At 35.6% G+C, this 72,089-nt stretch overlaps 2 protein-coding genes across 5 annotated transcripts; one reads left to right on the forward strand and one right to left on the reverse strand.

The window, feature by feature from the left end:
- Nucleotides 1–22,580: 22,580 nt before the first annotated feature.
- Nucleotides 22,581–48,403, reverse strand: CCDC122 (coiled-coil domain containing 122). The gene is made up of 5 exons (XM_041730984.1): nt 48,051–48,403; nt 47,415–47,530; nt 41,221–41,619; nt 40,210–40,326; nt 22,581–23,054 (listed from the first exon to the last, which is right to left on the reverse strand). The coding sequence occupies exons 1-5, from the start codon at nt 48,094–48,096 to the stop codon at nt 22,905–22,907; spliced, it is 828 nt and encodes a 275-aa protein (XP_041586918.1). The 5' UTR covers nt 48,097–48,403; the 3' UTR covers nt 22,581–22,904.
- Nucleotides 48,404–57,226: 8,823 nt separating this feature from the next.
- LACC1 (laccase domain containing 1) lies at nt 57,227–67,682 on the forward strand. Of its 4 annotated transcripts, none has more exons than XM_041730980.1 (7): nt 57,227–57,449; nt 58,337–58,955; nt 60,175–60,356; nt 61,103–61,268; nt 63,436–63,661; nt 64,752–64,912; nt 66,110–67,682. In XM_041730980.1, exons 2-6 carry the CDS (start codon nt 58,394–58,396, stop codon nt 64,909–64,911), a joined length of 1,296 nt encoding a protein of 431 aa, XP_041586914.1. In that variant the 5' UTR covers nt 57,227–57,449; nt 58,337–58,393; the 3' UTR covers nt 64,912; nt 66,110–67,682. The 4 variants fall into 4 exon arrangements, with proteins under 4 accessions (XP_041586914.1, XP_041586916.1, XP_041586917.1 ...); XM_041730982.1 differs by having other exon boundaries at nt 60,178–60,356; XM_041730983.1 differs by having other exon boundaries at nt 58,433–58,955.
- The last annotated feature ends 4,407 nt before the right edge of the window (nt 67,683–72,089 follow it).

Below are 72,089 nucleotides of genomic sequence, written 5' to 3' on the forward strand. Positions count from 1 at the left end.
TGGATTTACCCTAATCCATATCACTTAGATCATTAATTCCAATTCCCTTTTTCATAGATTTATACACCATTTCTTTCTCCTCAAATGTGCTAACTCTGCACCATCACCCTTGGCTGTTATGTCTCCTCTTCATCTAAACAAGAACTCTTTCCACATCCTTCCTTCCCTAGATTTCCTTTTCCTTCTCTGACTGGCTCATTTCCTTTAGCATAATATTATCTAGCTCCTAAGTCATTGCAAATGGCATTCACTCATATGTGGGATTTAAGAAATAGAACAAATAAAACAAAGTGGAAAAGAGTAAAAAAAAAAACAAAAACAAAAAACCAAGACTCTTAATTATAGAGAAGCTGATGGTTGCTTGAGGGGAGATGAGTGGGGGGATGAGTGAACTAGGTGATGAGGATGAAGGAAGGCACTTGGGATGAGCACAGACAGGGTGATGTATGGAAGTGTTGAATCAATATATTGTACACCTGAAACTAATAACTAATATTATACTGTATGTTAACTAACTGAAATTTAAATAAAAACTTAAAGAAAAAAATTCTTTTTCTTAAAGTCACTCTCTTTTTTTCCCCATTCTTTCTCAGATGTGATCTTTCTCCTCAAGGTTACTCCTTTCCTCTCTACCCTGGAGCCTCTTCCCACCTGGCCTTCCAGGATCCACTCCATGGATTACTGTCTTGCATATTCAATGTTGCCCTTTTCAAGAGCTCTGCAAGCATAGTCAGATTTCCCAGACCCTAGAAAACCCTCTTCTTAACCATTCTTGCTACTTATAAATTATTGTTGTATTTCTGGCTTTTCATTTACTATCTTATTTCTCAAAAACACAATCAACATATGTTACATGTTACCTCCATCTATCTGCTTTCTTATTTTGATGCATGGCATTCCTCCAGTCCTCACACCTGAGGCTACAGATTCTAGTCCTAAGTGGTGAGCTTGTGCTTAGATTCTACGTTAAATCTAGTCATAAGGAAGCAATGATCACCCTTTAGATTTCCAGTTCTGAGTCTCTGTCAAGTGCTCCAACCTAGAAACAGATTCTGCTTATATCACTACTACTAGAACTTGCTGAAGCCAATCACCTGTTATCTTCTGTTTCAGCCTACTGCTGACCCCTGTTACACTCCTTTCTCCTCCTTTCATGTTTGGACAAATAGGCATCAAAATGTTAACTTCATTATTGGTAAAGCTGATTGAGAGATGTGTCTGTAGATGTTTGGGCCAAAAGCTTTATTAAATGGAATTTTGTCCTATTACGGCAGCCTAGAATGTAGTTGCTCAACTGGGTTTGCAAGCTAGTTTATAGGAAAGAGTCAGGGGCTAAGCCTTCTTCCAAATTAATTTTTTTAAAAAATCACTTATCTGTTGGGATGGAAGATAAGCTAGAAATGTTCCTCCCATAATTTTCCATTCCTGGAAAGTAGATTGGACATTCTCTTCCCTTTATGGAAATATGAGTCATAGGCAGTAAATGTTTCACACCATCCATCTTCTGCCTCCCTGCTGGGGTTTCTCCTAACTCCCTACTATGCCCCAGAAAGCTTGTCTAATCTTAGCCACTGGACCAGCCTACCAAATAAACTCACTCCACTACACTGTGATTTCTGCCTCAGAAATCAACCTAAGATCTTAATTACTCAATCTAGTCACACCTTTTCAGTCCTTATCTTTCTCTGACTTCTCAGCTTTAAAATTTTGATTACTTCCATTTGTGGAAAAAGAGGCGAAGATCATGGAGTCATGCATAATGCTTCTGTACACTAAGTTTCTTGGGTAATTGCCGTTGTGTCTAATCAGAAGAGAATTCCCTTAATAACCAAGTCCATCTATTATAGGCTTTTTCTAAAAGTCGACATTCATGTAAAAATGACTTTCAACTGATATAATGGAGGGATAAGAACTTTGGATTAAAAACAGATCTGAGGTTGGGTTTAAATACCAATTCTGACACTTATTAGTTATATGACTTTACCTAATTTCTCATTGCTTCAGTTATTTTATTCACAAATTGAGAAATTTATAAAATAATTAGTACTAATTTTATTAATAGTAGTTAATATATAGCAAATACTTAATTTTAATGTCTAAAGACTTTATATACATTATCTTATTTAACTCTATAAGTCCATGATGTAAATCCTATTATTATTCCCACTCTACAGATTTAAAACTGAGACCTAATGATGTAAGAGATTTGCCCAGTCACACCACCAGTAAGTGATAGTATGGAACTAAACTAGTAAAACATGTATTAGAACTCAGGTTTATATAACTTCGAAGTTAAAGCTCTTCACAATTGAGTTTTCCTTCCTTCTTTCTACTTACTGTGTACAAAGACTGTTTATACTTACCTGTACAGTTCCTTGTACAGATTATAAAGTCACTTGACAGCTAGCTATTATCATTATTATCCTCAGCAGCAGTAGGGTTATCGCCATTCCTATTAAACAAAAGATCACATTCTAACTTGACCAGCAGTCCTCGTGTAGTCTTTTATCAATTTATTATCATGTTTCTGCTGAAAGGGCTCAACTCTTTTTCTCTGAACTTTATAGTGTTGTTCATATACTAGGAAAAAACATGGCACATTCCTTTATAAGTTAAGCACAGGGAAAAGTTTCCTATGACATGAAATACAGAAGCAATAAAGAAAAATATTGATAACTTTACATACAAAATTAAACAACTTTTGCGTGGCAAAAAATAAGTACCCTAAACAAAGTAAAAAGATTAATGACAAACTGAAATAAATATTTGCTACTTGCATCACAAACAAAAGATTATTCTGACATCAAGACAGACATACTGACAAATGAAATGGAATACAGAACCCAGAAACAAACCTTCATATATATGGCCAAATGATTTCTGACAAGTGTGTGAAGATCATTCTATGGAGAGAGGAGAATTTTTTCAACAAAGAGGGCTGGAAACTGGATATTCCCATGCAAAAGAATGAAGTTGGACCTTTACCTTCCATCAAATACAATAATTGAGAGAAATGGATCAAAGACCTAACTGTAAGAACCAAAACAATAAAACTTTTAGAAAAAACATAGAGGAAAATCTTCATGACATCAGATTTGGCAAGGATTTCATGGATAAGAAACCAAAAGCCGAGGCAAAAAAAAAAAATAGATAAATTGGATTTTATCAAAATTAATTCTGCACATCAAAGGACAGAGTGAAAATCAATTCATGGAGTGGGAGAAAACATTTTTGAACTATATATCTGATAAAGGATTAATAATCTAGAATATATAAAGAACGACAACTCACCACCACCAACAAAAACAACTAAATTGAAAAATGGACAAAGGACTTTAACATTTCTCCAAAGAAGATATACAAATGGCCAATAAGCACATGAAAAATGCTCTACATCACTAAACATTAGGGGAATGCAGATAAAACCCAAATGAGATACCATTTTATATTCATAAGGATGGCTATTATAAAATAAGTGCTGGAAGATGTTGAAAAGTTGAAAAACCTTGTATACCACTCTGGTGGGAATATAAAATGGTATGTAGAAAAGTAGGGTGGTTTTTCAAAAAAACTAAACAGAATTACCATATGATCCAGCAGTTCCACTTTTAGGTATATACTCAAAAAGAATTAAGAGGAGGGACTCAAACAGACATTTGTACATGAATGTTCATAGCAGCATTACTCATAAATAGCAAAATGGTAGAAAAAACTCAAATGTCTATGAAGGGATGACTGAGTAAACAAAATATAGTATATATGTATATATATATATATACACACACACATATACACACACATATATGTACATATATACACACACACAATGGAATATTATTCAGCTTAAAAGGAAGGAATCCTGACACATGCTACAACATGCTACAACATGGATAAACATGACCCTATTCTAAGTGAATTAAGCCTGACGCAAAAGGACAAATGGCATACAATTCCACTTACATGAGGTCCCTAGGGTAGTCAAATTCATGGAGACAGAATAGTAGTTGCCAGGGACTAGGAGGAGGAGGAATGGAGAGTTACCATTTAATTACTACAGAATTTCAGTTTGAGAAGATGAAAAAGTTCTGGATGTGGCTGGGACTGAGAGTGGGTGATAACAATACAGCAATGTGAATGTACTTAATGCTACTGAACTGTACTCATAAAAATTGTTAAAATGATAAGTTTTATGTTATATATATTTTCTACCACAATAAACAACAACCACAAAGATTTATTATTGCTTATATGAGGTCCAAAAAAATTGAGAAGGAAAAACATCAACTCAATTTTTTTAAAACGGTAAACAGAGGGCAGCCCGGGTGGCTCAGCGGTTTAGCGCCACCTTCAGCCCAGGGCGTGATCCTGGAGACCCCGGATCGAGTCCTACGTCAAGCTCCCCGCGTGGAACCTACTTCTCCCTCTGCCTGTGTCTCTGCCTCTGTGTGTGTGTGTGTGTGTGTGTGTGTGTGTGTGTGTGTGTCTCATGAATAAAAAAAATAAAATCTGTAAAAGAAAGGGGAGGGGGACATAAAAGGAATTCATAGAAAAAGAAATGCTTATGGCCTTTAAATGTATGAAAGATGAACAAATTCAATTATTAGGGAAATGTCAATTAAAATGCATTTATACAAAAGTTCACTCTCCTATCATGTGGGCAAAAGTCCAAAAGCTTGATAATGTACTCTGATGGCAAGATTTTGGAGAAGCAAGCATTCTCGTATGTTGTTGTTGGTGAGAATACAAAATGATTCAATACCACAGAGAAAAATCTGGTAATATCAAGCAAAATTATGTATATACTTTAAACATATACACATATATAAATTATATATAAAATTAAGCTTAGCAATTCTATTTCTAGGAATAGGAGTCTATTCCAAAGATATACTGGCTAAAATAGAAAATGACATTTTCAGGGAGCCTGGATAGCTCAGTCAGTTAAGTGTCTGACACTTGATTTCAGTTCAGATCATGATCTCAGGGTTGTGAGATCCAACTCCACATCGCCTTTTATGCTGGGTGTGGAGCCTGGCTAAGGTTCTCTCTTTCCTTCTCCCTCTGCAACCACCCCCCTCCATATCTCTCTCTTAAAAAAAAATGACAGGGGTACCTGGATGGCTCTGTTGGTTGAGCATGGAGCATCCAATTTCACTTCAAGTCATGGGATCTTGGGGTCCTGGGATTGGGTCCTGGGATTGAGCACAGTGTTGGGCTCCACACTCAGTGGGGAGTCTGCTTGAGATTCTCTCTATTCCTCTCTGCCCTTCCCTCCACTCATATTCTCTCTCTCTAAAATAAATAACTAAAATCATTTTAAAAAATGACATTTTCACAAGGAGGCATTCATTACAGTACTGTTTTTAGAAGCAAAAGATTAGAAACAATTCAAATGTTCATTAAGAGTTGAATAAGCTATATGGAGATGGGAGGGTAAAAAAAAGAATTGAGTAAATTATGGATATCCTTTAGAATGGAAAGCTATGAAGCTATAAAAAAGAAATTAGACTCTACATAAAAGAATTGATCTGAAATAATTTTGTTAAAAATAACATAATCATTGTTATTTTGAAACAATAAATACTCATTGTGATTTAGCTACTAAGATTTTCAGCATCAGGGAAAAAATATACCTATGAAATTCAAAGTGTTTTAAGTAAAACTACATGTAATCTTTGAGTTAAGAATACAGTATAGGGATGACTAGATGGCTCAGCAGTTAAGTGTCTGCCTTTGGCTCAGGGCATGATCCTGGAGACCCAGGATTGAGTCCCACATTGGGCTCCCTGCATGGGGCCTGCTTCTCCCTCTGCCTGTGTCTCTGCCTCTCTCTCTCTCTCTGTCTCTCATGAATAAATAAATAAAATCTTTAAAAGAAATACAGTATGAACTCATGATTTTTTTTTGTCCAAAAATACTGATGTCTCCTACCCCTGCCCACTGGAAAACCTAGGAACAATGAAAACTCAAGTTGCCCTTGTAATCTTAGGTTGCATTATTAGAAAATGGTGTCTCAAATATAGCATGAAATAGGCTTCTACAATAGCTGATTAGACTATGCCTTAAGTATCAAATTCTGGTCTGCCCCTTTCACAGGACAATATAGAGGGAGAGTGTAACCAGAGAAGTATGACTAAGATGGTGAAGGGACTTGAACTTATGTCATTTGAGTTATTAAAAAGAACTGGGGATATTTAGCCCAGAGAAACAGTACTTGGGCTGGACATGGGCAAACTATTCCTAGCTTCTTGAAACACAACTAATAGTCACTTTTTAAAAAATGTAATTAGAATATATTGTTCATGATGTTTTGTAATTTATATTTTCTCTTAACTCAGTCAATGAATTCATACTCTTGGTAATATGCATATTAATAAATACTTTTTTCCAGTATTTATTAAGGTATATTTGGCCTTTCATTTTTTTTTTGGCCTTTCATTTTTTTGTTCACTCTTCCCTACTGCCCACCATTTTTAAATAGTGCTACATTTTAATTCAGATTCAAAGAATGTTTATGATTTCAAGTACTTGGGACAATATCAAACTTATTTGTTGAAATCATGATGTATTAGCAATTACAATAGTTAATATCACAGAATACACATTTTCCCTTTGGTACATGGGATGTTAAATCATGTTACTATGGTTGCTTATCAGCTACTTGGTGCTTTTCCATTTCTCTATGTATATTATTTTTCAAATAACCCTGGCTAAAGCAGCCATAATTGTACGAAACTGTATCTGAAAATTAAAGCATCTGGGAAACATCCTAATGAAAGCTCAAAACTCCCTTAGTATGAAAAAATTAGCACTCTGTAAGACCTTAATAAGCATGGTTAAGGATACCTCTGATGCCAAAACTCTGAAAAGTGCTCAAAACCCCTGTGCCATAAGCTAATGGAATATTGTAATTCTAAGAGAAAAAAGTAAAGAATTTTTGAAAGTGTTTAAAAGAGAGGCAATATTCAGTGGTATAAAGAGTAATATAATAGACATAGGAAGTTGGTTTCCTGAAAATGATTTTGCTACAAATGTAATTAGGAAAGATATAAAGTGTGTCATTGGGAAAATTATATTAAAATTATAGTTAAACCTTGTAATTATGCATAACCCATATGGAAACAATAAAAACAAAGTGAATTTCCCCAAATTATCCTAAATATGCATTAAATTTATGATTAATATACAACATTCTATTAAGAGAAATGTTCTGATTTCCAGTTTTAATACCTTTTTCTTTCTATTCCCATACTATAGTCTCATTTATTGAGTTGTATTTTCATAAAGCTTATTATAGCTTTCTTTTTTAAAGGGTAAAACATTCTACCTAATTTTTCAGTATATAAAACACTTTAAAAAGCACTGTACAAAGTATTTATAATTGAGGAAGACAAAAACATATTTCTTGTGGCTTGTTAAGTATGTTTACTTTCATTAGAACTAACCTTAAAATATTTCATTTTCTAGAAAAGCATTTTAAAAAAAGTTTTGGTCTTTATAAATATTCACACTTTGATTTAAAATCATGAAAGTAGGTTTTGGAATAGTCATGGAACAACTAATTATTATGTTCTTTTATAAATGATAAATGAATGATCTGTTATTTGGTATCATCCAAATAATTCCATGAGAGACTGTTCATAATAAATATTTTAAATATTTTAAACTATTTAGAAGTCTAAAATTATTTTAAACTATTTTAAACAAGGAACTCTGCCTAAGTTCTCTAAGTTGTAAGCCAATATTTTATTTTGATTCAGAAATCATGATGTAGATTTTTTAGTACTTCTAAGCTATAGCATTACAGAGAAAGTGAGGCTGAAGGCTGAGTTGGAGCTGAATCCTGAATATAGGAGTGAGAACTTTAAGGCAGAGAGAAAAGTATATGAAAATACATGCTTACAGAAGAGTTAGAATTTTGTTTTGGCTATAGTATAGGATTGTTAGGTTGAACAGGAAAAAATGAGAATGAACAAGCAGGTCAGGACAGATATTTACATGTTTACTATTCAGTGATGAAATGGATTTTGTGTCCATGGAAAGCTTTTCTTTTTTCAAGAAGCAATATTACATGCTCAGTGTTTACTCAAAGATAAGTGAAGCAATAGCAGTAACAGTAAGACTAGAGCAAGGAGGGCAGCCCCGGTGGCTTAGCGGTTTAGTGCCGCCTTCAGCCTAGGGCCTGATCCTGGAGACCTGGAATTGAGTCCCACATTGGGGTCCCTGCATGGAGCCTGCTTCTCCCTCTGCCTGTGTCTCTGCCTCTCTCTCTCTCTCTCTCTCTCTCTCTCTCTCTCTATCTCATGAATAAATAAATAAAATCTAAAAAAAAAAAAGACTAGAGCAAAGAGAGACTTAAAATAGGAATGTTGGGAGATATTGATAACAAGAATAATAGTTGATCATCTTATTCACTAATACATTCAATGTACATCAAAATACCTCTTATGTGTGCCAGGCATCTGCTAGCTTGTAGAAATGCAAATAGGAATAAAGTAGAAACGTTCAGGGTCTGATGCATGGAAACAATCACAAGAACTTAAAATGTTTGCAGCTCATCTCAAGTATAACCTCTTCTTTTAAGCCCTCTGCCTCCATTTAGAATTAAATGCTCCTTATTTTGTGTTTCCACAAGGTTTGGCTTATTGTTCTGTTACACTATGTTTTATATTGTATTTGATCCTATTATATATGTGTCTCTCTTGCCAACTGAATTGATGCCCTGGATGGAAATAATCATGTCATATTTATTTTTGCAGGTACATAACACAGAAAAGATAGAACTTGAACATTTTTTCTTTGCCATCAGTTCAGTGTTTTGAGCTATAACCCATACTAGTTAGCTTCTTTTTTCAGACTACATCACAAAAATGAAAGTCTATAATCAACTTTTGCTTACTATTACTGGACTCCGCTTCCCTAAGTGTATGACATTTAGCAGTTTTATTTTTTTTTTTTCATTTAGCAGTTTTAAATTATTCATATATTAGTTACAAGTTTTGAGGACCAGGAACATTAACTTCAAGGTATTTTGAGATTCAGATTTTAAAAAAGGGTTATATTTAGCTTAGGATAAAATAATTTTCACAATAGCAATAATTGTTTTGAGAATTATTAATTTTGTATTTTAAATGTTGCTATGGTAAAAAATACCACAAAGATATTATATTATCAATGAATACTCTCAAAGTTATTATAAAATTTAAAAACCACGATAACAGTTGCTCTTTCATATTTGTAAGTTCTGTCTTGTAGATCCATATTTCCATGTGGTTTTCTGAGTTACTCTTTTTTTTTTTTAAGAGGGAAAGAGGGAGATGGGAGCAGAGGGAGAGAGAGAGAATTTTAAGCAGGCCCACCCCCAGTGCAAAGCTTAACCCAGGTCTCCATCACATAACCCTGAGATCATGACCTGAGTAGAAATCATGAGTTGGATGCTTAACCAACTGAGCCACCCAGGCACCCCAATGAGTTAAATACTCTTGATCAGAATAGACTGTTATTCTAGTGTTCTTAAGCTATAGATAGAATAATGAATGATTAGAAGCTAGAACTGCTCATTTTAAAAAATTGAAAAGATGGTAAAGAAAGACTTGGAAGAATCAGAATGATTATATAAAGACATAGGGTCATGTGAATGAGCACACATGATTTATTCCTATCCGTATCTTGTCATCTGCTTGGGATGAGAGCAACAAAGATGTTTTCCCTAAATATCATCTGTTTTGTCTGGTTGAATGAGTCTTCTAATAAATCCGTATAAAGTGATGTGATCTTAACACAGTTGAAGAAATATCTTAAACATTTAAATTGGCACTTTAGAATCAAGATTTATTTAATAAATATTTTTTAAGATTTTATTTATTCATGAGAGATACACAGAGAGAGGCAGAGACATAGGCAGAGGGAGAAGCAGGCTCCTCACAGGAAGCCCAATGCAGGACTCAATCCCAGAATCCTGGGATCACACCCTGAGCCAAAGACAGACGCTTAACCACTGAGCCACCCAGGGGTCCCAAGATTTATTTAATAAATTATTATATGCAGCAACATGGTAGTTCCTAAGAATACTAACATCATAAAAGATAAATGCAAAATAGTGATTGATTTCCTATATTTGAAGGCTAATAGTGTATTTTTATATTTGCATTAAATATGTGGGATAAAGTTTGTGCCTTTTGGCTTGCTTTTTAAATTTAAGCAAATAAATAATGTTAAAATTATCCTGAGACAGTGATTAAATTTCAAAGGCCTAAGTTTCTCCCCTCCCCCACCCCCCATCTTTTTTTCTCTGCTGCTGCTGTTACTGGGACTAAAATTGATCTGGAATGGGCAGCAAGAGTAAAGTAATTGTCATCTCTTGAAAATAGATTTCAGTGTGTGATTATTTTTACAAGGGGACTTACTTTGGGATTCCCAGAAGCAGACTCTGAGCAAGTGATTTATTACTGAAGCCCTCCCAGGTGAAATTGGTATGGGAAGCAAGACTGGTAAGGAGAAAGAAGTCAAGCAAGGCTGCAATATCAGGTAAAGTCTTTTTGAGGGAAGCAAACCTCCCACAGGAAGTCTTAGGTGAGAGCTATTGGAGGCAAAAGCATGCCTCAGTTAGGCAAGGGGTGCTCAAAAAGGATAAAAAAAAATATCTGAGAGGATCTGACCTATGTCCACTACACTATGTTTTGAGAAAGCTGATCTCTGTGAGGCATCTCAAAGTAAAGATAGATTCTCTTGCATAAGCAGTTATAAATGAAGAAATTGTTTTCAATGTTCAGGATCTAACTTTAGATCATAGATTAAACTTTGAAGTTACAACAAAAAATGAGAACTGGAGCCTGAAGATGATACAGCTAGCTATAGCCCTGCAGAGACTGAAACAGGTGAGCTCTGAATGAGGACATGGCATTTTTAATGGGAAGAAATTTAAGAGAAATGAGAGAATTACACTAGTTTTAGAAAACTGTACAGGGGTAAATTACATTGACAGGTTGAAACTGAAAGGCTTAGAAGATGAATAATCCAAATTACTGAAAGATTAGAAAAAGATTGGATCTTTCTGGAAAAGTGAGTGCTTTATAGAAATCTGTATAAACCACAAATTAAAATATTATCAACATTATCTAACAGCCCAGCAAAGTTAGTGTTACATTGAAGGGGGGGAAGTGTCCCTAAAGAGATCTTACTCTAAAGAATGACAGACACTTGAGGATGTCTCTACACAGACTCTCTGGAAAAGCCGGATGAAGAGAAAACTATGTGATATTTTCAGCCAAGTAGACGTGATGACATCTGGCTGAATCACTGCACATAACTAATTCTATTTAACATTAGTCACTGAAGACAAAACAACTCATGCAGATTGCAGGTGTGCTATTTTTTTGGCCATGTCATATATACAAAGAAGCGCTGTAGACTCAAGGGGGCATAGTCTAAAGAACACCTTGTTGAAGCTTCTTCAATACAAGCACAGGGGTTACATTTGTCTTACTGTGTCAAATAATGTCAGAGAGAGTAATAAATAATAGATGAGGTGGATGATATGTCTTGACCTAAACATTTTTGACAAAATTATTTGAATGTGTTCTTAGATTGTCAGTGTATTATTACTGTCTCTAAATTACCTTGTGCTGTGTGGACTGAGCAATACTGGAAAACATGTGTAATTTATGTGTTTTATTCCAATTTTGACATGATTGTTATGCCAGAAAGCTTTTTGGGTAGACTTTTAAAACTATTTACTGCATGAACTCTTGATTTTGCTCTTGGAATATATCATTTCATTAATTAAGAGATTCAAGTTACATTAGTTCATGTCTATCTTTACTAGATTATGTAAATAGCTCTGTTATTACCAAATCATGTACTATTTTTATTTTTCTAAAGATTTAGTTCCCAAAGCCATAATTTAAATGGAAAATTATAGAAGAGAAAAAGCTATTTGGAGCATCCCATTCTTCGCTATGTATTAAATAAAGCTGTCCTGCTCTTAGTATCTTTTTCAATTTATTTTTCTTAGCTTTGGTCATAGTTCAGTAACATTCAGGAGAAAGTTATATGATAACTAATGTGACATAGAAAACCCATTACTCACACTGCCAAATTTATCAGAAAAGAAAAAAAAAACATTTCCTTAGAAATACATTATAAATTCAAATAAACAAATATAGCTTAGGTTATTTTTGACAGGCATATAATTTTTAGCTCCTGATCATTAGCTTTAGTAATCATTAGCTTAATGAAAAATAAAATATTTATAATATTGGAAATATAAGCCACAAATCAAATAGTTGCAAAACTGTAAGTTCTTCTGAATCTACTGACTCCTCCTGCCAAAAAATAGTTCCAAATATCCATAGCATTAATATAGACCTTAATGATTTTTTAAAAAACATTTTATTTATTTACTTGACAGAGAGAAAAAGAGAGCATAAGCAGGGGGAGCAGCAGCGGGAGAATGAGAAGCAGGCTCTCAGCTGAGCAAGGAGCATGACATGGGGCTAGATCCTAGTGCCCTGGGATCATGACCTGAGCTGAAGGCAGACCCTTAACTGACAGAGCTACCCACGTGCCCTCTTAATGATTTTTATATGAACAATGGATTCCATATTCAATATTAAGTGATGTAGGAATTTAGGATTTTCATTGAAATCACCTGTGTGAACTTTAAAAGTTTCCAAAGTAATATTTATAAGCAGGATTCCATTTTCCTTAGCCAAAATGTTTACTGATACTGACCGTCCTGGTAATGTTAACTATGCATTCGAATGTTTAAAAAAAAAAAAACAACTTTTTTTTTTAGAGAAGTTTTAGGTTTACTTCAAAATTGAGAGGAAAGTACAGAGATTTCTCATAATCTCCTTGTCCATACACATGCATAGTCTCCCTCATTATCAATTTCACTCACCAGAATGATACCTTCATGTCATAATTACCCAAAGTCCATCGTTTACCATAGGGTTCACTCTTGGTGTTTTACTACCTATGGACTTGGATAAATGTACAATGACATATATCCATCATTATAATATCATACAGAGTATTTTTGTTGCCCTAAAACTCCTCTGTTCTCTGCCAGTGCATCTCTCCCCAACCTTCCTCCCAACCCTAGCAATCTCTGATCTTTTTACTGTCTCCATAGCTTTACCTTTTACAGAGTATCATATAGCTGGAATCCTGCAGTATTGCCGCCTTGTCAGATTGCCGTCTTTCACTTAGTAACATTCATTTAAGGTTCCTCCATGTCTTTCCATATCTTGATAACTAATTTCTTTTTAGCACTGAATATTCCATTGTCTGGAAGTACCACAGCTTATATAGCCACTCACCTATTGAAGGATATTTTGGTTGCTTCTGAACTTCGACAATTATCGATAAAGCTGCTATAAACATCTGTGTTTTTGTGTGGATATTAGTTTTTTGACTCCTTTGGATTAATATCAATGAGCACATTTGCTGGATTGTATGGTAAAAGTATGTTTAGTTTTATAAGAAATCATCAAACTATCTTCCAAAATAGCTGCACAATTTTTGCATATCTACCAGCAGTGAATGAGGGTTCCTATTGCTCCACAACCTCATTAGCATTTGGTGTTATCAGTGTTTCTGACTTTGGCCATCCTAGTAAGTGTGTAGTAGTATCTCATTATTGTTTAATTTAAATTTCCCTGGTGACATGTAATGGTGGAAAACCTTTCCATATGCTATTTGCCATCAGCCTATCTTCTTTGGTGAGGTGTCTGTTAGGGTCTTTGACCGATTTTTAAAATCTAGTTGTTTGTGGAAGGAGCCTCGGTGTCCATCGAAAGATGAATGGATAAAGAAGATGTGGTTTATGTATACAATGGAATATTACTCAGCAATTAGAAATGACAAATACCCACCATTTGCTTCAACGTGGATGGAACTGGAGGGTATTATGCTGAGTGAAATAAGTCAATCGGAGAAGGACAAACAGTGTATGTTCTCATTCATTTGGGGAATATGAATAATAGTGAAAGGGAATATAAAGGAAGGGAAAAGAAATGTTGGGAAATATCAGGAAGGGAGACAGAACATAAAGACTCCTAACTCGGGGAAACGAACTAGGGGTGGTGGAAGGGGAGGAGGGCGGGTGTTGGAGGGGAATGGGTGACGGGCACTGAGGTGGACACTTGACGGGATGAGCACTGGGTGTTTTTCTGTATGTTGGTAAATTGAACACCAATAAAAAATAAATAAATAAATAAATAAAATCTAGTTGTTTATTTTCTCGTTGGTGAGTTTTAAGAGTTCTTTATTTTGAATAACAGTCCTTTATCAGATGGATTTTTTTAGATTTTATTTATTTACTCATGAAAGAAGGCAGAGAGAGGCAGAGACACAGGCAGAGGGAGAAGCAGGCTCCATGCAGAGAGCCTGATATGGGACTCAATCCCGGGACTCTAGGATCACGCCCTGAGTCAAAGGCAGGAGCTAAACCGCTGAGCCACCCAAGGATCTCCTATCAGATGGATCTTTTGCAAGTATTTCTCCCAGTCTGCAGCTTATCTTATCATTCTCTTGTGATAGTGTCTTTTATAGGACAGATGTTTTTAATTTTAATGAAGTCCAGTTTGTCAATTATTTATGCCATGGACTGTGCCTTTGGTGTTGTATCTAAAAAGATACACCATACGCAAGGTTATCTGGATTTTCTCCTGTTAGCTTCTAGGAGTTTATAGTTTTGCATTTTAAGTTTAGGTCTATGATCTACTTTGAATCAGTTTTTGTGAAAGGTGTAAGGTCTGTTTTGTCATTGTTTTGCATGTGGATGTCCAGTTGTTTCAGCACCATTTGTTGATGGAACTATCTTTACTCAATTCTATTACCTTTGCTCCTTTGTCAAAGGTCAGTTGATATATTTATGTGGGTCTATTTCTGGGCTCTTTATTCTGTTACATTGACCTATCATTTCACCAGTACCACACTATCTTGATTACTACAACTTCATAGTACATCTTTTTTTTTTTTTAAGATTTTGTATTTATTTATTCATAGAGACACAGAGAGAGAATGAGAGGCAGAGACACAGGCAGAGGTAGAAGCAGGCTCCATGCAGAGAGCCTGACGTGGGACTCGATCCAGGGTCTCCAGGATCATGCCCTGGGCTGCAGGTGGCACTAAACCGCTGCGCCACCGGGGCTGCCCCATAGTACATCTTGACATCAGATAGTGTCAGTCCTCCAGCTTTGTTCTCTTCCACATTGGGTTGGCTAGTCTTTGGTCTTTGGCTTCTCTCTATAAACTTTATAATCAGTTTGTCAATAGCCACAAGGTAACTTGCTGGGAATTGGATTGGGATTGCATTGAAATATAGATCAGCTTGGGAAGAATTGACACGTTGGCTATATTGAATCTTCCTACCAATGAACATGGAATATATCTCTATTTATGTAGCTCTTTTTTGATTACCTTCATCAGAGTTTTGTAGTTTTTCTTATATAGATTTTGCATATATTTTGCTAGATTTGTACCTAAGTATTTCATTTTCAGGGTGGGGGTCTAATGTAAATGGTACTGTGTTTTAAATTTCATATTCCACCTGTTCATTGGTATGTAAGAAAGCATTGACTTTTTTATATTGTCCTGCAACTTAGCTATAATTGATTATTGGTTCCAGAGAGACTTTTTCCCCAATTATTTTGGATTTTATACCTAGATGATCATGTCATCTGTGAACAGTTTTATATCTTCCCTCCCAATCTGTATACATTTTATCTCTTTTTCTTGCCTTATTGCATTAGCAAAGACTTATGATGTTGAAAAGGAATGGTGAGAGAGAGCATCCCTGCTTTGTATCTGACCTTAGTGGGAAAGCTTTGAGTTTCTTCTTACCATTAAGTATGATGTTAGCTTTAGTTTTTTTTTTTTTTTTTTTTTTTTGTGGTTAGTCTTTATCAAGTTAAGAAAGTTCTCCCATATTCTTAGTTTATTAGTGTTTTTATCATAAGTAGGACTTGAATTTTGTCAAATGATTTTTATGCATCTATTGATATGATCACATGATTTTACTTTTTAAAATCTGTTGATGTGGTTTGTGTTAATTTATTTTTTGGATGTTTTGAGCCAACACTGTATTCCTATGACAAATCCTAATTAGTTATGACATATAATTTCTTTCATACATTTTTGGATTTGGTTTGCTCATATTTTGTTGAGGATTTTTGCATTTATGTTCATGAGATGTATTGATCTGTCATTTTCTTTTTTTTTGTAATGTATTTTCTGGTTTTAGTATTAGGGTAATTCTGGCTTCATAGAATGAGTTAGAAAGAATTCCCTTTGCTTCTATCCTCTGAAAAATATTATAGAGAATAGGTGTAGCTTTTAAATGTTTGGTAGAATTTACCAGTGAACCCACTGGGCTTAGTACTTTCTGTTTTGGAACGTGATGAATTATTGATTCAATTCCTTAAATAAACATAGGCCTATATATTATAGGCCTATATCGGATAATCTGTTTCATCTTGTGTGTTTTGGCAGCTGTATCATTCAAGGAATTAGTCCATTTCATCTAGGGTATCAGATTTGTGGGCATAGAGTTGTTCATAGTATTCCTTTATTATCCTTTTAATTTCCATGAGATCTATAATGATTACCCTTTCATTTTTGATATCAGAAATTTGTGTCTTGTCCTTTTTGTCTTAGTTAATCTAGCTAGATGTTCAGTGAATTTACTGATTTCTTCAAAGAAATCAGTAAATTTCTTTTGGTTTCATCTATTTCCTCTACTGATTTCCTGCTTTCAATTTCATTGATTACTGCTCTAATTCTTATTATTTATTTTCTTCTACTTACTTTAGAAATATTTTACTCTTTTTTTCTAGTTTCCTAATGTGGAAATTTAGATGGTTAGTTTTAGGTCTTTCTTCTTTTCTAATATATGCATTCAGTGTCACAAATTTTCATCTAAGCACTGCTTTTACTGCATTCCACAAATTTAGATAAATTGTGCTTTCCTTTTCACTCAGTTCAAAATATTTTAAAATTTCTTTAGATCTTTGACCTATTTATTTTTTTATTTTTTTTTTAAATTTTTATTTATTTATGATAGTCACAGAGAGAGAGAGAGAGAGAGAGAGAGAGAGAGGCAGAGACACAGGCAGAGGGAGAAGCAGGCTCCATGCACCGGGAGCCCGATGTGGGATTCGATCCCGTGTCTCCAGGATCGCGCCCTGGGCCAAAGGCAGGCGCCAAACCGCTGCGCCACCCAGGGATCCCTCTTTGACCTATTTATTTAGAAGTATGTAGTTTAATCTCTACCTATTTGGAGATTTTTTCCAGTTATTTTTTGTTGTTGATTTCTAGTTTGATTCCACTGCGGTCTGAGAGCAGATATTTTATTATTTCTATTCTTTTTAAAAAGATTTTATTATTTGAGAGAGAGAGTACACACATGTACATGACAGAGAGAGTGCACAGAGGGAAGGGGAGAAGCAGACTCCCTGCTGAGCAGAGAGCTTGACTCAGGCTTGATTGCAGGACCCTGAGATCTTAACCTGAGCTGAAGGCAGACGCTAAACAGACTGAGCCACTCAGATGTCCCAATTTCTATTCTTTTAAATTTGTTAAAGTATGTTTTATGGCTCAGAATATTTTAGTGAATGTTGTGAGAAATATGTGTATTCTGCTGTTGTTGGATGAAGTAATGCATAGGTGTGAGTTGTATCTAGTTGATTGATGATGTTGTTGAATTCATCTGGGTCCTTACTGAATTTGTCTGATGAATCTGTCCATTTCTGATAAAGTGATGTTGAAGTCTGTGACTATGATAGTGGAGTTATCTATTTTTCCTTGGCAGTTCTATCAGTTTTTGCCTTACATAGTTTGATGCTCTGTTGTTAGATGCATCCACATTAAGGATTGTTGCATCATTTTCGAGGCCCCTTTATTACTACACAATGTCCTTCTTTCTCTGATAACTTTCCTAATACTGAAGTCTGCTGAGTTATGAAATTAATATAGCTACTGCTGTTTTTTTACTGTCAGCATGGTATATTTCTCTATCCATTTACTTTACATCTGTATGTGTCTTTATACTTAAAGTGGTTTCATATAGATATATAATTTGCTTTTTGATCCACTCTGATAATCTCTTTGATTTCTGCATTTACATCGACATTCATAGTGATAATTGATATAGTTGGATTCATACCTCCCCTATTTGTTAATATTTTCTGTTTGTTGCTCTTGTTTTTGGTTCCTAATTTTTGTCTCTCATTCTTTTTCTGCCTTTTGTGGTTTTAATCAAGCATTTTATATGATTTCATTTTCTCTTCTTGGAGAATGTCATACTTCTTTTTAATTTTTTTTTAGTGGTTGCTCTTGAGTTTGTAATATACATTACAACAAATCCAAGTCCACTTTCAAATAACACTATACTATTTCACTTGTAGTATAAATACCTTATAACAAAATAATCTTCTTTCCTCCTATACCTTGTGTCATTGCTATCATTCATTTTAAATATAAAAGTATTAATAAATATTTGCATATACATAAATTACATGTATATTTGAATACTTGGTTGCTAATATACTTAATCTAACAGGAAACAGTTTGTTCAAAATACTAAGTATAAGAAAAACAAAAGTTTTTCTTATACCTTCACTTATTCCTTGATGCTTTTCCTTACTTCATGTAGGTTTAAGTTTCTGACATAATATTTTTTTCTCTAGAGAACTTCTTTAACATTTCCTGTAAGGCAGGTCTACTGGCAACAAATACCCTCAATTTGTTTGAGAAAGTCTTTTCTTCTCCTTCACTTCTAGGATAATTTCATAGGGTACAGAATTCTAGGTTGGTGAGTTTTGTTTTGTTTTTTCTCTCAACACTTTAAATATTTCACATCACTTTCTTCTTGCTTGCATGGTTTCTGAGGATAAGTAAGATGTAATTCTTATCTGGAGGTAAATCTCACAATATTGTGGGGACCTCTCTTCCTGGGTTTCCCTAAAGTTTGTCACACAGAGTTGTCCATACCAAGACTTCAGAACTGTATCAATTGCAGTTAGGTTTTCCTGTCCTGACCTGTTTCCTATAGTGTTTGTGAGTCTCTGCTCCGGTCTTGTGACTCCCTATATTTGCTCACCTGTCTCCCTGATTTCATAAACAGTGGTTTTCCCTGTGTCTTTATCTCTCTTAGGGATCCAAATGGAGTTATTGATTTTTCAGCTTGTCAGCTTTTCACTTGTTAGGACTCTGTTCACCAGTGTAGAACCCCCCTTTTTAAAGAAAGATTATTTTTGAGAGAGAGAGAGAGAGAGAGAGGAAGAAAGGGAAGGGGTAGAGGGAGAGGGAGAGACAGAGAATCCCAAGCAGACTCTGCACTGACTGTGGAGCCCCACCCAGGGCTCAATCCTACAACCTCAAGATCATGACCTGAGCTGAGACCAAGAGTCAGATACTTAACCAACTGAGCTACCCAGGCACCCCTGGAACTCTTTTTAACTATAAGATTTCTCTCTTTAGTTTAATTCATCTTATGCTTTGTAATCTCTTAAAAGGATTGATTAAATATACAAATAAGTATTTATTCATAGTAAAATTGAGGCTTACCTTGGAATTATTTCTTGCAGGGTATTTTATGTAACTAAAAAAACAGGGCAATGAATTTCAACTCTGTCCCTGATGACCTGTGTGATAAGATCTTAAGCGAGTTACTAAGCCTCAGTTTCCCCATCTGTAAATCAAGGATAATAATATATACTTTAAGCCATTTATTATTCTGTAAATGAATTAATGTATACAAATTGCCAAATAGGACACAGCATAGTGGCTTAGTATGTTATTAGTATTGCTATTTCCCATCTGCAGTGCTTTGGAAAATAGCATGATTAATCAATTGACTGGAAGAACATGGCCTAACAGATAACATATAGATCATTTATATTAGCCATGACAGTGTCCATGATGGCTGCTTTGACAATGGAAATCACCACTGTTAATATATGGCTTAAAAGTAGATATCAATTTCTTCACATTGGGCAACTAAAATTTGCCCATAGATTGCACATGAAGTAATATTTTGATATATTAATGTAGGCTTTTTTCCTCCCACTTCTTCCTGCACTAGTTACCTTTTCCTGATCATTTAGGAAATAGAACCTAGAAGGCTGGAGTCAAGACAGACACTACTCAGAATTAAGAAGTCATTTATCAGCTTTGAGCTTCACATTATGATTTTTAAAGTCTGTAATAGAAACAATTGTTGAAATCATAGCTTTCCTTTGCAGAAAAGGGGCATTTTGAGAGAAGAATTTGTTGAGCCCCAACTCACTGAGAGACTTGAAAGATGTATCTTATACTGGGAATCAGGGTAAAAAAGAATGCATGGGTAGAATTGCAAGTGCCAAAGAGGTAAAATTTGGCCTGCATATAGAAAAAAAAGAATTAAATATGGCCAGAAGAGGCCTTGTGATTCAGTAAGGAGATTGACCACATTTCCTAGAGAAAAAAACTGCAGGTATAGCATAAACAAAAGGTAATGCTAAAGATCAAGAAGATGGATTACACTTCTGCAGAGGCCAATGAGAATGGCCCTTGCACCAGGGCACTTCCCCCATGACAAAACAATATTAAGTGTGCTCCCCTAATCCTTGCCCCAGGAGTTCAGTTTACTGCCAGGAAGAAAATAAGGAGGAGAATTCTGAATTGAATGATAACACCCCCCCAAAAAAAAACCTGAGTTCTAAGGCCAAATAGGATGTGACAAAGGCCACTAAGAAGAAGAACTCATATTCTTTTTTTTTTTTTTTTTTTTAAATTTTTTTTTTTTTTTTAATTTTTATTTATTTATGATAGTCACACAGAAAGAGAGAGAGAGGCAGAGACACAGGCAGAGGGAGAAGCAGGCTCCATGCACCGGGAGCCCGACGCGGGATTCGATCCCGGATCTCCAGGATCGCGCCCTGGGCCAAAGGCAGGCGCTAAACCGCTGCGCCACCCAGGGATCCCGAAGAACTCATATTCTAAGCTAGGTTCAGTTATATGGAGATTTTTAGAATTAATTCATTTTCTAACTTTAGAGTTTGTGACCATGTTGAGATACTATAACCACTTAACTACATGATCAGGCTGGAGGATACCTCAAGTTTTAGTTCTTCTTGGTTAATCTGAAAGCCTCCATCATCTGAAATGATTTTCAAGATTAGAAGGAGCAAGGAAAATAAAAATGTTCTTGTTCAAATCTTTCATTTGTCACAAAATTTAAAATAGGTACATGTATTATTGTCATGGGTATTTCAGAAAACTGCATTGAAATTTACTTTCTCAAATAGAGCATATTATCTTAAGCAGATTAAACCTATTTTCATTATATCTTAAATAACTTTTACAAATATAACTCAGGGTGTTAGCTATCACATACAAATGTTTTGAAAACTGTTATAAACTTATCGAGAGTTTAGAAAAGTAGAATTTTTCTTTTATAAACTATAAAATTATGAAGCATAGTTATAAGAATAGCCTTTTAAGTATGCAAAGTAAATTGAAGTATTTTTATATGATCAGCGTTTAAAACTTTCAGCCTTGTCTTCAGCTGAGCATAGTGGGAACTCTCTACAATCTGCAGGTTTAACCATTTTTATTTGTAAGTGCATTTCTGAGTCATGCACCACAGCTGATTGTGTTACAGCAAAGCCATTTGAAGTGTTAGCCATAATGAGCCATGCTAATTCATAATAGGATTGTTAATGTTAGACATAGCAAGATTATTAATATCAGGTTTTATATCAGCTATCCTTTTAGGCACGAAGAAAGGTGAGGAGAAAATGGACTTGAGATACCTTTTTGATGTTGCTTTGAAAGAATTAAGTCCTAAAAGTAAATATTTACAAACCATTATCTTCAATAATATTTTTTCTGTTCCTGAAATTTGATTCAGTGGAGCCACAAGAAGGAGCACTTTTATCTTCATATGGAGAAGTTAAATTTTGAAATGTTGCCAAGGACATAGTATATGATTTTCAGTGAGAAGAAAATACACGATTGTCTATACTAGTTAACACTTTTTTTAAGAGCTGGTATTTGCCTTATATAATGTTATAACTTCAATTTTGTCACAGAATAGTATGAAAGAATTTAAGGACAAAAAGTGTTATGCCTTGCAACACTCTAAAATTGTATTATCTAATAACAAAGAAAAAAGAATTGTTACTTTCTGGATAAAAGAAAACATTTATTTTTTTTTTTTTTTTTAAATTTATTTATTATAGTCACACACAGAGAGAGAGAGAGAGAGAGAGAGAGAGGCAGAGACATAGGCAGAGGGAGAAGCAGGCTCCATGCACCGGGAGCCCGACGTGGGATTCGATCCCGGGTCTCCAGGATCGCGCCCTGGGCCAAAGGCAGGCGCCAAACAGCTGCGCCACCCAGGGATCCCAAAGAAAACATTTAAATACCTGAGCATTGAACATACAACAACATTATTATAAATGTCAATACTTATGGACCACTGTGAAGGCAATGGTGAAACAGCAAGTTTTAATAAAAAAGTTTGAAACAATCATTTAAAATACCTTAACAATTTAAATCTTGTAACTTTATATGCTTCTTTTCTTCTACATTTTTCCTTCACATAATAGTGAAGGCAATATGTTTATAAACAGGCATTCATCAGTACAGAATATCTTACATACTCAAATATTTATAGAGTCTTCCACTATTTTTCTATAAGTATTTCTATCATCTACCTACCGCTATCAGTTGTAGGCTTGGAAGGCACTTTAGCAAACACATTAACAGATTCAAAAAAAGAGAGATAGTCTGTTATTAAGACAGACCTCTGGTAGTGGATGCTGGTTAAGAATCAAAAGAATTTTCTCAACCTTTTGTCCTATCTTTTTTTTTTTTTTTTAATAGTCTGTGTTCTACATTGCCCTTTGGCCATGTTAATCTTTCATTCCAATGCGTTTTCTTAGTTCAGCTGCAGTTTTTTCTAGTTGGTGAATGTTCCATTGCCATTGTCTTCTATTTGACTGAAGCTTGTTCACCTGACAATGCAAACGCTTAAGAATTGCACTGTATCTCTTATGTTGCACCTATTAAAAGAAGAATACACATCAACAGGGCTTGAGTAGGTTAAGTAGTAAATAGCCATAAAGGATTTTTAACTACTCTAAAGAAGAAAACACTTGATTAGAAATTACTCACTGTAAATAATAATAGTAATAAAAATAAATGGTAATAAGAACTATTCAACACTTAATACAGGTTAGTAACCATACTGAGAGCTTTTTAGGTATAATTAAATTCTCGTAACACCGTATGATGTGGATGGATATTATCTCCATTTTTGTACAAAATAAAACCCCTGAAGATCAAAGAAGACAGAGTTCTACATTGATGTGATTGAAGTCCCTTCGCAGGGTTCCTCTGGGGCCCTTCATGATCACAGTGTGTCCCTTCAGGGTGATGTCAACATTTTCTGGAATGTCAACAGTCTGATTGCTGAGAATGGTCTTCATTCTCGCAATAGATGTGGCAAAGAAAGCATAACCTTTATAAGGGTCTTCCATGTTGTGACAAGTATTCGAATCTCATTCCTTTTTCTTGCCAAATAATATTCCACTCTAGGGTCTATACCTAAGGAGGGATCATATGGTAACTCTATGTTCAACCATTCGAGGAATTGTCAGACTGTTTTCCATAGTGACTGCACCATTTTTACAGTCCCATGATTGCTGTGTAAGGGTTCAAATTTCTTCACATCTCTCTGCTTTTCCCTCAGCAAAGGTTATTACCTCTCTGTTTCTAAGTTCCTCCCTTAGCTCACAGCTTCTTTGCCTTTATTATGCCATGGGTTCTTTATTATGCCATGGGTAGTATGGTGAAGGCTGTGGACACTTTAGAATAATGTTTTTAATGCATAAAATAAAACATACACAATTACAAAGGAAATCAATTGTATTGAAACACAATTATGCAGCAGCAGCAGTAGTAGCAGCAGCAGCAGAAGCAGGGGAAAAGGGACCAAGACACTCTAAGTATTTCAAAGTATTCCTATAAAAACAAAGTGAAAACTTGTCAACTAAAAATTCACATAAATTCCCATAGATCTTATGTCTTCTGAAGTCTCCAGTTTTTGTTAATTCTGTAAATTCAGGTAATTCACTGAAACTGGTGAACTAGGCCTGCTGATATGTTGGCAAAATAGTGACTTGAAACGGATTAGAAATAAATTAGTATAAGCTAATACTAGATATGAAGCTATATTCAAAAGATGTTTAAAATATTGAATATATTTCCATATAAAATGTATATCCACTATATATATTTATATAATATATATATTCATTGGTATATCCAATAGAGTATATTCATAGGGAGAGTATAGTCTCAAAATATGTCCATACTCCTATTCGTAGAATATATACATAGAAATAAAATAACTAAAACAGATTTTTGGTTAATCAGTAAATTTGGTCAGTTGCATAGTAGTATGTTTCTAAAATTATTCTTCAGTAGTTAGACTATGAAATTAATGCACAGTGGATCAGAGTGGAGATGTTCAAAGTCCGGTTAGGGAGGCTCCAGATCATCAGTCATAGCTAGATGTCACAGAAGAGAGTAATACATCTCAAGAAAAAATATATCATTAAAAGAGGTTTTGTGAAGAATGCAATCCATACATAGGAAGGTGAAGGAGTCATGTGCTGGCAGGGACTATTTACCTGACACGTATAACTCTGATATAGAGATTGGCTCCTTGAGCACCCAGGGCCAGAGACCAAGAACATTCAAACTCAGATGACTGGCTTGATTTCCATGCTCACTAATTAAACTTGTGATTATTTGGCTTCCAATGTAGTTTCCTTACAGGCAGAAGAAGCCCTAATGACTGACATGGTTATGTGGCTTCCCTGAAAGTTTTATTATAAATTAATAAGCTGGTATTTGAATTTTATACATCAGTTTCTTGTAAATTCTACTGGCATTTCTCCATGTCTACCTAACTCTGGGATACTAACAAGATTAAGTTTCTAAATTCACAAGGCTAAGTGCAGTTTTGGCCAAGAAGTGACTTTATTTTTTTCACATGCCAATATTTCATTTACCTTATTTTATTTTAATTCCAGTTAGTTAACATATAGTGTTATATTAGTTTCATGTGTACAATATACTGATTCAACAATTCTTTTTTTTTTAATTAATTTTTATTGGTGTTTGATTCAACAATTCTATACATCACTAGTGCTCATCACCACAGGTGCATTCCTTAATCCCCATCACCTATTTCACCCATCTCCCCATGTACCTCCCCTGTGGTAACTAACTGAAATTTAAATAAAAACTTGAAACAAAACAAACCCAAACACACACAAAAAACAAATAAAGCAGACACACACACACACACACACACACACACACACACACAACAAATGAGTAAAGGAAAAAGAGAGAGAGAGAGACAAGAAGTTACTTTTATAAAAGCAAAGGTTGCAATACAAGCCTTCTTGAAAGCCAGCCATTTGTTCAGCTTCTACTGGTAACATTCAGACTTTATGTGTCTTAATATTCAAACCTGAATATCTATAGGCACGAAAGATGTAAATGGTTCTTTAGAGAACAAAGCTTTTTGCCTCTAGGAAGTGGATGGGCTACTACTCTTCATTAGTTCCTGTTGCTGGCTAACCAATAATAAGAGTAATAGTGAAGGAGGAGTGGTACCCACAAAACACAGTGGCAAAAAGAAAGCAAGGCCCTATGTAAGCCAAATCTGACCTCATTCCCTACTTTTTTTCTTTGCTCCCTCCCTCCATTCTAACTACACTGTTCCATTCTCTGAGCTCAGTTATGTTCTCCTCTTAAGTTCTTTGCACTTGCTTTTTCTTTTTCTGGAAAGCTCTTCCTCAGATCTGCATGCCTTGCTCCCTCATTTCTTTTAGGATTTTGCTGAAAAAGAGCTCAGTAAAGCTTTTGATGGCTGCAAGATCTAATATTTCACCTTCTCTCTCCCTGCAATACATATATTACATTATTCCCTTCTCTGCTCCATTTTTTTGTCCTTAATGCTATCCTTAGCTAACATGCTGTATGTTTTACATATCTTATGTCTGTCTCTCTAACTAGAATGCAAGTTCAGGAAGACATATATTATTAGAAGGAGTTTTGTGAAAAATGTAGCACACAGATAGGAAAGTGAAGGAGCTATATGCCATTTTATTCACCACTCCATTGTCAGAACCTAAAAGAGTAACTAGCACATAGTAGGAGCTCAATAAATGCATTGAATAAGTTACTGAATAAATACATGAATAAAATGAGACAGCTTTTGGAAATCAAATGACTGCTACCGAATGTAGTTTCCTTACAGGCAGAAGAATCCCTGTTATATAAAATGTATTGCTAAATTCTGTATTGTTCAGAATGTAACAAAGACTTAGAAAATTTCATTGTTTTGCCATGGAGAATATGCTGCACTTAAAAGACTTGGAGCTCACTGGTTTGAACATGTCGTGTAACTTCTCTTTGCTTTAGTTGTTTAATCTAAAAAGAATGGATAAATATATTTACAGAAATATAAATACATAGATTTTTAAGGCTGGTTAAAAGACTTTGGCAAATGTATACAGCCATATACATTTCTCAACCTGATTAAGGGCATCTATAACACAACTTACAGCTATCAACATATTTACTGTAAAACGTTGAATGGTTTTCCCCTGAAGATTGGAAACAAGGCAAAGGTATATTACCCTACCTCTTCTATGCAACATTATATTAGAGGTCCTAATTATTGCTATAAGACAAGAGAAAATAGGGTATAATGTGTGTCAGTAGTTTATTCTTTTTATCACTGAATAGTATTCAATTATATGGATATTCAATTTGTTTATCCATTCCACTTTTGAGGGACATTTGTAGTGTTTCTCTTTGGGGGCTATTATGAATAAAGCTTCTATGAATATTCATATGCAAGTTTTGTCTTAAAGACAGACATTTTCTTTTTTCTTAAGTAAACACCTAGGGATGGAATTCCTGAGACATAGAATAGGTATATGCTAACTTTCTAATAAACTGACGGATCATTTTCTAAAGCAGTTATACCATTTTATAATCTCACCAAAAGAGCAAAGGATTTCCAGTTGCTCCACACCCTTGACAACATTTGGTATTATTCATTGTAATTTTAACCTTTCTATTGTATGAAATGATATCCTATTGTGATTTTAATTTTCGTTTCCTTGGTGGTTAAAGATGCTGAGCATCTTTTCATGTACTTACTGGCCATCCTATGTCTTCTGTGAAGTTTCTATTTACATCTTTTACCCATTTTTAAAATGTATTACAGGAGTTCTTTATATAGGCCCTTGATATAAGTCTTGTCTCAGCTCTATTGTATTGCAAATATTTTTACTTCTATGATTTTGTCTTTTCATTTTGTTTTGTTTTGTTTTTTTTTTTTTTAGGCAGGTAGGTGGGGGGCATAAGTAGAATCCTAAGCAGGCTCCGCACTGGGCATGGGGCTCACAACTTTAAGATCATGACCTGAGCCAAAATCAAGAATTGGATGCCTGATTGAGCCACCCAGGCACCTCTGTCTTTTCATTTCTTGATAGTGTTTTTTAGAATGAGGTTTCAAAGTTAAGATTCAATGTATTATTTTTTTCCATTGAATTCTAAGAAATCTTTGCTTAACCCAAATCTTAATGAAGATATTCTCCTATGGCTTTTTTTTTTTTAGAAGCTTTACAGTTTTAGCTTTTATGTTTAGATTTTTATTTCAAATGCAGTGTTACATGTTGTGAAGTAGGCATAGGGTTTCATCGTTTCCAGACAGATATCCAGTTGTTCCAGCATCATTTATGGTAAGGCTTTTGTTTCTTCATAGAATTATCTTAACATCTTTGTCAAATTGATCAAGTGTGATTGATTTTCTAACTGTATTTGGTTCCATTGGGCCATTTATTTATTCCTTCTTAATAATTGTAGATTCATAATAAATTTTAATATCTGAGCAAATATTATAACTTTATTCTTCTTTTTCAAGTATGTTTTGGCTAACTAAATCCTTTGCATCTGCATATAAATTTTAGAAAAGCTTGTCAATTTCTACAAAAAATACCTACCAAGATTTTTTTATAAAATGGTATGTAACCTATAGATCATTTTTTGGAAAAGTTGACTGAGTTTTATAGATAAGATACTGAGTTTTATAGATCATGAACATAATAATGTATCATTCCATCTGTTTAGTGGTCTTTTATTTCTTATTAATATTATTATTGTAGAAGTTTTATAGATTTTTTCATAAAATTTTTTAGCAAATATTTTGTTTTTTTTTAGCATCAATGAAGAGTTTTCTTATTTATTTATTGACTTATTTATTTATTTGTTTGTTTTATTGGAGTTCAATTTGCCAACATATAGCATATCACCCAGTGCTCATTCCGTCAAGGTCCCCCCTCAGTGCTTGTCACCCAGTCACCCCAATCCCCCCCACACCTCCCTTTCCACTACCCCTTGTTCATTTCCCAGAGTTAGGAGTCTCTCATGTTCTTTTACTCATCTCACCTTCCAGTTGTTTGTTGTTACTACATGAAATCTATATAGAAATACAAATGATTTTTTATTTTAACCTCTTATCCTGTGACCTTACTAATTTGACTTATTAGTCTTTTTGTAGATTCCTTAGGATTTTCTACATAAGCAATCATGCTGTCTGTAAACATAATTTTATGTCTTTCAAATCATTATACCCTATTTTCTCTTGTCTTATAGCAATAATTAGGACCTCTAATATAATGTTGCATAGAAGAGGTAGGGTAACATACCTTTGCCTTGTTTCCAATCTTCAGGGGAAAACCATTCAACGTTTTACAGTAAATATGTTGATAGCTCTAAGTTGTGTTATAGATGCCCTTAATCAGGTTGAGAAAATTTCCTTCTATTCTTAATTTGCTGAGAGTTGTTATTATGAATGGATGTTGAATTTTGTCTAAATGCTATTCCTGCAACTATTAAATAGTTGATTATTTCTTTTAAACTTGTTTGATTTTATAAATGTACTGAATTACATTATTTACTTTTGAACGGTAAAAATCAAAACTTTCTCTCTCTCTCTCTATACACACACACACACACACACACACATTTTTTTTTTTTTTTTTTTTTTTTGCACACACACACATTTGAATTCAATTTGAAAATATTTCATGAGGGACTTTTGCATCTATGCTCATAAAGGACATTGGTCTCTAATTTCTTTTCTGGTAATGTCACTTTTGTTTGTTTTTTTATATCAGGGTTATTCTGGCCTCCTCAAATGAGTTGGGAAGAGTTCCCTCTTCCATTGTCTGAAAGAGTTTGTATAGACTGAGTGTTAATTCTTCTTTGAATATTTGATAGAATTCACCAGTGATGACATGTCAGTCTGAAGTTTTTCTTATGGGGAAGGTTTTACTGATAAATTCAATTTCTTATTTCTTTTTTTTTTTAAAGACTTTATTTATTTATTCATAAGAGAGACACAGAGAGAGGCAGAGGGAGAAGCAGGCTTTCTGCGGGGAGCCTGATGTCCCAGGACTCCAGGATCACGCCCTGAGCCAAAGGCAGATGCTCAACCACTGAGCCACCCAGGTGCCCTAATAAATTCAATTTCATTGATTCTTACTCCAACCATTTACAAAGCTTAACTTGAAATGGATCATAGGCCTAAACATATAAGTAATTTCTTCTGTTGGTTATATGTGTGTTTTTCTAAAAATTTGTCCATTTCATTTAAGTTGTCAAATTTATTGACATATAATTGTTCATAATAGGCTTTTATCACCTTTATTAGTCTACAGGACCTGAAGTAGTGTCCCTACTGTTTTCTTTCTTTTCTTGATCCATATTGCTATGGTTTATCAATTGTATTAGTCATTTCAGTTTTAGTTTTTTTAACTTTCTCTCCTGTTGTTTTCTGTTTTCTAATGATTTCTGCTATTTATTATTTCATTTTTTCCAGTGGATTTTGGCTGAATTTATTTTATATTCCTAGTGTCTTACAGTAGAAACCTAAATAATTACTTTTAAAGCTTATTTTCTTTTCTAATATAGGCATTTAAATATGTAAAGTTTCCTCTAAACACTGCTTTAATTACAACTCACAATTTTTCAAATGTGTTTTCATTATCATTGAATTTCAAATATTTTCCAACTCTTGTGATTTCTTGACTCATGGGTTATTTAGAATTATAATGCTCAATTTTGAAATATTTAGTATTTTGTAGCCATTTTATGGCTATTGATTTCTAATTGAATTCTGCTGTGATTAAGAGTATCAAATTCTTTGAAAGTTATCACCTAGTATATTATCTTGTTGAATGTTCCATGTGCACCTGAAAATAAAGTACAATCAATAGTTGCATTTTATAAGTATTAATTAGGTTAAGTTAGTAGGCAAGTTGTTCAAATTTTCTATATGTTTACTGATTTTCTCTATTGTTCTATCAATAATTCAAAAAAGCTGTTAAAATCTCCAATGTGATTGTAGATTTGTCTCTTTTTCTTTTTAGTTCTATCAGTTTCTACTTATGTATTTTGAAACTCTGATAAGGTGAATTCACATTTAGTATTATTATTCCTTTTTTATTAATTGACTGACTCTTTTCAACTTAGGAGTCCATATTCTGAAATCTACTTGATATTAATACAGCCACAACCAGCTTTCTTTTTTTCTTTTTTCTTTTAATTCCAGTTAGTTACTATGCAGTGTTGTATTAGTTTCTGGTGTACAACACAGTGATTCAATACTACCATATATCATCCTGTGCTCTTCACAAGTGCCTTCCTTCATCCTCATCAACTATCTCACCCCTCCTCCCACCCACTTCCCCTCTGGTAACCATTAGTTTGTTCTCTGTAATTAAGAATATGTTTCTTGATTTCTCTTCCCTTCCATCTCTCTCCTTTCTTTCCCCTTCCTTGTTTTGTTTCTTAAATTCCACATATAAATGAAATCATATGGTATTTGTCTTTCTCTGACTGTTTTGCTTAGAATAATACTCTCTAGCTCTATCCATATTATTGCAAATAGCAAGATTTCATTCTTTTTTACAGCTGAATAATATTCCATTATAAATTGTATGCAATTCTTCTTTATCTATTCATCAGCTGATGGGCACTTGGGCTGCTTCCATATGGTTATTATAAATAATCCTGCTATAAACATAGGTGCATGTTTGAATTAGTGAACACTTTGAATTAGTGTTCTTGTATTCTTGGGGTAAACATCCAGTAGTGCGATTGCTGGATCATAGGGTGGTTCTATTTTCAACCTTTTGAGGAACCTCCATACTGTTTTCCATGAGGTTGCACCAGTTTGCATTCCCACCAATAGTACACAAGGGTTCCTTTTTCTCTACATTCTTGCCAACACCTGTTGTTTCTTGTATTGTTGATTTTAGCCATTCTGGCAGGTGTGAGGTGATATCTGATCATAGTTTTGATTTGCATTTCCCCAGTGATAAATAAGTGATGATGAGCATCTTTTTGTGTGTCTGTTTGCTATCTATATGTCTTCTTTGGAGAAATGTCTGTTCACATCTTGCCCATTTTTTAATTGGATTATTTAGTTTTTGGGTGTTGAGTTTTATAAGTTCTTTATATATTTTGGGTACTAACCCTTTATCAGATATGTCATTTGAAAATATCTTCTCCCATTCTATAGGTTGCCTTTTAGTTTTGTTATTTCCTTTGCTGTGCAGAAGACTTTTATTTTCATGTAGTCCCAATAGTTTATATTTTATTTTGATTCACTTGCCTCAGGAGACATACCTAGAAAAGTGTTGCTAAGGCCAATGTCAAAGAAAGTACTGCCTGTGTTCTCTACTAATATTTTTATGGTTTCAGGTCTCAATAGAAATCCTTAATCCATTTCGAGTTTATTTTTGTGTATGGTGAAAGAAAGTGGTCCTGTTTCATTCTTTTGCATGTAGCTATCCAGTTTTCCTAGCACCATTTGTTGAAAAGACTGTCTTTTACCCATTGCATAATCTTGCCTCCTTTGTTAAAGATAAATTGACCTTTCAATTGTGGATTTATTCTCTGGACTTTCTATTCTGCTCTATTGATCAATGCATCTATTTTTTGTGCCAGTACTACACTACTGCTTTGTAATATAACTTGAAGTCTGGATTATGCTACCTCCACTTTTGTTTTTTTGCTTTCAAGATTGCTTTGGCTATTTAAGGTCTTTTGTGGTTCCACAGGAATTTTAGGATTGTTTGTTCTAGTTCTATGAAAAATGCTGTTGGTATTTTGATAGAGATTAAATTAAATCTGTATATTGATTTGGGTAGTACAGACATTGTAATGATATTTGTTCTTTCAATCCTTGAGCATGGAATATCTTTCCATTTCTTTGTGTCATCTTCACTTTCTTTCATCAGTGTTTTATAGTTTTTAGAGTACAGGTCTTTCACCACTTTGGTTAAGTTTATTCCTAGGTATTTTATTATTTTTGGTGCAATTATAAATGGGATTATTTTCTTAATTTCTCTTCCTATTGCTTCATTATTAGTGTACAGAAATGCAACAGATTTGTATATATTGATTCTTATCCTGTGACCTTACTGAATTCATTTATCAGTTCTAGCAGTTTTTTAGTGGTCTTTAGGGTTTCCTTTCTTTTCTTTTCTTTTTTTTTTAGGATTTTCTATACATAGTGTATATAGTGTCATGTCATCTGCAAATAGTGAAAGGTTTACTTCTTCTCTACCAATTTGGATGCCTTTTATTCCTTTCTCTTGTCTGATTGCTGTGGCTAGGACTTCAAGAACATGTTGAATGAAAATGGTGAGAGTAGACATCCTTGTCTTGTTCTTGACCTCAGGAGAAAAGCTCTCCATTTTTCATCATTGAGTATGATGTTAACTTTGGGTTTTTTATTTATGGCCTTTATTATGTTGAGATATATACCCTCTAAACCTACTTTGTTGAGGGTTTTTATCAATGAATGGATGTTGTACTTTGTTGATGATTTTTCTTCATCTATTGAAATGATAATATGGTTTTTATCCTTTCTCTTATTGATGTGATATATCATGTTGATTGATTTTCAAATATTGGACTACCTGCATCCTGAAAATAAATCCCACTTGATTGTGGTGAATATTTTTTAACGTATTGTTGGATTCAGTTTGCTCATATTTTGCTGAGGATTTTTGCATCTATGTCATCAGAACTGCAGTTCTCTCTCTCTTTTCTTTTTGCTGTGTCTTTATTTGGTTTTGGTATCAGGGTAATTCTGACCTCATAGAATGAATTTAGAAGTTCCCCTTCCTCTTCTATTCTTTGGAAAAGTATGAGACAAATAGATATTAACTTTTCTTTAAATGTTTGGTGGAATTCACCTGTGAAGCCACCTGGTCTTGGACTTTTGTTTTTTGGGAGTTTTTGATTTCTGATTCCATTTCATTGCTGGTAATCAGTCTGTTCACATTTCATTTCAGCTTTAAGAACTTTCTTTAGTTTTTCTTGTAGTATAAGTCAACTGAAAGCAAAATCTATCAGCTTTGCTTTATCTGAAAATTGTCTCAGCCTCATTTAAAAAATATTTTCATTAGATAATAGAATTAATATGGAATTCTTGCTTGACATTTTTCTTCTATCAGCAATTTAATGATGCCTTTCATTTGTATTGGCCTCTATTGTTTCTAATTTTAAAAACTTAATAATCAATTATAGCAAGGTTGCAAGATACAAAAGTAATGTTACAAAAGTCAATCATTTTCCTATATGATGAACAAATAAAATTTGAAATGAAAAACACAATACCATTTACATTAGCATTGGCCCAAATGAAATACTTAGATATAAAACTAACAAAATATGCATAAGATTTATATAAGTTAAGCTGTAAGACTTTGATGAAAGAAATGAAAGAATAATTAAGCAAATGAAGAGATATTCCATGTTCATGTATAGAAAGTCTCAAAATAACCAACACGTCAGTTCTTTCCAACTTGACCTATAGATTCAATGCAAACCCAATCAAAACCTCAGCAAGTTATTTTATAGATATCAATAAATTGATTCTAATGTTTACATAGCAAGGAGAAAGACCTAGAATAGCCAACACAATATTAAAGAAGAACAGAGTTGGAAAACTGATGTGATCCATCTTTAAACCTTACTGTAAAGTTGTGGTAATCAAGATAGCATGGTACTGATAAAAGAATAGACAGATATATCAATGTAACAGAAATACAGAGCCAGAAATAGACCCACATAAAAACAGTCAACTGATCTTTGACAAAGAAGCAAAGGTAATACAATTAAGCAAAGACAGTTTTTTTTTTTTTTAAGAAGTGGTACTGAAACAATTGGACTTTCACATGCAAAAACATAAATCTAGATAAAGACGTTTTTTATACCCTTCACAAAAATTAACTTAAGTAAATCACAGACCTAAACATAAAATGCAAAAACTCTTAGAAGATAACTTAGGAGAAAACCCAGATGATCTTGGATATAGGTGATGACTTTTTAGGTGTAACACCAAGGCACAATCCATGATATAAATAATTGATAGGCTGGACTTCATTAAAATTAAAAACTAGCTCTATAAATGACACTATCACAAGAGAATGATAAGAGAAGCCACAGATCAGGAGAAAAGATTTTAAAAAATCACATCTGATGAATGACTATTATTCAAATATACAAATAACTCTTAAAACTCCACAACAAAAATCAGATTTAAAAATGGGGCAAAGACCTTATTGGACACCTCACTAAAATGATAGACAGATGGTAAATAGCATATGAAAAGAAGTTCCAAATCGTATGTCACCAGGACAATGAAAATTAAAATAATAAGATACCACCACATACCTATTTCAATGGACTAAATCTGGAGCCTTACAACACCAAATGCTGGTAAGGATATGAAGCAACAGGAAATTTAATTCATTGCTGGTGAAAATGCAAAATGGTGCAGCCACTTTGGAAAACAGTTCAGTGGTTTCTAAGGAAACTAAATACACCCTTACCATATAAACCTAAGAATTTCACTCCTTGGTATTTAGCCAAAGGAGTTGCAAACTTATGTCCATATAAAAACCTATACACAGATGTTTATAGAAGCTTTATCCATAATTGTCAAAACTTGGAAGCAACCAAGATATCCTTTAGTAGGTGAATGGATAAATAAACTGTGGTATTTCCAGACAAGGGAATATTATTTAGTGAGCGCGCGCACACACACACGCACACCCCAAAACTTCTCTCAAGGCATGAAAAGACATAGAGAAACCTTAAGTGTACTTTACTAAGTGAAAGAAGCTAATATAAAAAAAGTCTACAAAATGTATGATTCCAACTACATGATATTTTGTAAAAAAGCAAAATTATGGAGATAATAAAAAGCTCAGTGGTTGACAGGGGTTAGTAGGGAGGGAAGGATGAAAAGGCAGGGCACTGAGGATTTTTAGGGCAGGGAAATTCTTCTGTATGATTCTAAAATTATGGGTACATGGGGTGCCTAGGTAGTTCAGTCGATTAAGTGTCTTCCTTTGGCTCAGCTCATGATCTCAGGGTCCTGGGATCCAGCCCTCATCGTGCTCCCTTCTCAGCAGGGAGCCCACATCTCTCTCTCTCCTGCCCACTCATGCCCTCTCTGTCTCTAAAATAATGAATAAAATCTTTAAAAAATTATGGGTACATGTCATTACATTTGTCAAAATCCATAAAAAGTACAATGACAACAGTGAATCCTAATGTAAACTATGGACTCTGGGTGATAAGGATGCTTCAATGTAGGTCCACAGTTTCTAGTTAAGGATATTGGTAATATGAGAGGCTGTGGGCAGGAGTAAGAAGTAACGGAACTGTCCATACTTTCTGCTTAATTTTGCTATGAATCTAAAACTGCTCCAGAAAATAAAGTCTATTTTAAAAATCCATTATCATTTTCATCATTGTTTTTATGTATTTAATGTGACTTTTTTTTTCCTGGCTGCTTTTAAGGCTTTTTTCTTTATATTTGATTTTCAGTAGCTTGACTATGATTTTCTTTTCTACTCAGAGTTTGCTAAGTTTCTTGAATCTATGCATTATTTTTTAGTCAAGTTTGGAACATTTTTGGCCAATATTTCTGAATTTTGGCCAATATTTTTTTCTGTTCCCTTTCTCTTTCTCCTCTCCTTCTGGGACTTTAATTACCAATATGTCACATTTCTTAACCTGGTCCCACAGGTTATTTAAGCTCTATTCATATCTTCATTTTTAAAATTTTTCTCTATATGTTTGATGATTTCTACTGATGTCTTCAAGTACAAGAAAGATCTTGCCTTCTGTTGTGTATAACCTGCTGTTAATTTCACCCAATAAATTTCTTTCAACTTTTTCAATTCTAAGATTTCCATTTGGTTGTCTTATAAGATTAAAATTCTCTCTCTTTATCCAACTATCCACTTTTCTATAGAATGTTTAACATATGTACCATAATGTTCAGCCCTTTTCTAACAACTTCTGAGTCAACTGTGATTCTGTTTTGATTATTCTCTTTGTTATGGTAATATTCTATTTATTCACATGTCTAAGAATGTTTCATTATTAACTTAATGTTGTATATATATTATAAACTCTGGACTCCATTATTTTCCTCCAAAGTGTTGAGTTTTGTTCAAATAATCAGGTAAGTGATTGGTAGAGCATGTTGATCTTGTGAGACCTTATTTTATATTTTTGTTAGAGTGTCTATTTCAGTTTTGTTCTTGAGTCTAGGCCTTGTCCTTAGTCTGGTTTTGTCTTAGTTCTGAGTGTGGTCTTTATTCATAAGGTGTGGCAATAGTGAGCAGTTGGCAGATGCTGTAGTGGGCTGATGCTGAAATTCTAGCATTCTAGCTCCTTGGAATTTTATCCCCCATGCATGTTCAGCTTAAGTTAAAGCCATGGATTTGAAAGGAGCTAATAATGAACCTAGAGGGTCCCAATAAGACCAAATTTAATATTTACTCAATCAGCCTCATGAGCAGAGGGTAAAGATCCATGAAACAGTATGCACTGATTATAAATTAAGATAGTAGTAGTAGTAGTAGTAGTAGTAGTAGTAGTAGTAGAAGTAGTTGTGGTGGTGGTGGTGATAATTAGAAGAATGTGTTAGAAGAACACATTAAGAATTAGAAAGATCATGGACCTTACCTTATGATCCAATGGCTCTACCTCTTGATTCATTGTACATTACTTTTTTTTTTTTTTTTACGATTTTATTTATTTATTTGAGAAAGAGAGTGTGGTAGGACGAGCAGAGGGAGAGGGACAAGTAGACTCCTGATGGGGTGGTGTCAGAAGATGCTAATTGGGAAGCCAGGGCTTTTCATCTACCCTGGAAAGTAACAAATCACACCCTCTGGTATCAGTGACTCCCATTTGGGGATCCTGGACTTCTACTCCAATCTAAGGGTAACAAGGCATCCCTCCTGCTTCTCACATAATGTCAGACAAGGCCTAGTAGAGAGTTAGGACTTTCGCCACCTACTGTTACTCAGTAGTAACAATGCCATGTTCACCTGTTGTCAATATAGGCCACATAAGAAGTTCAGTTGGATTGTCCCTGCCCGTCCCAACCAGAAGGTTATCAGTAGAGGCCTAGTGGATAGTAAGAAATACCACTTATGGCCACCAGTATCAGTAATCCTCTCCTTCCTCCATGAGTGTCAATGGAGACAGGCTGGAGAATCTGAACTTTCACCACTACCTGGAGCTAACAATGATCCGGAGGCTTAAAACGTAATACCCAGCATGTCCATATTTCAATAGAAAATCACTCATCAAACTGAGTAAGAAGTAATCAACATGTGCTAATACAAAGAAAACACAGAAGTTAGAATTATCTGACAAGCGTTTTAAAGCAGTCATCATAAAAATTCTTCAATAAGCATGCCTGAAACAAAAATATATAAAGTCTCAGCAAAGGAATATATAAAGAACCAAGTGGAAAAGATACAATAACCAATATGAATAAAAGGAACTGAGAAAAGAATCAATGAAAGGAAGACAGAACATGGTAAATTGCTCAATCTGAACAACAGAGAGGAGAGACAGAAAAAAAGAAATGAAGAGTCTGAGGGGTCTGTGGAATTATAAAAAAGATGATTTATGTCATCAAAGTTCTGGAAGGAAAAAAGAAAAGGGACAGCACTGGAAAAAGTATTCAAATAAATAACTGAAAATTCTTGGGATGCCTGGGTAGCTCAGTAGTTGAGCATCTACCTTTAGCTCAGGGTGTGATTCTGGGTCTGGAGATCGAGTCCACATTGGTGTCCCTGCAAGGAGCCTGCTTCTCCCTCTGTCTATGTCTCTGCTTTTCTGTGTCTCTCATGAATAAATAAATAAAATCTTTTAAAAAATAACTGAAAATTCTCAAATTTGGCAAAAGACATAAACCTATAAAATCAAGTACCTAAGAGGATCTAAATGGGATAAATCCAAAGAAATTCATGCCAAAACACATCACAGTAAAACTTCTGAAAACTAAAGACAGAGGAAATCTTGAAAACAGCAAGAATCAAACACCTTGGAGTGATACTGGCTCCTTCTGGGGACATCACTAATCATCAGGGAAATGCAAATCAAAACCACAATGAGATGTCACCTGTCAGAGTGGCTAAAAGCAAAACAACAGAAATAAGTGTTAGTGAAGATGTGGAGAAAAAGGAGCTCCCATGCATTGTTGGGGGAATGAAAACTGGTATAGCCCCTGTGGAAAACAATATAGGGAGGTTCCTCAAAAAATTAAAAATAGAACTGCTATATATGATCTAGTAATTCCATTATTGGGTATCTACTCAAAGCAATAATTCAAAAGGATATATGCACCACTATTTTATTAAAGCATTATTTACAACAGCCAAATTATGGAAGCAGCCCAAGTGTCCATTGATAAATGAATGGATAGAGAAGTTTATATATAAATATATGTATACACACACACACAATGGAGTATTATTGAGACATAAAAAAGATGAAATCTTGCCATTTGCAACATGGATGGATCTAGAGAGTATAACGCTAAGTGAAATAGGTCAATCAGAGAAAGACAAATACTATATGATCTCATGCATGAGAGTCTTGTATTCTCTATTGTTATGGTGCTTTTATTATTAATAATCTAGAAATTTATGATCTTGTCAAAAGTAATATTTAAACATACAGTTCATGATTAAATATTACTTTTTTTTGTGTGTATATTTTAAAAGAAATACTTCTCTAACACAAGTGGATAAGTTTTTCTCCTAAATTGTCTTTAATCTTCCTGTAAGTGATTATACATGTGTTATAATATAGGAATACAATTTTATTTTTAAATTTGGTTTATTTTTTCCATGTGGCTAACCTATTTTGTTTGTACCATTTATAATGAATTATATCTGGATTCTTTTTTCTATTTCATTAATCATTTTAATTTTATTTTGATGCCACTGATAGTTTCTTACTATTTTTAGTTTTATAATAAATCTTTATCTAGAGGGTAAAAAAAATTTGAATTACTAGAAAAATATAAGTAATGATGTTTCTTAGATAAATGTTTTGTAAAAATGAGAATTTTTATCTTCAAATTTCTCAGATGCTGTTTTATTATTTCAAATTAGCCACAAGCAAACGCATCTTTTAGTTTTCAAATTAATGTCTTAAGAGTGAAAATTATTTATTTGCCCTCAACAACATATTCTTTTTCATTTTTGTTCTCCATCCCTTTAAACAATAATGACCATAAAAGTCTACTAGTGGTACCCCAAATTTAATCTTTCAGTTTTGCATATGTTTTTTGATTCTTAACAATTGAAAATATGAAGTCAGAGAGGTTTAGAATACTAATGACTTCCATTGTCTCTTTATTTTAAGGAGTTTCTAATATCTCTTTAGTAATAGTTATCCTTTTTGACTTGATAGCCCTTGATATCCCTTTATAGCCCTTGATAGCTTTCTGGCCATCAATCAAGAACCAAGGTGCTGGTAGAATGAGACTGTAGTAATTCTAGGCCACATTTTAATAGAAATGAGTACTTGTTTTATTTGAATACATTTCACATATTTAAGTATCTGAATGAGGGAGTTGGCTCTATCTGTTAATGATTTAACTTTACTACTTTTTATAGCTTTCTGTTCTCTATTTTAGAAATTGAGAGTAAACTATGGAAATTATATAGTATAAGCTCAAGAGATGATACCATAAAACTTTGAAATCATATAATTAAGTCTTACCTCTATTTCTTTTCTTAATTTTTCATGTGTCTTTTTTTCTTCCTCAAGAAAATAAGTTTTTTCAATGATAGATTCTTTTACAGTGATAATTGTATCCTTTAGCTTTGTAATGTCTTCCTGTATGTTTATAAAGTTTAAAATATACAAGTCAAACAATGAATGGTCAATATAAGTTAAATATTTTCAGCATTTCTATAATTTTTAAAAAATCTAGCCATCGCATTTAATTTTGGTTAAAGAGTATTAGAATATTACTTTGATACAAAGAATAAAGAACTATTATCCAAATAAATCTTTGTTTTAAAAACTTAAAACTAAAACTAAATGCAAATAAGATATTAAAAGTCATAGTGTTCATTGCCTAGCAACAATAACTAATAATATAGTATATGTTAACTAAATTGAATTTAAAGAAAAAAATAATAAAAAAATAAGAACTTAAAATAAAAACTAAAGGTAAATAAGACATGAGAAAAGTGGTAGTAGTCATAGTAGCAATTGCCCAGCAACAGTACGAAGGATACTTTTAAATTCTCTAGCAAGAAATGACAGATATCCATTTAAGTGGATATCTCCCACTGTCTTCAAAAAATAATATTAAAAATAGAAAAATTCTTAAGGTACAATTATTAATTGATATTGTTTGTATAACAGCATTAAGCACACAAATTTGAATTGATTGGATTCATTAGCTTAAAAAGCTAGGGCTTCAACATTTTTGTGAGTCACGCTTTCTAAAACAAATGGATTAATTATTCACTGCAATTTTGACTACATTTTTTTAATTAATCCACAGGGGATTTGAGAAATTCCTTTATTCATTTGTACATCTGGTGTAGTTGTTACATAACTCACATATTTAAGTTTTTAAAAGTTGTGAAAATAATTTCTGAATCTAGTTATGGCAATCATTGGTATTTTATTAAGTTAATGATACATTCATCACTTAATAAGTGTACTTGCAAAAAAGGAGTAATAGAAAAAAAAGTTCTGATAAGTGATATTTCAAACCTGTACTTGTTTTATGCGATTTCCTTCTGGATTTTGGAGATTTTGCATAAGTCCCTCTTTCATTGTTTTTAGTTTTTTAACAAGCTCTCGTTTTTCATGGAGTGCAGTCATCAGTGACCATTTGCTTTCTACCTCCACCAAACTATCTTTATGCGCTTTTATTTTTATATAATATTCATTATATTTTATCATATATTCCTCAAAGTGTTCCTGGGCTGCTTCTATGTCAAATTTAAGCTTTACATTTTCTGTATGTAAGGATTTGATTTGAGTTTCCAGATTCCCACACTGAAGTTTGGCATTCTCTATGGCAGCATCCTGCTGATAAATTTGCCTTTCTGTTTCTTTAGTTTCTGCAGAGACAGATGCTATTTGGTTTTTAAGCTCACGGAGTTCACTCTGTAAAATATTTCAATACTATTAGTACTAACTCATGATATTCAACATAAAAATGTTATTGTTTTGATCCATAAGTCTGTAGTAAAATCACAACAAAAACATATCATATATAGAAAAATTGATATACAATAAAAGTAACCATTCAATAAGTAACAAAATTATTTTATAATGTTAGAGGTAGCCTAGAATGATTTCTTACTTTTTTTTTTTAGATTTTATTTATTTATTCATGAGAGACACAGAGAGAGAGGCAGAGACATAGAAGGAGAAGCAAGCTCCCTCTGGGGAGGCCAACACCAGACTTCATCCCAGGACCCCAGGATCACGCCCTGAGCCGAATGCAGACACTCAACCACTGAGCCACCCAGACGCCCCTCTGTTTCTTACTTTTTAATGTTCATCTAAAATATTAAAGTTTCATCACTTGTGGTAACATTTCATATGTAAAAGTTACTTTACAATCACTTAAATAATATATTTATGGACATCAGAAGTATACACTGAAGAAAGATAATATGATAAAGCCCTAGTAAAAATCAAAAGATCTAGACTCTAGGGCCCTTACTGCCATTTACTAGTTGGTATGATCATACATAGCAAACTTAATTGCCCTATCCAAAGCTTACTTTCTTATTTGTAAATGTATATAAAGATGTCTGCCTTACCTCTCTGGGGCAGCCTTTCTCACAGCACCTCCTTTTTAAAACCTACTTTTCACACCACCATTCTTCTCTGGTTCTCCTCAGATGTCTGGGCATTCCTTCTCAATCTCCATTGTTCTTCAAATACAGGTCTTCTTCAGGTCACAATCATAATTCCCTCTGCTTATTCTATGTATACTCCTTGGGTAATCTTATCCATACTTACATCTTGAGCTACATATATGCTGATGATTCACAGAACCTAAGTGGCTGTTGAGTCCTATACCTAGGTGTCACTGGCTAATCTCATATTCATCATGTACCCCAAATCAGACTAATCCTACTCCCCTTCCCGTCCTGTTCTTCCTTGCATTACTTGTCTGTTGTCAGAACCACAAAAACTCAGTAACATACAACAATAAATGTTTATTGCTCACATGAATGGCAGCAACTGGAATTGGCTAGCTGTTGACATTGGTTAGATTTGCTCAAATGTCTGGGGTCGATTGGCAGTAAGATGGTTTGGTTTGGCTGACTAGGCTGGCTCGGGTGTCTTGGCTTTGCTTCATATGTATCTTAAATATGGTGGGCTAAGCTAGGCATGTCCTCATGATGATAGCAGATGCAAAAGAATGGAAGTTCAATTATGGAAGAGATTATTCAAGCTTCTATTTATAATATCTGTTAACATCTCAGCTAGCCACATGATGAAATTCAGTCAAGGGGTAGAAGTACCCACTCACTGTAATGATATGTGGCAAGGGTGTAAATATAGACACAGTCATATAGACATAAATATAGATGAAGAATTGGGACCAAAAATGCAAATTACCACACCCCTAGTTTCCCAAACTAATTAATTAATGGTACTACTTTGGGAACCAGCCTTAATTCCTTCCTTCTCTTTACTATCTGTTTATAAAATTTTATAGATCTTCCCATCAAAACAACTCCGCAGACCATCATCCATTCATTTTTTTTTCTTTTCTACCTAACATCATCATTATCTTTAAATAAATATATAATTTTGGGATAGGTCAGTGTATTAAAAAGACACACCCAGCTATCCTTTTCCTGGCAGAGATGAGAGAGAAAAATACAACATGCAGATGAACTTCAATTTTTATCTCCAGCTCTGATATTCCAAATGCCCACTTGACATTCCTCTTTGGATACCCAAAAGACATCTAAAACTGTATGTGATCAGAAAAGAATAATCTATACACCCAACACATTCCTCCCCTAGTCTTCCTGATTTCAATAAATTGCACCACTTTACACCTAATACTCAAGACCTACAAGTCATCTTGATTCTTCCCTTTATCTAAGCGCCTACCACACAACATATTTACTAGCAGAGCTTGATGGTTGGGCCTTTAAAATAAAATCCCAAATTCACTTCTGACCAATTTTTGTAGTGTGGCCTGATTCCTGCCTTGTCTTCCTATTTCTGTTTTTCCCCCTCTCCCACAATCATGTTCCACACATCAGACTGAAGAATCTTTAGCACATAGTCATATCATATTACTTCCCTGCTCAAGACCTTCCAATGATTTCTTATTGTGGTAATAATGAAATTCAAATTCCTTAATGTGGCTTACAAGGTCATATATCCTCTAGTCACAATTTATTGTGCCTTCCCTTCCATGTTTTAGTCTCCCCTCTTCCAGCCTCTTTTCTGTTTATTAAATATGCCCAGTGCCTTCCCATCTTGAGGGTATTTGTAATTTTTCTCTCAACATTAAGACTTTTCTACTTCTAGTTATTACCTTTTGGGGTCTTTGTCTTTTACAATTCAGCTTTATTATTATTCTTCAAATAGTTTTCCCTGAATTAAAATATAAATTAACCATCTATCCTCCCCCTTGAGTTACTCTCTACACATTATTGCATTTCCTTTGTAACACATCAATTAATGGAATTACCTTTTTTGTTTATTTCTTTATTGCCTGCCTCCCCTGATTAGAAAGTCAGCCCCATGAGTGCAGTAACTTTGTCTATCTTCTTTACCATTATCTTCTCAGTACTTAAAATAGTACTTGGTACAATCAAGATGCTCAATAAATATTAAATGATTGAATGAATGAAGCACAGGGATATATCCAGTGCCAGCTAGATCAGGTTATTGACACTATTGATCATTCTGGTGAAAGATGGTATTTCTACTGATTTGGTCATCATCTCTTCTCTCTCCTGGAATAATGTAATAGACTATTAATATTTTTCCCTGGCTTTAGTCAATTCCTTCTTCAATTCATTTCTATGCTTTCCCTGGAATTCATTGATATTGTTTTCCTCCTCCTCCTCTACTTCTTACTCATGCCTAACCCCTCCTCTTGCTTTTACCCCTCCTCTTTCTTCTTTTTCCTCCCCTTCCTCTTTCCGTCTCCTCCTTCTCCTTGTTTATAGATTTATTGAGGTAGAATTTACATGAACTGCATATATTTAAGCTTTACAATTGATGAGTTTTGACTTACTTTTATGCTCATGAGATATCACAATAAAGATAATAACCATATCCCTTACCCACAAGTTTCCTCCTGCTACTTTGCAATCCATCCTTCCCTCTCCATCTCTCCATTCCCAGACAACCATTCATTTGCTGTCTGTCACTAAAGCTTGCATTTTCAAGAATTTTACATAAGTAGAATTTTATAATATATACTTTTTTAGTCTCACATATTTCATTCAGCATAATTATTTCTGGATACATCTGCATTGTTGTATATATCAGTGCTGATATATCACTGAGTAGCATTCTATTGTATGGATATACCACACTTTGTTCTGATGGGTATTTGGGTTGTATGCAGTTTTCCAGTAAGTATATACCTTCATTTCTCTTGGATAAACAAATATCTAGAAGTTGAATGGCTGGATTATATAGTAAATATATTTTAATATTTTAAGAAACTAAACTATTTCCTAAGTGGTTGTACTTACTTCTGTGAATAACAACAGTTTTACTTCCTCCTTTCAATATGGATGCCTTTTATTTATTTTTCTTTCATGATTGCACTTGCTTGAACCACTAGTACCATAGAAAGAATAGAAGTGATAAGACCACATTTCCTCGCCTTGTTCCTGATCTTAGGAGAGAAACATTTAGTCTTTCACTATGCGGTATGAAGTTGGCTGTGGGATTCATAAAGGGATATATATATATACCCTTTTTCAGATTAAGGAAGTTCTACTCCTGCTAGAGTTTTTATCATGAGTGAATGTTAGATTATTAAAAGTGTTGTTTTGTGCTTAATTCTCTTTCCAAAATATAAATGTAATCATTTGCTCTCTTGCTTAAAGCCCATCAAAACCTTCCTATCACCTTTAGAATAACGTCCAGGGTTCTTATCAAAGTATGTATCTCCCACCACTTCTCAAAATATACCTTATGCTATACTGCCAACAAACTACATATATAGTTGACCCTTGAGCAACACAGATTTGTACTGCATGGGTCCATTTATAGGCAAATTTATATATATATATATATATATACACACACACATATATATATATATATATATAAAGATAGTACAGTTACTGTAAATCTATTTTCTCTTCCTTGTGGGTTTCTTAACATTTTTTTTTCTCTAGCTTACTTTATTATAAAAATACAGTATATAATACATATAACTTACAAAATATGTCTTAAGTGACTGTTATGTTATTGGTAAGTATTCTAGTCAATAGTAGGCTATTAGTAATTAAGTTTTTGGGGAGACAAAGTTATATGTGGGTTTAATTGGGTCAGAGGTTGGTGCCCCTAACACCCACATTATTCAAGGATCAACTGTAGTTCTATGAATGTATCAGATGCTACTTCAGGCCTCTGTGAATTTTCTCAGGATCTTGTCTAGGATACCATCCTCCTCATCCCCTAACCCTTAAACCTGTCCTAGATACCCAATTATTCAAGTAAACTCCAGCTGTCTTCTTTTAAGCTCAACTGAAACATCACTTTGTGATCATTCCTCCTTCAGTGTTAAATCTGTGTTCATGCCCCTATTGTTCACTTTTCTACCTTGAGTATGATTATTTTTTTCTGACCTCTTCAATAGACAAGTCAGGACAATAGCAAAATGCTTAATAGAAAGTAGGCCCTCAATATAAGTGAAATAACATCTGTGAAACTCCTTGAAGACAGAAGTTTTACATAAAATGTCTTTATAAAAGCTAAGACATTATTATTTTTGTATTATATTCTTGCAAAAAAGTATTCTTTTCTAAAAGTGATAAATGCAATGCAAATATTTATAAGAGAACCATATTACCATGATAGTATAATAATTATTATCATATATCTGCTGATGCATTAATACCTAAAGCCAACATCAAAATCCAGCTCTATACTGTCCACCAGAGCCCCAGCACGATACTTTACATATATTTACAAATATTAATTCATTTAATCCTCATGAAAACCTTGAAGACAGGTCATAAATTATCTCCACTTTACAAATATGAAAAAAGAAGGGTAGAGAAATTAAACCATGGAGCAAAAGTAGCAAATCTTCTTTCAAACTAGGCAGCTGGGCTCTAGAGCCTATTTGTTACTTCTATAATATATATAATAATAACCTTTACAAAGCACATAGTAAAGATACCATTCCCATTTTTGCTTCTTTAGCTACATTAACAGAGTATAGTTACATCTAATTGTGCTGCATACAAAAAAACAAGCATGGCTTCCAGATTCCCTGCAGTAATTATGAATATATTATGAAATGTAAGGAACACAAAAATGTTTCCTATCAACTTGAAATGTACACTGACAACTATAACTCACAAGCCATGGCTTTAAAAACATTGGCTTAAAAACTTAACCTTCCTTCAATTTAGTATTTTAGGAAAAACTATCAGTAGAAGTGAGTTTAAAATAATTCTAGGTGATACATTGGGTTTTATATGTACATACTACAGTTGTAAGGACGTTGCTGAATCCTTATATATTGGGTGTGTAAAATGTTCCAGGAAACTGAATTACTTATATAGACTTTACTTTGGGATAACAGAATAATTAAGGAGTAAACATGAAAAACAGGAGTTTCAAAAAGCCTCTCAAAATTAAGTATCCTTAATAATTTTCCTGTTAATAATTTAATATAGTTTTGAAGAAAGTAATAACTCATTTAAAGGACTATATAAGGTTACCTGCAAATGTAATAGAACTTTTTTGTTTTTTTCTATTTCTGATGTTTGTGATTGTTGTTGCTTTGCAACTTGTTCTACTGCATCAGTTAATGAAGATGTGCCTTGGTTAGCCAGAGCTGAACAAAAGAATAAAGTACATAATAAAAATTTAAGTGCAAACATTCTAAGAAAGATATTATTTCTTCACTCAAGGTCATGAAAAATATGATGTTTCTCATTAATAAAGTAGACTTAGGGTTAGTAATATTCCCTGACTATAAACAAAACCGAAATCAAAAGCTTTAACAAACACAATTTAGAAATCCCTACTGTAATGTTAAACCTGTTCCTGTGTGGAACAGTATAAATATTTTGATTATCCTCATTTTTTTTTTACCCAGACCACTTACACATATGCATAATTACAGTGCTACCATAACAACTATATAGGAATTATAGTTGATGAATTTTCATTATAGGCCTGCATTTTCAGGTTGTTATGCCTTTTCTAAATACCAAGTAAGTTTCTTCCTGGAGAAATTTAAAGGCTTCCTTCTATTCTATTTGGCTAAATATTTTAACACAATTATTCTATCATACTACTTTTTTGTTGCTGCTTATTTTTTAATTATTTATTTCTTGAGATTGGTTCATTACCTTCTTCAGGAACTCCTTGACTCTTCCTTCCTTTGTTGCCTGACATTCTACTGTCTTTCTCCCTTTCTGGTTCACCTCTTTTATGCCTACAAAAATAATAAATTTTGATAATTTTTCAGTTTTGTTTATTCCCCTGTCATATAACCTGGTGATCCTGAAAACAAATTGTCTAATATCTCACAGGGATGGCAATGATATTTCATCATTAGTTCCAAGAATTAAAACACAATGGTTAAGTGAGAGAGTTTAGGAGGAAAATAGCACTCTATTTGAATCTTGGTTCTCCTGATTTTTAGCTGTTATGATCTTGAGCAAGTTTTTAAACTTCTTTGATCAGGGTCCTCATCTGCAAGACCTCACAGGGCTGTCATAATAATTAAAGTAATATAAAATTAAAGAATTAAAGATATATATGTAGCAAGTAATGTAAAATTAAGTAACTAAAGTAATACATGTAGCATGCTTAGAATAGTGTGTGGGAATATATATATATATATATTTCATAGTATGTTAGCATATATACTACATATATAGTGAGTCATTAGTTATTATGGACTCTGTCTAGGGTTTCCTTTGCTAGTTCCTCCTCAGCTTTCTCATCTATGTCAATGTCCCAGTGCTAAGTCCTGAGGCCTGTTCTCTATAGTCATTCTTCAGGTGATGTCATCTAGTTGCATAGCTTTAAAATCTACTTACAGGTTTTATCCTATTTATATATCTAACCTGAACATCCTTCTTGAGCTCCAGACTGATTCCAAATTGCCTACGTGATATCTTCACTTAGATTTTTACAGGAATTTCAACTTAATATATTCCACACTGAACTCTTGATATCTCTGTTCACTGCATCACCATCACTAAATCTCCTCCTTCAGTCTCCTCCTTTCAATAAATTACAGGTTTTTCTTATTCAGGCCCCCAAACCCTGGAGACATTAGCAAAGAGGTCTCTAGAAGAGTGTAGAGCCCATGGCAATTCAACAAGAATTGCCCAAGATAATCATAAACAAGAGCTCATTATTGATGTTTCAAGGTGTCTGTAAGACATTTTCCAAGTATGTGGCCCTGGACTTCTGCCCTAATTGTTTACCCAAAGGACAAGCCAGAATCTTGACTTTTATATGCTGCATGTAATTCTTTTAGCAAAATTTATTGGTCTATCTTTAAATTATATTGGAATCCAGTCACTGCTTACCATTTCTAAATAGTATCTTAGTAGAAAAGTCTTCCCTGATTTTCTTTAAAACATGACCTGACCTCCCCTTCTTCATTCTCCACTTTCTTACTCTGCCTCATATTTCTTTTTTTTTTTTTTTAAGATTTTATTTCTTTATTCATGAGAGACACACAGAGAGAGGCAGAGACACAGGCAGAGGGAGAAGCAGGCTCCATGTGGGGAGCCCGATGTGGGACTCCATCCCAGGGCTCTAGGATCACACCTTGAGGCAAAGGCAAAAGCTCAGTCACTGATCCACCCAGGTGTCCTGCCTCATCTTTCTTAATAGCATTTGTCACTACTGGTATTTTATATACACTTGTTTCTTTTCTATCTCCTTTTATTAATGTAAGTTCTATGAGGGCAGAGACCTAGAACAGTATCTGGCACTTACTTAATAGATGTCTATTTGTAGTCTGTCTCCACTCCAATTAACCCTGTTCTAATGATAGACTTATGCTCCTAAAATACTGTTCCTACCATGTCAACATTCCAGCCAATCTTTCAACTCTATCACAGATGGAATCTTCTTTAAGTAGTCTTTTTTTTTTTTTTATCTTTCTTGCTAGATATGATCCTTCCCTCTCTTTAGTGCAATTGTTTCTATATCTCTATTATACCATGATAACAATTTAGGTCATAGAATAAGATAGAGCTAGCTTTGAACTCAGGTTGTACAACTTACTAATTTGTTAGGTAAATTCTTACCAAGCAGGGCCTCAGATTCTTTATAAAACAGAAATAATAGTAGTACCTAACTCATTAGAATAACTGTGAGGACTAAATGAAATAATTTATACAGCATCAGGTTACCTGGGTGGCTCAGCAGTTGAGCATCTGCCTTCGGCTCAAGGGCGTGATTCCGGGATCCAGGATTGAGTCTCACATCAGGCTCCTTGCAGGAAACCTGCTTCTCCCTCTGCCTGTGTCTCTGCTTCTGTGTGTGTGTGTGTGTGTGTGTGTGTGTGTGTGTGTGTGTTTCTCCTGAATAAATAAAATCTTAAAAAATTACATGACAGCATTTAGCAAATTCTTGCTACTCGACGGTTTTTTATCTTATTATTTCCATTACTTTATACTACATTGCTCCGTTAAACTGTAAGCTCCCGGAAGACAAATATAATGTCTTGTTTTTGGATTCCCTAAAAAATTTGGTGAGGAAATCTAAAAAACAAAGAAAGGGATGCCTTGGTGCCTCAGCAGTTGAGCATCTCCTTTTGGCTCAGGGCATGATCCTGGAGACCCAGGATCAACTCCCACATTGGGCTATCTGCATGGAACCTACTTCTCCCTCTACCTGTGTCTCTACCTCTCTCTCCCTGTGTCTCATGAATAAATAAATTAAATCTTAAAAAATAAAATAAAAAATAGATTCATATAATAAAAATATAACTAGCACTTCTTGGTCTCTATTTCTGAAGCAACATAAATTGAAAAACTCTTGAGTGACATTTATTTAAGCTGTTTGTAAAAGGATATTTGCTTTAAATGTGGGAAAGTTTTAGGGGCACCTGGGTGGCTCAGTCAGTTAAGCATCTGCCTTTGGCTCAGGTCATGATCTGGTCTTGTGTGGGATTGAGCACCAAGTGAGGCTTCCTGCTCAGAGAGGAGTCTACTTCTCCCTCTTTCTCTGTTCCTTTCCCCTTACCTCCCCTGTGCTCTCTCACTCCTAAATAAATAAAATCTAAAAAAAAAAAAAATTGGCAAAGTTTAAGTTTCTTCTGGATCTCTACTGGAGAATGGACAAAAGATAAAAATGAAAACAAACTACTGCCATCTACTGATAATTCATTAAAAATGTGTAAATCAATGAATATCAGAGTTTAGAGACTAGTCAGTATCAATTACTCTTTCATTCAAACCACATATGTGGGTGGATACATGTAATGTGCAAAGTATTGTGAGGAATATAAAGATGAATTAAGGGCAGCCCCTGTGGCCCAGCGGTTTAGCGCTGCCTTCAGCCCAGGGTATGATCCTGGAGACCAGGGATCGAGTCCCACGTCAGGCTCCCTGCATGGAGCCTGCTTCTCCCTCTGCCTGTGTCTCTGCCTCTCTCTCTCTCTCTCTCTCTCTGTGTGTGTGTCTGTCATGAATAAATAAAATATTTTTTAAAAAAAGATGAATTAAATGTCTGATGAAAAAAACAGTATCTACAGTATTCAATGGTAAATGTCCAACTTACATATAAAACACAATCATTTAGAAAAAAATACTTTCAACTAAAAAAAGGTTAGTTTTACAGAAAACAATGCAATGCAAATACTATAATAAACTACCATTCTTCTATAACTATAGTCAACATTTATTGAGTACTTACAAATAATTAGCATTTTTTGTGTTTTTACATTAATTATCTTTATTTTCCCTCAAAGCAATTCTATAAGTTGGATATTATTTTTACATATATTTTGTAGATGAGTAAACTAAGAGTTGGAGAAATTAAGAAATTAGCCAAAGGCCTTACATCCAACAAGTGGGAAGGATGGAATTTGAAACAATTAGTATCCAAATTAACATTTATTAAGCACTTAGATTTGTGCATTATCTCTTTTGCTTTGAAGAGGCAAGCCCCTCTATTTGACTCTTGGGAGAGTTTAAAAAGGCCATGGTTCCAGCTTTTGGAAACTCATCATCTGGTACCTCGTCTAAGTTAATGAGCAAAATAAAGCAAGGCTGTCAAACTCCTCTGGGGCTTTTGAGAGCTTTTAGAAGAATTAAGAGGAAGCAATTGTATATGTGCACCCACATCACATAAGCACTGTTTTTCATTCTGAATGGGAAAAGCTGTCACGTGAACCTGCTAGGTAGTTAAAGTAATTAAGTTTATAATTTCATTCTACCCTTTTAGAATAGATACTTTATCAGAAAACAGATAATTTTTCTTTGTGTGAAATTGTTTTTGTTTTTTAAGTGGGCAGGGTACCTTAATTTTTAAAGCTGATATTTAACTGAGAAAGCTAAAAAAAATTATCCTGGAGAAAGATAAAAGAGTTCCCCGGAATCAAGCAAATTTTAAATTATGGCCTATATTCGTCACAAACATGATGAAATCAAATTTGAGTGGTTCAATTCCAACAAGTAAAGATAATAGTGGGAAAAATGTGATACATTGTACAAATGAGTAAGAATGATACACACTTCAGGTAAAAAAGACCATAGTTACAACATTAGCAGAGTCTTCCAAAGGAATTAATTAATTGAATTATTAAAAATTTGTTAATACCTATTATATACTTGTGTGTTAGGATCTGCTAAAATTAGGCATTATTCTCTTCTTTGACTAGGCAATGAGATTAAAGTTTCAGGATGCTGAAAACAAAAACAAAAAACTCAAAGGATCTGTTCCTTAACTTCTATCAAAGATAATATAGGCAACCTCCTATCAAAGACAATACATTATCCACATTGCTTCTAGCTTTCTACCCAAAGTGAGATTTCTCTGGATGTTGTAATAGGACTGGACTACCAAATGTCTCATTTTAAAGTATAAACATAGAGACTGATCAGCAACTTGAATCCAAGCTTTAAGGGATAGCTAGGCCACTGTTTCAAATAGAAATGATAGGCTATGATGTAATCCAGTCATAACCTACCTGCTTGTTTTATTCAGAAACAGTAAGAAGGAAGGTCTTCTTTTAGTCTGTAAGTATGATTTCTAAACCACGAGGAGCTTGTAGTAGATTGAATGGTGTCCCTTTGTCCTGCCAATATGTCCATTCCTAACCTCCAGAAGTTGTGATATGGTCTGATTTGGAAAAATGATCTTTGCAGATGTAAATAAGTTAAGAGTCTTGAGATGAGATCATCCTGGATTTAGGGTGGGCCCTAAATCCAGTGACAGCTAAGAGACTGACTATGCAAACAGTGGCTGGATATATATATATATATATATATATATATATATATATATATATATCTTTCACCCACAACCTGCAGCAACCAACTCAGAAAACCATCCTGTATAGTCACCAGAGCAGGAAGCCATCCAGCTATCTATATCAGACTCATAGGAAGCCAGACCACTATCTCTAATAACAATTCCAGAAGCTAAACAATAAGTCCTATAACAACTGGCCCCAAATAACCAGTGTTTGATGAATAACTAACAGCTTCCCTAATTTCTGTCCCCACTTCCAACTTGGGACCAATCAGAGAAAGCCAAAATGCACACTCTTAACCAATCACATAGGATGTCCTGCTTTAGTTAACCTACCTACAGCTTCCCCATGCCAAGAGCCTCCAGTTGGGGTATCATTGAAGATTTTCCTTCTCTCCACTATGAAACTTTGCTACTCTGCCAACACAAAAGTGATGGCTAATTCTCCTGCCATAGCAAACTCTGAATAAATAACCTTTGCTTGTTCTCATATGGTTGGTCATTATTTCCACAGGTGTTCTTATAGCAGAAAGGTAGAGGGAGATTTGAAACTCAGACACACATTAAAACCATATGAGGATGAAGATATAAGAGTCCCAAGTCACACAGCTCCAAGCTAAGGAACAAACACCTGGAGCCACCAGAAACTGGAAGAGGCAAGGAAAATGAGACACTTTGAAGGGAACATGGTCCTGACAACACTTAGATTTGAGACTTCTGTTTCTATGAGAGAACACATTTTTGTTGCTTTAAGCCATCTGGTTTGTGGTAATTTGCTATGGAACCTTTAGGAAGCTAACACAAGGTTTTTAACAAGGAAATTTGCAATATTATATTTACTTTTCTGGAAAGACCCATGAATCTTAGTGTGAACGGCTTAAAAACAACTGTTTACAGTTTTTGAAAATTCCACTTGTTCTTTTAAGAAGATTTATATGGTGACGTAACAACTTCTGGGGATTTCAGAGTGCCTGGTTGCACAGTTGGTTAACCATCTGACTCTTGGTTTTGGCTCAGGTATGATCTCAGGATCATCGGATGAAGCCCTGCCCCAGGCTCCACTCTCAGCTTGGTCTGCTTAAGATTCCCCCTCCCTGCCTGTCCCCTCTTGCATGTGCACATGCTCTCTCTCTCAAATAAATAAAAATAAAAATTAAAGAACTTCTGGGGATTTCTCCAGCGGTTTCCTGAACAGCCAGGTATCAACTCTGTCCTCAAAATGCTCTAGGTCTCTTTAAGGGAGATAGACACCATGTCAAATAATTCAAATATAGATGTATAGAAGTCACTCTCTTAGTCTACCTGCACTTAACCTCTCATCAATTAACTCATTCTATTTTCTTTGTAAATCATAAGCTGCTAATTTCCACATCATGCTGAATGGTTAGGAAACCACTCTCCAGTGAATCTGCCTACTTCTGCTCCTATCAGTTGAATTGTACAGTTTGACAGTGAGTTACCTGTGTTTGTTCCCAAACCTGTTTATGCCAGTTGTACCGGTTATTGTGCTACTTAAAATGACTTCTAAAAAAAAACTTAGAAAAAATTTATGTACTATCAAGTTCATCCTTATAAAGCATACACTTCAATGATTAATTGACTTTTTCAATTTATTATTAGGCTATGGGTCCAGACTGCATCAATGAGAGGCCTTCATCTGTATGGACAAAATGCTAAGGAAGAAGCAATTAATTCTGGTGAGAGAATGGGGATTCAAGGAAAGTAATGATTGAGCTTGAAAGATCTTAAACAAGTAGCAGTTAAGTAAGTGTAAAAAGAGAAGGGTGTTCTAAGTACAAGGAATAGCATATGTAAAGGATAAAATCTTGTAGCTCATCCAAGTAACAGCCTTTTTTAGTTTGAGTGGCTTGGGAGTCAGGTAGTTGTTTTTTCCAAACCTCATTATGCATCTGAATCATCTGTATAGATTAAAAACAAAATAAACAGCAAAGAAAAACATGCCCAGACTCGACTCCCAGAGATTCTATTTCAAATGTATATCAAGTGGAGTCCCTAGATTTGTTTATAAGTTCTACTTGTAGTTCTGATGTGCAGCCAGGAGAACCACTGGAGTGGGGTGAATGAGGATGAGGGAAGAGTTAGGAGATGAGGCTAGATAGTCTAGGAAACAGTATGTAAATATAACACAATAACAATCTCTTCCCTGGCAGCTTTCCCACTTTGAAATATTTAAAAAACTTTTACTGCCCCTACTGTTTCATAAAAAAAAAAAAAAATTCCCACCATTGTCTATAAAAAACAGGGATAAATATTTTAATCCAGCGTTGTAACTCAAAAGACCTCTATTTTGCTCAAGGTAATATTTAACATAAAACAGACTCAGAGAGTGCAGTGTGCACCTCCCCATCAGGTGTACCATCTACTGCTAGGGTTCTTGACAAATGCCCTACAAAAATCATGAAAACACAAATTCTGACAAAAATATCTGCCAGGGATATGGACGGCAAATTCCTATCCTGGGTTGGCGATCCCATTACCCCTCGTCAAATAGAATGGAGCCCTTGCCCATCTCCAAGTGCTCTTCTAAACTCCCAGGTATCTAGGACTTTTTCTCTTGCAGGCGAAATTTCTTCAGCATTTATCACCTGAGCAACAATGAAGACAAAAGGGGCCTCTGTTTCCGTCACAACCAGTTGCACAGGAAGCACTCTCTCTCCTACTCTTGAGGGCTGGACACATTTTCCCTTTACCTTAGCATCTGCCTTCCACGTAGTACATGTTCAATATTTCTAAATGTATGCTACACCCGTACTCTTTGAGGTCAGACGAGGGTGCTAATTTATCACGATTCTGAGAGTTACCGCCTTCTAATTTTCTATGAAGGGTCCATATTTTTAAATGGGCACGTAAGACCTGGTCAGTGCAAGGAAAGGAGCTGTAAGGAGTGTTGGTCCGGTCAGCAAGGAAGGTTCAACCAAGTGTTTCTGGGAACAACAACGACAAAAACCGCACTTTAAAAAAAAAAAAACACCAAGAACTACAAACCAACTCCACCCCGGAGGCCGATTACTGGAACCCTGGATGGGCCAAGCGCTAACACGAGCCGGTTCTCAAGGATGGATGGGCTCCGGGGGCTAAACCAAGGGGCCGGCCCGCACTGCTGGCCCTCGAGGGCTGCTGGGCAGCGGGCTTGCGGGGAGGGAGGACTTCCACCCGCAAACGGTCGTCTGCGATTTGTTCTCCGCGTCGCTCCCACCGCCCCGCGCCCCTCACCAGCCCGCCAACCTGTCAGCCGCCGGCCGCCTCCCGGTCACCGGCCCGCCCTCAGGCAGCCGGGCTCTCCCCTCGCCGGCCCCGCCCACCTCCTCGGCGGCCCCGCCCACCGCCTCTCCGGCCCCGCCCACCTCCTCGCCACCCCCCCGCTCACCGCCTCGCGGGCCCGCCCCCTCCTCGCCGGCCCCGCCCACCTCCTCGCCGGCCTGCCACTCGCCCCGCCCCCTCGCGGGCCCGCCCCCTCCTCGCCGGCCCCGCCCACCTCCTCGCCGGCCCCGCCCCCTCCTCGCCGGCCTGCCACTCGCCCCGCCCCCTCGCGGGCCCGCCCGCCGCCCGCCCTGCTCCCCTCGGGGTCGAGCCCGCCTTCCCGCCGCCCGGTTCTCCTTACCCACGCGCCGGCCTGTCAGAAGCCCCGCTCCCTCACGGGCCCGCCCTCCCGCCGTCCCGCTCCCGCCCGGCTCCCCCCACCCCCTCAGGGGCCCCCCGCCCGCCCGCCTCCTCACCGGCACGCCCGCCGCCCGCCGCCCGCCCGGCTACTCACGAGGATCTGCCCGCCCTCCAGCAGCCCGGTCCCCTCAGGGGTCCGCCCGCCGCCCGCCCCCTCACCTGCCCGTCAGCCCGTCGGAAGCCCCGCTGGCCTGTCAGCCCGCCGCCCGCTCAGGGGCCCGCCTTCCAGCCGCGCGGCGCCCTCACCTGCCCGCCAGCCGTCAGAAGCCCCGCGGGCGTGTGAGCCGCCCCGCCCTCGCCCCGCCCTCGCCCCGCCCTCGCCCCGCCCCCTCGCGGGCCCGCCCCGCCCCTCGCCCCGCCCCCTCGCGAGCCCGCCCCCGCCCCGCCCCCTCCCGGGCTCGCCGCCCCCGGCCCCCGCTAGCTGACGGGGCTCGCTCGGGCTCCGAGCCTCTGTTCCTGTTTCTCTTCCCTCCACCGGGCGGCGGAGGGCGGCCTCGCCGGGCCCCGAGCTCGCCCGCGCCTCCCTGCGGGGCGCCGGCCGGCCCGACCCTCCGAAGCCGCGGGGCCGCAGCCGTCGAGTTCCCGCCGGGCGGGGCGCCCGAGGCCGGTCGGCGGTGAGGCGGGTGAGGCGGGTGAGGCGGGTGAGGCGGGTGAGGAGGGCGTCGCGGGGTCGGGCTCAGGGCTCCGAGCGCCGCGCTCGTCGCTTCCGGGTTCCCTCGGGGCCCGAGGCGGGGGTCCTCGGCGGGGGAGGCGGCGCCCCCTGTGGCGGGAGCCGCGGGGTCCGCGCGTCTGGGCCGAGCGCCCGGTGACTGTGCCCTGTGACGCCCGGGGTCGTCTCCGCCTTTTCCCCCTTAAAAGCGTGCATTTTCGGTGCAGCTCCATTGAACCTATTTCTTAGGAAGAGGTGGGGCCCAACGTGCCAGTCACGTCGGGATTAATGATGTCTTGTACCATAAATTGACACCCTGCAATTAGAAAGCAGGACTTTGTCTAAGCCCAGTAATTCCCTACTTAGAATTTCCTGTGTAAAAAAAGAAAGAAAGAAAAAAAAAAGAATCACACACAGAAACTGGAACTGTCGTTCTGCTGGAAAGATGCACAAAGTCACTTTCCTGAGAAGTGAATTAAGAGATGGTTCAGGTCTCATGGTTCTCTTAAGGCAAATAATGGACTATTTTGTTATGGTTTTATTTTTTTATTTTTATTATTTTTTAATGTTTTTAAAGATTTATTTATTCATGAGAGACATAGAGAGAGAGAGGGAGGCAGAGGGAGAAGCAGGCTCCATGCCGGGAGCCCGACGTGGGACTCGATCTGGGGAACTCCAGGATCACGCCCTGGGCCAAAGGCAGGTGCTAAACGGCTGAGCCACCCAGGGATTCCCCAGCCACCCAGGTTATGTTTTTTTAGATCAGTGAAACTTTTTCTTTTCAACGTAGGTACAAATTTCTTTTGTGACTATAAGAAGATTGATACGACCTTGCGTTCTTCGGCTAATTTTTCTTTGCAGGTGATTTCCTGGGAGGCGCAGAAACCATTTTTGAAGCGCTTTGCACCGTGTGGAAGGATGGCAGAAGCAGTGTTGATTGATTTCTTTGGTTTGCAGTTTAACTCGCAGAAAAACAGTCATCAAGCCTTGCTGAAGACACTGGACGCTGTCCGATTCCACCATGCTGCCAAGGCTAAGTTTCTCTGCATAATGTGTTACAATAACATCAGCTGTGAAAGGGATGATGCACCTAATAACTGTGAATTAGAAGGAAGCAATGGATTATCAACTCTCTTGAGAGAATTTGAGACTGTTAGCAATCCTAGTATGGCTGCCTCTTTGTATACTATTAAGCAAAAAATTGATGAAAAAAATTTGAGCAGCATTAAGGTAATTGTCTCCATGCACCGGAAGACGTTACTGAAGGCTTTTATTGATCAACTCTTCACCAGTGTTTACAATTTTGAGTTTGAAGACTTACAGGTGACTTCGAGGGGAGGTCTTTTGAAACAATCCACTGAAGTAAGCATGATCACAGCTCAAGAAGTAGAAGCAATCCAGAATGAGATACAAACGTATTTGAGAAGTCTGCCAGCACTGAAAGGAGAGTTGACCATTATCACATCTCCGTTGATCTCAGGTGTGTTGAACACCATGTTGTTTTTACTATATACATGAAGAAACAGTCTTTCTTTAGAGGTTGTTCACCTTTTTTCCCACCTTTCTCTTGTAGACTATAGGAATTTTTAAGATTTTATTTATTTATTCATGAGAGACACAGAAAGAGAGGCAGAGACACCACAGCCAGAGGGAGGAGAAGCAGGCTCCAGGTGGAAGGAGCCTGATGTGGGACTTGATTCCCACCCCCACACTCCCCCCCCTCGCCCCCCCAGAATCTGAGATCATGCCCTGAGCCAAAGGTAGACGCTCAACCTCTGAGCTCCCCCACCCCACCCCCCTGCATCCCAACTATAAGATTTTTGAGCTCACTAATATGAGAGGTCAGGGATATCAAGGGATGGTCCCTTCAAAGCCCCCCCTAAATAAATAAATTTTCTTTATGCAAATTCAGCTTTAAGACAAACCCCCCGGCCTTCCTTTAAAAAGAGATTTATGACACTAAACATCTCTTATTTAAAAATTCTGATACCGGGATCCCTGGGTGGCGCAGCGGTTTGGCGCCTGCCTTTGGCCCAGGGCGCGATCCTGGAGACCCAGGATCGAATCCCACGTCAGGCTCCCGGTGCATGGAGCCTGCTTCTTCCTCTGCCTGTGTCTCTGCCTCTCTCTCTCTCTCTCTGTGACTATCATAAATAAATAAATAAATAAAATTTAAAAAAAAATTCTGATACCTTAACTCATTGGCACCTTCACAGAAGAATGAAATTTTATTTTATTTATTTTATTTATTTATTATTTTTTTAAGATTTTTTTTTATTCATGAGAGATACAGAGAGGGAGAGAGAAGCAGAGACACAGGCAGAGGGAGAAGCAGGCTCCATGCAGGGAGCCCGACGTGGAACTCGATCCCGGGACTCCAGGATCATGCCCTGGGCCAAAGGCAGGCGCCAAACCGCTGAGCCACCCAGGGATCCCCAAGAATGAAATTTTAAATAGTCTGTTACTCTTTGGTTAAACAATATTTACCGTGGGCTATATGCTGTTAGGAATAATAAAGACAAGTGGGACAGAGGATACTCTTTGAAGAGCAATAATCCCATGGGGAAGGTAAAGCAAACACAAAGTCATATGTAACAAGAACACATGGAGGTACACGGAGCTGTAGAAATCTTGGAGGGTTTGTAACATTTTATAGTCTTTTGCATGGTTTATTTTTAATCTTTACTACTTCTATTCAGCAGATATTTTTTTACATGGATTTACTACAAGAACAGGTGGAATATCTTACATCCCAACTCTTAGTTCATTCAATCTCTTCAGTAGTTCCAAACGGAGAGATCCCAAGGTGGTGGTTCAAGAAAATCTGCGTAGGTTGGGGAATGCTGCTGGATTTAACGTGGAGAAATTTTACCGAATAAAGGTAAAATTTTGTTTCACGTTTTAGAAGATCTAAAGTATATTCTTGACTGTGCTAATGACTACATGGACTTGAAACAAGCTATTTAACTTTTGCACCTGGTGTTTTATCCCAAATTTTTAGGATAATGCTTATGGTTGTTTTTCCTAGATCTGTACACTAATGGTCTAAAAATCAATCCTATGACAGACATCTTTTACCTGAAGCTCCTTGTGTTTAAAAGTACAGTTAATTCTCAGAGTATAGTAGCACTACCCTTTTTGATTTAGAAGGAAGATTCCAGAATGGTGAGAGAAAAAAAGCCATTATTTTCTAAATCAACATTAGGAGGAACTAGGATCATTACTGATGCCTTGTTTCTTACAGAGTCCTAGCTTTATTTGGGTCAGGAAAAATAAAAAATATCTTTAATTTGGTAATTAACTTCTTTCCATAAATAGTACTATATGGAAAGTGCTACAGGTGGAGATTTCTTCATCTCTAGTAGGAGATATTCATGATGGACTGTATTAAATTTTTAAGTGTTAAAGTTTGCTTTCCTTGGAGTAAAATATGCAGAGATCACAATATCAGAAGTTAAATGACAAGTAAATTTGATGTTTTACCATATATAGAAGTAATATTTTTAATGCTTGCTAGTAATATTATACTGGATATATAATTTTGTACAAAAGAACATCTTCAGAAAAAGCTTACGGTATGAGACATTCTACTTTCAAAATATTTTTCTCAAACATCTTTGGTATTAGACTGATCATGCCAATGACGTCTGGATTATGGGAAGGAAGGAACCTGAATCTTACGATGGAATCACCACAAATCAGAGAGGAGTCACAATAGCAGCTCTTGGTGCTGACTGTATGCCAATTGTTTTTGCTGATCCTGTCAAAAAAGCATGTGGGGTTGCCCATTCTGGTAAGTATATTTAATTACGCATTTAGGATTTTACCAGTTTTATAGCACAAGAAAAATTATAGTTTATTTCTGGTGGGCATGACAGGTAATTACTTTACATGGTATTAAGTATAAAAATAGGAGTAGAGCCAGCATATTTTTATTATAGGAGCAGATACAAGCAGTACCTGAGTTATATGAATCAAAGTAGAATTCCCAAAGGAAGCAGTACCCAGGATGATTCCTGAGGAGTTTGTTGTAGGACTTGACTAGGTGCCAGTGTTTCTCACCATTTTCTGTAACATTTTGGACAAGATAATCTTATATTGCAGTTTGCTTGACTTTCAAAATTTCTAATACCAGTAGCTCCTCCAGTTATAATAACCAAAAACAAAACAAAAAAAAACCCTTGATGCTTTTCAAAACACTCCAAAGAGTGTGTTACTGCCTCTGATTGAAAACCTTTGAAGTCTAAGCAATGGGGAATAGGAAGATAAGACACGCTGGAGAAAGGTATTCATGAAGATGAAGGGGCAGCATCCTGAGTAAAGGTATGGAGGTAAGAAAAAGCAAGCAAAGCAACACAGCATTTAGTTTAATATGTTATGGTCTAGTGCCTTTAACTATTCTCCAAAGATAGGGATTTTTAGATGCTGTGTTATGACAGATAAATTGGAATTCATCAAAATTTAAAAACTGTGCATTGAAGGACACAGTCAACAAAGCTAAAAGGCAACCCATAGAGAGGGAGAAAATTCTTGCAATTCATATATAGGATAAAGGGTTAATGTTTAGATTATATAAAAGACTCCTACAACTCAACAACAAAAAAGCAATAACCCAAATAAAAATGGATGAAGAGCTTGAATAGACATTTCTCCAAACATGATAAGCAAATGGCCAACAACCTTGTGAAAAGATGCTTAATGTCACTAATTAGGGAAATGCACATCAAAACTACAATGAGATATAACCTCACACGTATTAGGATAGCTCATATTAAAAAAAAAAAGAAAATAACAAATGTTGGTGAGGATGTGGAGAAATTGGAACCCTGATGCACAATTGGTGGGAATGTAAAATGGTGCAGCTGCTATAGAAAATAGTATGGTGGTTCTTCAAAAATTTTAACATAGAATTACCATATGATCCAGCAGTTCTACTTTTGGGTATATATCCAAAAAAATTAAAAGCAGGATTGCGACAAGATACTTGCACACCTGTGCTTATATCAGGTTTATTCATAATAGCAGAGAGGTGGAAGCAAACCAGGTGTCCATAGATAGATGAATATATAAGCAAAATGTGATATAAATATTATTTAGCATTAGGAAGGAAGGAAAACTTGACACCTATTTAAATAGGGACCTTGAGGACATTATGCTAAATGTAATAAGTCAGTCACAAGACACTGTAAGATTCCACTTACATAAAATATCTCACGTAGTTAAATTTATAGAAACAAAGTAGAATGGTGGGTGCCAGGGGCCGGAGGGGGTAGTGGTAAGGGGGAGTTGTTACTTAATGGGTATAGAGTTTCAGTTATACAGGATGAAAAAGTTCTAGAGCTTGGTTGCACAAAATATGAATATATTTAACACTACTGAAGTATACATTTGAAAATAGTTAGAATGGCAAATTTTATGTTATTCATTCCCCCACCCCATTTTTAAAAATGTGAAAATAAAGTGAAGGAGAGAGAGAACACTACAAAGGTATAATCTCAGTGGAAACTGAAAGAGTAGAATATTTTTAAAGAAACTGGAAGGACCTCCCATTAAATGTCTTTCCCATATCAGGTGCTTTGCATAGTGTACCTCATTTAAAAACGAGTATTTTGGGACTTCTGGGTGGCTCAGTGGTTGAACATCTGCTTTTGGCTCAGGTCATGATCCCGGGGTCCTGGGATCGAGTCCCACATCAGGCTCCCTGCAGGGAGCCTGCTTCTCTCTCTCTCTGTGTCTCTGCCTCTCTGTGTGTGTGTTTCTCATGAATAAGTAAATAAAATCTTTAAAAAAAAAATGAGTATTTTATTTAATTGATTATATAGCTTAATTAATTGATTTTGTGATTTATTTGCTATTCCTGGGGTTTGAAAAATACATAAATTGCTCATTTTTTCAGTTAGAAAATAAATTATGTGAAATGTTATGTTTTAACTTCCCTTACCTCTTTTTCTATTTACCAGGTTGGAAGGGTACTTTGTTAGGTGTTGCTATGGCTACAGTGAATGCTATGGTCACAGAATATGGCTGTAGTCTGGAAGACATCATTGTTGTACTGGGACCTTCAGTAGGACCTTGCTGTTTTACTTTGCCAAGGGAATCAGCAAAGGAATTTCATAATCTTGATCCTGAATGTGTACGGTTATTTGATTCACCAGATCCCTATGTTGACATTCGTAAAGCCACCAGGTATGTTTGATTTTATTCCAGAACTGAAAGTTTGGATATTACTTATCGTTTCTAAAATGAAAATTATTGTAGACAATAATTAGTAACTCCAAGAAAAATTGAAGTGGTACATAAATAAGTAGTTGATGTACACATATATACAAAAATTTATTTTGATTAGGAAACCTATTTTCATTGAAGTTTGAATAACAGAAATTTTCCTGTCTGTTATCTCTTATTGACTTAAAAGTGAAGGAAGATAATATTTGGCATTTGGTTTTGAGAGATCTACTTAAACTTCATATAGAAAAGTTGCCATGTGCTTCGTAGCCCTTCCTCAGCTAAAATCTAAATATAATAAACTATCTGGAAGATAGTTATTTTTATTCTGTAATTAATTAGAGGAATATATTCTTTTAGTAAAAATGTTAGACAATATAAGCATGTAGTCACTTTCAACTTTCAGTGCTCCCTTGCAATTTTGAATTATGAAGTTTTGCTATTAATAGCTGTTACTTGTCATTTCTACAAAAGAAAATTGCCTGATTTGAATGTGTTTCGATTCCAGTCAACAAAACCTTCCCCAGATTCTGCCTCACTTAGCACATAAGTAGAAAGGATTGAAATTGATTATTAAATGTGACTTGTGGAATTAGTATCATTAATTTATAGTCATACTTCATGTTTGTAAAGTGTTTATGGAGAAGCAACTTATCTGTGAAAAATCTGTTAATAGGACAAGAGATGGAAGGGCCAAATGATAAAAAGCATGCTCTATCTGAATCAAATGAATCTTATCTGCAAATACTCTGGTAACTTTAGAAGTTTCTTCTAAATAAGTACTTGAGTTTGATTATAAAATTCTGGACCCAGGTCATGTCTGCCAGACAATATGGAAGGTTTTACAGTTCATATATGAACTTAGGTGATTAAAGTGATAAAATCTACGATTTCCTGACTTGTTCATGTTTTATATCTGAAAACCAGTCTGCATTGTTTCAAGCATATCTCTCCCAGAATTCTTTTATGCCAATATCCATATATTTTTTTAACTGCTTTGGTTATTGGTAAAATAAACTCTTAGTGTCTTTTGAAAAATCTTTATCCTAAGGATTCTTCTGGAACGAGGAGGAATTCTACCACAGAATATTCAGGACCTGAACCAAGATCTTAACCTCTGTACATCTTGCCATCCTGACAAGTTTTTCTCCCATGTCCGAGATGGCCTTAATTTTGGTACACAGATTGGCTTCATATCAATTAGAGAATGAGGTCAGTAGGCCCTTTCTCTCCTTTTACCTCTCCCCTTTTCCCTGTTTCCAACTTTCCCTCCCCTTATTTTAAAAAATAATTAATTATATTTAACTTTACCCCTTTATTCTTGTAGGAAGAATTGTTTCTACTTTTCAGTGGAGTAATAGAGATAGAAAAGTTAATTTTTAAAAATATTTTTTTATTTATTATGAGAGACACAGAGAGAGAGAGAGAGAGGCAGAGACGCAGGCAGAGGGAGAAGCAGGCTCCATGCAGAGAGCCCGATGTGGGACTAAATCCCGAGACCCCAGGATCACACCCTGGGCCAGAAGGCAGACGCCCAACTGCTGAGCCACCCAGGCATCCCTAGAAAACTTAATTTTTATGAACATGCTCTAATATAAAGAATAGCCACTCCTTTTCCTAACTAATGAAGAATAATCAGGCCAGCATATATGTATAAAAATAAAATTATTTATTCTTTAAAAAAGAATATGTATGGTATCCTGTATGTATACCATCTATCTCCTATGTACTTGACATCAGTATATTTCCTATCATAACATCTTTATACCTTTCTTTTTTTATTCTTTCGATTTTTGAGAAGAAATCTTTGTATAAAGATTCTAAATCTAGGATAATAAAAAGTCCTTACATATCCAAACTGGCTTGGTTTTCAACTAAATTTCTAACTGATTATCCATAACGGGTTGGCCAATTTTCTTTAAAGGGTAGATAGTAAATATTTTAGGCTTTGTGGTACATACAGTCTCTATCTCAACTACTTAGCTTTGCCATTATAGAGCAAAAGCAGACAGTAACAACACAAATGAGTATGACTGTGTTTCAATAAAACTTTATTTACAAAAACAGGTAAGGTGCCAGGGAGGTTTGGCCCACACGCTATAATTTACTGATACCTAATCTATAGTCACAGAGTAAGATTGAGTATAATTTCATTAAATTAGTATTTGTTTCAGATGATTTTTCTTAGACGTATGCAAAGACATCCAATGAACAGTGATTTAGTGCTGACCCTTTAGCATACATCTAGTTTTCCTTAAGTTTACTCTTAACTGAATTAATATTATTTTTAATCTTCACAATGTCTTTGACTCAATATAGAAAAGACTTTAGTAGACTTAATGATCCTTACCTTGATATTGTAATATTATTAGTAAGGGTCTTACATTTGTTTTCTATGTATTTTTACAGATACTTGACTGGATTTTTATACAACTGTTTCCTGCCTCCTTCTAAACTGACGAGAAAGAAATTAGCTATATGATTTACTTAAAACTGAAAGGATTGCAATGGATAATTCATCTTTAGGTATATTTTCACTATTATCCAAAGCCAAATGACTTTTATTTGATTCTAGCAAAACCTAGATGAGGATTATTCTTAAAGTTTGTTCTGTTTACTACATAAATCAGGAATAGGTCTGTTCAGTACCTACTGGGTACCCCCCCTATGTGTCAGGCACTGTGTGAAGCATAAGTGAATCAAAATGCATAAGACCTTTGCCCCTTGAGTCTAATGCAGTGGAGGAGATAAATACTTATAATGCTCTAATTTTGATAGAAGTGGAAGAGTACAGAAGACTGAAGGGTTAATTGTATTTGGAAGGCAGGGTAGGGAAAGTGCTGTAGAGAAAGTGATAGATCACTGAGCCCAAAAGATATACAGGCTTTGGACAAATGAAGAACAACCGTAACAGGTAGAGGGAACAACACCATGAACTAGAGCATGAAATTTAAAGTGTGTAACATGTTCTAGAGAGAGAAGGGTGTAGGCAGAAGTTACTAGAAAAACAGGTTGAAAAGAGATTAGTTAGTCTCAAATGCCATGTCAAAGAGTTTAGAGTTGATTTTCCAGGCAAAGGGTAGGCATAAAAAGTAGGGGAGTGTTTTTATTTCCTTAGCGTCATATGTAACAGGATGGATTTGAATTATGAGAGACCAAAGCAGAGACTTCGTTAAGAGGCAAAATACTTTAAGAAAGAAAAAATGAGGCCTAAATGAAGAAAGTCGAAATTAAGATGGAAGAGAGTGGATGGAGAGATATTTCAGACTTGTAATCAGTTAGATCCTCTTAATGGATAATGAAGATGACAGGTGAAGAAGAGTGGAGAAGTCACTGATGACCCGAAGATTTCTGCTTGCTTGGCTACTAAGAACAGCAACAAGGGGAAGAAAGATGTTTGGGAAAAGGGAGAAGGATAATGAGTTTGACATGCAGACTAAAGTATATATCAAGAAGGAAGTATTTGGTCAATGACTAGAAATACAGACCTGGCATCTTGGTGGGAACTGGGAGAAAGAGATTTAGAAGTTGGCTATACGGAGATGAGCCCTGATTCCATTGTAACAAGCTGAATCATCTAGACAAACCTAAGGGTGAGAAAGAGGTTCAAGGGTGAAACCTTGTATGATACCTACGTTTGAAAAATGAGCTGAATCAGTAAACACACACACATACATACAACAGGGTGAATCATTAGAAATAAGGGAAAAAAACAGAATATACTTAATTTGAAGAAATGAGCCAATATGGATGTGAGAGGTACTCAGAATTTCCAGAGATACAAGGTACAAGAAATTTTCTGAGATAAAATAAAATGAATACTGAGAAGAAACCAGTGAATTAACCACATCAAAACTGTTCTATAGGCAATGGTGGCAGAGTCTGATTTCAGTGCATTGAGGAGGAGGAGGATGTATAGGTGTCCATTCATCTTTGATAATACTTACTAGAGAAAATAAAGCACTGGGGGCTCTATCTTAAAGGAGGGTTTTGTTTTGTTTTCGATCGGTACTTCTAAGTATATTTGTAGGCTGAAGAGAGGAGTCAAGTTATTTTCACTTGCGAGAAAATGGTATATGTGACGTGTATTTTTAATGTGAGTAATTACATTGCATCTTAAAACATCTTATACATATATTTCTTACATGAACATGTAGTAGAATAGTGGAAAATTACATTTGATGCTTATTTACAAAGGACTTTTATATACATTACCTCATTTTACCTTTATAGCCACTCTGAAATACATAGGGCATGAAATACATAGGTCAATCAAAAGAGTTGTTACTCTTTTAATTCAGATGAGAAAACAGTCTGATTGAGGTGGAGCTTAAAATCATACAATTTGTGGTAAGGTAAGATTTGAACCCGTATCTTGTGACCTAAAATCTCATTTCAGATTTTGTAGTTAATTAAAGCTATCTAAGTTAAATTTTATTTTCAACTTTGTTAGTATCCACTCATACCTTCAGCCAAAATATTGTTGAAATACTAAGATTAAAAAATATACAGTTTGTAGCCTTTCAGATGTTTAATATCTAGTGAAAGGTGGCAAACAGCAATTTCAATACTGTGATTTGTGTTCTAAGGTTGCCACAACCTGATACTTTGTTTAGTTGAATTCTTTTATGCAACTTGTAGCTCAGTATAAAATTTGAATAAAATACCTAATTTCTTCCAGTTGAGGGAAGACATTAAACACAAAGCATAGGACAACAATTTCAAACTTGTACAAAAAATCTTTCTGTTTAGTGATAATTATAAAGATTAAGCATAACTTCACACATTAACAAAGGCTGATCATTTTCCAGTTCTTCACTGTGCATTATTTTGTTTGAAATTTATAAATTTATGAGAATATTAGGTGATGGGGACCCCTGGGTGGCTCAGTCAGTTAAGCCTCTGCCTTCAGCTCAGGTCATGATCCCAGGGTCCTGGGTTGGAGCCCTGTATCTGGCTCCCTGTTGAGTAGGGGGTCTGCTTCTCCCTCTGCCCCTGCCTCTTCCCTCTCCCTCCTCCTGCTCTCAGTCTCTCACTCTCTCTCTTTCAAAAAAATAAAATCTTAAAAAAAAAAAGTATTAGGTGGCTGTATTTCACTTTATGAACCAAAACATTCTAAAACCAAATAAAAATTATATTTGATTATCTGTGATTTTGGATTATCTGCTCTGGAATATTTAATGAAAAATCTCCTTGCTGTTTTACTGAGTGAAAAATATTGATTCAGGACACCTGGGTGCCTCAGTCGGTTAAGCGTCTGCCTTTGGCTCAGATCATGATCCCAGGGTTCTGGGATTGAGTCGCCTGTCAGGCTCCCTGCTCAGTGAGGAGTCTGCTTCTCTCTCTGCCCTTCCCCCCTGCTCGTGATCTCTCTCTCTCAAATAAATGTTAAAAAAAAAAAAAGAAAGAAAATATTGATTCAGTAACCCAGAAACAGAATGACTAGGTAATTAAGTAATCATATGTTATCATCTCTGTAAGATCTGTCTCTCCCAGCCTTTATTATATGTAGGTTTCTGGGACTTAGGGGGTACAACCACAATGATGATTTTTATTTTTAGTAAGTTTTGTTTCGATCTAAGCACTGCTACTAACTGCATATAGGAAATAATGGTTGTCATTTTATTAAGAAGAGGAATTAAGTGTGTAAGTCAGGTGAGAGTTCATGACATGATTCTTTTGGAGGTACTGAGTATCAAGCTAAACTTTAATTGTAATTTTAAATTGTCAATAATAGCATAGTGACTACATATGGTATACTCTGGTGCTTTATAAAACAAAAAAGTGATCTTTCCAGTAGGAGACAGTATGTCTACAAATAGCTTTGTTCTGTTTCTTGATATAAAGTTGAACCAGTTTATTCTCTATATTTACTTGTACTGAAGGAAAAAAAAGAAAAAGGGGGCATTTAAAGTTAATGAATGTATTACTCTTACTTTATATTCAATATAATGTTCAAGTATATAAAAGCATTTAGGAACCCTCACCCACCTAAAACTACCTTACTTCTACAGAATCTCTAGTAACTCTTTTTCTATAAGTAGATTTTTTGGGGAGAAATTCACAGAAGCTTATTCTATGACACATGACAAAAACAAACATTAGCCATGGATTCAGAAGCTAGAGGGTAAGATGTCAATTGCAAATAAAGCACATCATTTTATATACCAAAGTGGATTTGATATGGTTTTCACTTGGTTGTCCTAAAGTTAGAATATATCCCTCCTACTTTTTATGTGAACTCTTAAAGAATGCCACCAGTCTGTGGAAGTCCAGCACCTTGAAGGAAGCACTGCTCAGTTATCTATATGTTTGTGTGTATGTGTGGATCTCAGTGTTCATGGTCAATGGCAAGCAAGAAATGTATATGTGTTATATATGATACATAGCTTCTTTGCCCCAAATGTACATCACACAAAACACATTGGATGCTGTGGGATTATAGATTTTTTTAATGAAGTTTTTGTAAATTGTGCATTAAATAATGAGAATCATGGTTTATACACTTCCTGTGTATGTTTACGGGAACTGTAGTCTAGAGCACCTACATTTCCATCGTAGGCGGTGTTTTTAAGCTTGTAATTTCATAGATGGGGCAGCTACTGCAAGTAATGTATTATTCTGTACTAAATCTTTGCTTAGTGAAGGACATAAAATCTGCCAGTACTACTAGATTAACACATTTAATTTGGACTCATGATGATGACATGTCAATATTGTGGAGACAAACTTTTCATGCTCTCCTTAGATGCATTTTTCTTAGGGAGAAATAAATGCGTACATCGTATTTCCCATGTCCTTGTGCCAAGTGCCAGTGGTCGATTATGTCCTTTTCTATATCTGGAGCAGGCTTTTTGTTTTACTCTCAGAAGGCTGGGTGTCCTATTACTGTATTTTATTAAATAACTAAAATTTCCAGCAGACTCTTAAACTCAAAATGTCAAATTCCTTTCTAACAACAAGAGTACTCTCATTTCATGAGAAACATGTGTAGAAAATAGATTTCATGGTAACGAGTTTTGAGTTTTTAATATCCTACATTTTCTTAATTCTTAGTCTTGCATTGCACATCGCTTCAGTTTATATCTTACACATACTTTTCTATTCCTTATTTTCATTAAGCACATTTTAGAGTTGTTTCTTATCCCCCACCATCATCCTTGTTTTCATGATTGATGTTTCATATTCATAAGGTAACTTCTTTGAGTTTTATACTTTCAAGTACATATTTAGACTTGGATATAAAGTTCCTTACTGGACATACTCTGTGGGCCCCTCAAAACAATATCCTCCAACTTCCCATTTTCCCTCCAAAATTTATTCCCCTCTCATGTCATATCTCAGATAATGAAGTCATTTATCATGAAGTTTCCCATCCAAAAATCTTAGAATGTTTCTGAATGTCTCCCTTTCCTTCACCTCTTCTTTTTCCAACGTTTCTGACGTAAATCTATCCTCTGTTCCTGTGTCTCTATCTCAACTGCCAGATATTCAGATCATCATGTCTCACATGCATCATTTGAGCAGCCTTCTAAGTAGTCCTTCATTGAATCCCTTCTTTTACTGCTATTATTGATCTAAAATGCAAGTCTGATCTTTTTACATCACTCTGATGGCTTTTCCACTGTCTCCAAGATAAAGGCCTACTCACATTTATAAGTGCTATTATGATCTCACTCCTGTTTACCTTTCAATTTCTACCACTCCTCACTCTGTATCACATATTCTAGCCATTCTTTTTTTTTTCTTTCATTTCCTAGAATATACCATTAAGCTAGGTCAGACCACAAAGGCTGATTTGCATTCAAAGACTGACTAGAAGTCAAATTAGGTTTAAGGTTACCTTCACTTAAGCTTTCTACTAACTTAGAAAACAAACATCTAAGTGAATGAATATAGCATTCCAGTGTCTCCTTTGTTCCTTAGGGAGATATGACCAAAATTCAGTTATCAAGGTAGTATATACTCAGTGAGTACTATGACAGGTCATATATAGAAGCTCAGATTTTGTTCTGTTAGGCAAGGTGAGGGGCCATGTTAATGTTCAAAGGTCTACCATCTACCATCTAACAAGATTTTGCTATATCTAAAAACAATTTTTTTTTTTGGTGTATCATTGGGTTCACAGCAGGTCTTACTATCTTCCATAGTAATGTTTTCTCTTGCCTCCTGGCTTTGTACCTATTGCTGGCTCTGTATGCATAATTCTCAAACTCATTTTTCTTGAATAACTTATGACCATTCTTTAAGACTCAGGCAAAGTGGTCATCTCTTCCAGAACATTTTCCTTGATCGTTTTCCTCACTAGATCCTGTGCATCATTTCTTGGCGTCCTCAGTGTAGTGATTTTTAAATGTTGGTTTGTTTACTTGTCTACTAGTAAATGTAA

This window comes from Vulpes lagopus, chromosome 16 (assembly GCF_018345385.1).
Source record: "Vulpes lagopus strain Blue_001 chromosome 16, ASM1834538v1, whole genome shotgun sequence".
Taxonomy (NCBI): domain Eukaryota; kingdom Metazoa; phylum Chordata; class Mammalia; order Carnivora; family Canidae; genus Vulpes; species Vulpes lagopus.

Coding starts and splice junctions, on each gene's coding strand:
- LACC1 (XM_041730980.1), top strand. CDS start 58,394: ATGGCAGAAGCAGTGTTGATTGATTTCTTTGGTTTGCAGTTTAACTCG. Junction 61,269..63,435: donor ATGTGGGGTTGCCCATTCTG/GTAAGTATATTT, acceptor TCTATTTACCAG/GTTGGAAGGGTACTTTGTTA. Junction 63,662..64,751: donor GACATTCGTAAAGCCACCAG/GTATGTTTGATT, acceptor CTTTATCCTAAG/GATTCTTCTGGAACGAGGAG.
- CCDC122 (XM_041730984.1), bottom strand. CDS start 48,096: ATGTCAGGCAACAAAGGAAGGAAGAGTCAAGGAGTTCCTGAAGAAG. Junction 41,620..47,414: donor AAGTTCTATTACATTTGCAG/GTAACCTTATAT, acceptor AATATTTTACAG/AGTGAACTCCGTGAGCTTAA. Junction 23,055..40,209: donor AATTAAGAAAAGAAATAGAG/GTAAGACTTAAT, acceptor TTCTTTTAATAG/GTGCAACATAAGAGATACAG.